This window comes from Protobothrops mucrosquamatus, unplaced genomic scaffold, assembly GCF_001527695.2.
Source record: "Protobothrops mucrosquamatus isolate PMUCROS unplaced genomic scaffold, P.Mucros_1.0 scaffold261, whole genome shotgun sequence".
In the NCBI taxonomy this organism is placed as follows: Eukaryota; Metazoa; Chordata; class Lepidosauria; order Squamata; family Viperidae; genus Protobothrops; species Protobothrops mucrosquamatus.
This window is the reverse complement of record NW_015386608.1, coordinates 424,449-495,656: the sequence shown is the minus strand read 5'-3', so window position 1 is coordinate 495,656 and position 71,208 is coordinate 424,449. Positions and strand designations below refer to the sequence as shown.

Genomic DNA, 71,208 nt, shown 5'->3' with positions numbered 1-71,208 from the left:
GTCTCAGCATCTTTTTTACATCGTGGTGACCAAAACTGGATGCAGTATTCCAAGTGTGGCCTTACTAAGGCATTGTAAAGTGGTATTAATACTTCACGTGATCTTGATTCTATCCCTCTGTTAATGCAGCCCAGCACTGTGTTGGCTTTTTTGGCAGCTGCAGCACACTGCTGGCTCATATTTAAGTGATTGTCCACTAACTCCGAGATCCCTCTCACAGTTACTACTATTCTTCAGATCCATTCTGTTCTTCATTTGATCTTTCTTGTAGGCCAGTTATTATTATTATTATTATTATTATTATTATTATTATTATTATTGTTGTTGTTGTTGTTGTTGTTGTTGTTGTTGTTGTTGTTATATTCACCTTTGTTATTAAATGTATTTTATTTTCCTTTTAGGGAAAAATTATTCTCAGCTGGTTTTCATGTCTACAACTGCTGGTAGCTTATGGAATTTGCAAGCGATACAATCCATGTGTCAAATGGAGCAAAACAAGGTTTGTAATGCTTTGAGGAATAGACAAATTTTCCTAGAGTGTCAGATTCCAGTTTCACACTTCTGAATAACTTATGTAATTCTGAAACCATTCACATGCACGCAAAGGAATGCGAATCCAGCATCCTTCAATACTGAATTAAGAACAAAATGTAATGAAAAAACAAGCTTGCAGCTCTAAAAATCAAAACAGAGCATAAACTACAAGAAAGGCAAGAGAAAAGGAAAAGGAGACAAAGAGAAGGAAAGTTAGTCCTTTGATTCTTGGATATTTTTCAAGTGAAAGATCTGAATTTGGGGTAATTTTAAAATGAAAGTATATTTATGCTTTGTGAAACTATAGCATTTAGATATCAAAGCTCATGTTAGTTTATGCTTGATAACGAGTTAAGAGAAACCTGAAAATGTCCACTTCATTCAAATGCTTGATAACTTTTTTTAATCCTCTTACGGTAATATTATGTTTGACACTACAAACTGCATATTACTATCAATTAAATGTATATGCCAGTGATGGCGAACCTTTTAGACTGAGTGCCCAAAAACTGGCCCCGCCCCCGCTCCACCCCCTGCCCCGCCCCTGCTCCCCCACCCCACCTGCCCACAGGGCCACTCACCGCCTCCAGGGCCCGCTGCAGATCGCCCAGCAGAGCCATGGCGGCCACGCCCTCTGCCTGCGCCCCGCAGCATCAACTGTGCGTGATGGGTCATGAGGGCAGAGTCTTGTCTATGCTGCCTGGCTGCCATGTCCTTGGCTGCACTCCTACATGTGGGCCACGCTTGGGGGCGACTCTCTTCCAGGGGGCTGCTGGTGAGGAGGGGGTTGCGGGGGGAGGCAAGGCTGGGGCAATGGCACATGTGCCCACAGAGAGGGCTCCGAGTGCCGCCTCTGGCACCCGTGCCATAGGTTCGCCACCACTGGTATATGCTGTCCATCTTTCTGATAAGGCGACTCTGGATGGCTTACATATTTAGTATAAAAGGTAACTGGCATATGGAGTAAAGGCTGAAGCGGTTATCTTTCTTAACTCAGGGAGAATAAACATACATTTTTAATGCAAATATATTATCATCTTCATCATCATCATAATCATCATCCACTACCTTTATGTTTATGATGTGCAGCCAAAGATGAGGATAGAGAATTAGTTCCCGCTCACCCTCCTCTATTATCATCAAAGAATCTACTGACCGTTTTTGCACATTGATTTCCAGTTCCCACCCCCAAGATTATTTGATTTCATGTCATCAGCACAACAAAGCCACAGTGAGAGAAAATGAGAATATTGGGGGGGGGGGAATAAAATAAAAGAGGAAAGGAAGAGAGACATGAAAAAAATCTAATGTATTATTTTCCTTTTGGTCATTTTCCAGATCCGTTCACACCCACAATTTGGGAACCTGTGTCAACGTACTGAAGCCAATGAATGCTGTCCAAGCTGGTCTCTTGGGAACTATATTGCTGCTCTACACAATCGATCTTCTTGCTTCGACATTACCCAGGCGGATGTTTCCCACACCCTGACCCTCCTACGTTCTTGTGCCCCCGACTACCATAAGGGCATTCTTGTTCCTTCATGCGTCAGTTTCAAGACTGAAAGAGACAAACACGTGCAGTGTTCTAAACTCCCAGAGAAATGCACTCGGTTTCACGCAGTTTACCAGCTTCTTCATTTCTTAGTGGACAGAGACTTTCTCAGCCTGCAGACGGTGGGATACCAAGTGCCAACACTGAAATATAGCCTGTTGTTTTTGCCAACCATGAAGGGAGCTTCCATGCTGGGAATCTACCTAAATAATCTTGAGTCAGGGGACTTGTTTGATAATTACACATCCATCATTGGGATGGACTTGGGCCTTAAACAGAAATTATTCCAGCACTACCTTTTCCTGGATACCGTGTATCCAATCATGGCAATACTGGCAATATTTCTGAGCATATTTTGTTATTTACACTCGGTCTTTATCACTTTTGTCGTCATAATGATTGTCTTTGGTACCCTGATGATTTCGTATTTCTTGTACAAGGTGGCCTTCCAATTCTCCTATTTCCCTTTTGCAAACCTATCTGCAGTGATCATTCTCAGCAGTATTTGTGCCAACCATACCTTGGTCTTTTTTGACCTCTGGAATCGTAGCAAGAGCCAGAACCCATCTGCAGGGCTGTTGCAGTGGGTGAGAACGACCATGCATCATTTTGGTTACCTCATGATGGCATCTTGCCTGACAACTGGTGCTGCTTTCTACACAAGCTACATGAGTTACATTACTGCCATACGCTGTTTTGCCATCTACATGGGCACTTCTGTCCTGGTGAACTTGATATTGATGGTGACGTGGCTCCCTGCTTCAGTTGTACTGTATGAACGATTCATAGCAAGGAAGTGTGTTTATAAATCAGAACACTACTGGAATAATACCGGGCACAAAAGGGTCATTCTGTCTTTCCATCATCTCCTCCAGAGTATCCAGACTACATGGTGTGAAACTTCCAAATTATTATTTGAGAAAGTTCTCCCTTGTGGGGTAATCAAATTCCGTTATATCTGGATCTGTTGGTTTGCTGCCTTGGCTATAGGTGGTGCCTATATTTCCTGCCTGAATCCTCGACTGAGGCTCCCAACTTTGGAGTTGTCATCTGTACAAGTGTTCAGGTTAAATCACCCCTTTGAGAGATATGACGCAGAATACTGTAATGAGTTCATGTTTGAAAGGTTAGAACGAGAAGACATGCACATGCCTATCACTATTATATGGGGTATACTCCCAGTGGACAATGGGGATCACTTTAATCCCAAGAGTAATGGCACTTTGGTGAGGGACTCAGCCTTTACCATTGAAAATCCCGAAGCGCAAAGATGGCTGCTGCAGTTTTGCCAAAAAGTCAAAAATCATACTTTTTACTATGCTGACATGGAACAAAAATTCACAGTTTGTTTCATGGAGGAATTTCAACGGTGGATGGAGAGCAGACAGTGCTCCAAGAGAGATCACAGCTTCAACCTCTGCTGTAATCACTTTTCCTTCCCGTATGGTAGGGAAGTCTTCCTTCATTGCATCAAAATGATGATCATGGAACACAACAGAGAAGAAGCTGAAGCTCGTGACTTTGGTCTCCGATTCGATGAGAAGGGCAATCTTGTTGCCCTGGTGCTGGAGTTTGAAACAATTTACTACTACAGCTCCAACTACAGCAAGGTAAAACATTTTTACGATGAGCTTGGCTTATGGATAAGACAAGAGATAAAGGTAGCCCCCATGGGGCTTCAAAATGGTTGGTTCACCAGTAAATTGGAGCTCTATAATCTCCAGCACAGCACCGACACAGAGACCATGGTGGTGTTGGGATTGTCAATAGCCATCTGTTTTGTGGTTCTCTTGCTCACAACTTGGAATGTCCTCCTTACTGCATTCTCTGTTATCACAATAGCAGGCACTGCTCTGGTAACCATTGGACTTTTGGTTCTTCTGGAGTGGCAGCTGAATGCTGTGGAGTCCCTCTTCATTTCAGCAGCGGTGGGCCTCTCTATCGACTTCACAGTGAACTACTGCATTTCCTACCACTTGTGTTCGCATTCCGATCGCCTGAGCCGGGTCGCCTTCTCCCTGAAACAGATGAGCTGTGCCACCATCATGGGAACTTCTGCTTTGTTTTCTGCAGGTGTGATGATGTTACCTGCTACTGTGCTAGCATACAGGAAGTTAGGTATTTTTATGATGATGATCAAATGTATCAGCTGTGGCTTTGCCACATTCTTCTTCCAGTCTCTGTGCTGCTTCTTTGGTCCAAATAAGAATTGTGGACAAATTCTTTGGCCATGCATCCATATTTTGAAGGACTACTCCGAGAGCCCTAACTCCTCCAACAGAACTTTCGCCTGTGGAGGTAATGAGAAACAGAACCGATTAGCAAACGATCAGGGTTCTAATGGTGCAAATGAACAGTATGAACTCCAGCCTTTGGCCCGGAAGCTTAGTGACAGCTTTGACAATAGCACTTCCACAAGCAAATTGTCCAATCGCCCATCGGTCTTGTCAGAAGATATTCAACTCCAGGACAACCGGTGCCCTAGAATGGAGCTTCACTCATCCTTCGAGAGAGACAGACAGAAGCTAGAGCAAACTGAGGGATGCCATATATCTCTTTGTCAGTGTCCTGCCTTGCAAACGTCTTCTCCTTATAAGCCTGGAAGTAACTCAGGAACAGAAGCAGAAAATCATCAAGATGAGCTCTGCAGAGAGTGCAGATGCCAAAAATATGATCCAAAAGCCTGGGAACACTCCCAGTCAGCCAGCACAATAGATGACAGACTGCTAAATAAATCTCATTACCCAAGCAATGCCAATCGACAAAAATCAGATTATACCTCAGAAAACAGTAATCTGCCAGGAGCTGAACTGTATGATCTTCACAGATGCCTTTATTCCACTGGTAGCTCTTTCAGTGTTCAGAATGTCTCCAGTGAGACCTCTCTCAGTGATTTTGAACCCAGCATAAAAATTGTGGAATCATCCAGCTCCTGTCCAGATCATTTGGATGTAGTCGATTCTTGCTGTTCCACTCAGAGAGGTCACCTGAATGGAAAGAGAGACACCTTGAGGCTGGACCTGAGAGAGACTGTCTTTGACGCCTCTGCATCAGCATCCCAGCAAAACAGTGGCTTGAGAAGAACACGATTAGGAGGATTGGGAGGCGTGGATCCAGTTGTTCTACCGAATAGCAAACCCGACATGCCTGATGTTTGGATTAAGCGGGCTGGGGTTCAAAACGCTGGATACTGAAGGGTGAAAATCTCAAAGCAGAACAATTGCTATTTCAGGGCTATGGAAAACAAATGTTCGGCTCAAATAGCAAATATGAAACCCTTCCTTTTTTCAGCATGAAAACAAAGTGCATTATTGCAGAAGTGAAGAAAACACTTTTAAAAAAATACTCAGCCAGCCAATTTGAAGTAGATCAGAAGCAAGTTTTAATGCAGTGTCAGCTAATCAACTGCCTACCCTTGTAGTCAGTGCCATGGTGTTAATTATATTCAGTTGTCCTTGTTAAAGACAGCCAGTTTTGTTTAGTGGTTAAGACATCAAACTAGAAACTGGGAGACCAGGAGTTCTAGTCCTGCCTTAGGCATAAAGCCAGCTGGGTGGTCTTGGGCCAGTCAGTTTCTCTCAGGATGGAGGCAATGGCAAACCACCTGTGAAAAACCTTGCCAAGAAAACTGCAGGGACTTGTCCAGGGAGACTCTGACAAACCAATATGATTAAACAGAAGAAGAAAAAAAAGAATCATGGTTAATCAAGAAAGAGTTGTTTGTAACTGTCTCTGGTGTAAGATGTTTTGCAACGTCACTTGATTTTGGAAGCAGCAGAGTCCCAGTGATCACAGAAATAAATGACTTAGTAGCTACTGAACAAGGGGGGAACTTTGTACCTTGGAGCATTTGATGTTGAGTCATAAGATCTTGTATATTGTTGATGTGACAAAAATGTTTTAACTGAATCACTTTCTATCAATTATGCAAATCTCATCAAGAAATTATATTCAGATAGGGACAGAAAAAAATATTGCTTGGTAATTTTTCAAATAATTATTAGTACTCTTTAAAAGTAAATGTTAACAGTATAATTTATTTTTAACTTGAAGTGTGATTAAACTTTTTTCTCCAAGGAGAGCACGTTTTAAATTTCATCCAACTTTTTTCATTTTATATTTTTTATTTTCTGATAGGAGTATTTTGTCTTTCATCAAATATAGTACACCTTTTGATTTGTATTAATGTTCATGCTAGGTGTATTTCATTCAAAGCTATCGGTTTTCAACTAATTATTTTTGTTCAGAACTGTATCTATAATTTTAGCCTCGTATTCTGTGAAACTAACAGACATTTGCTTTCTTTCCACCTTGCAATGTCACACTCTTTTCCATCTTTTTATGATTTATCTTGCATCTAGCTGTAATAATATCCTAGCATAAAAAATAAACCTTTTTTCTTAAAGTTTTCTTTTACAATGAATACTGTGATTTACAGTACTTTTTATATGCAAAAAGCTTTGGACCCCTTAGATTCTCTGCATTTTCACTTCTATTACACAAGTCCCTCCCTCACTACTTAAATAATATTTAGCAGACATGTATAGATCTAGTAAAAATTGTATCACATCTCTTCCACATCCTACACACCTTTTATTTAGACTGTTCTCCTTCCTAAGAATGTATCATGGTTATATTGGGGTGGGTGGATGTTAGTCTCCCTTTAACTGTATGCAACATAATGTATTGACAAAATAATTTTGTTCAGTATGAGCTAAATAAAACTAATTTGAGTTACTTTTAGACTATCTTTCTCGATGCCTACTCAGAGAAGAATCTTGTGAGAATTGTATTATAACATCACTAGCATTGCAATTGCAATTTATATTTATTTAAATTTATATAATTATAGCACAGTGTGCAATCTATACATGGTTCTTTCAACTTGTTGGAGTTATTGCCCATATACAGTAAAGAGGTTCAGGATTATAGCAATAAGATGCAATCCTCATAAATATTAGAAATCAGTCCCAATGATGTGGAACAAATGGCCTCAACAGCAAAACAAAACAACAAAGTGTTATTTTCATTTCTATGCAAAACTCCATCTGATTTATAAAGATATAAGATTCACAGCCCAAAGCCCTAGGATATATGGTGTAGGCATGTGTGCACGGATATATGATCCTCCACTTGGAATTTTACATAATCCTTAAACCTTAAGCATTCCTTTGCCTATCCATGTCCTACATTAACCCATGTTAGAATGAATACTTTCACCATTAAAAAAATATGTTCAAAGTCAGTAGTAGAAAGTGAAACCCCACCAGGCAAGAAGGTTGACACTGGGAAAAAACAGCAAGGTGCTACATGTAGTATAAGAAATGATGGTGTAGAAGGGGAAAGCCCCTTCAGGAGCCTGAATGCTGATAAAACTTATGACAAAAAGACCTGTCTAGGATAGAAGAAAATAAACAAGACTAGGTACATAGAGCATACAAAGCATGACTCCCAGGAAGCTAAGTATCACCAAAAAAGAAATAACAATAACTAAAAGCGGCATTCACAGCACCAGTAAGAGCAACTGAATTGCAAATGACAACTACTAGTCAGATGAATGTATAGTGTGCTATTCTATAAATTAAAACATCAGAAAGAATAGAGGAGCACTAATAAAAAAACAAGAACATCACCAATTCAGCTGAAATCTGCATACCACTACATGATGGAACAATGGCTATTTACATGCAAGCTATGCTTCTGAATGTCACAATTTCACAAATGTATGCACTAACTACAGATGCATCTGAAGAAGAAACGTTCAAGAACATTCACATTCAACAAATGTGAAAAAGAAGCCCTCTCAATTCCTGGCAAATAGATGGGGAAGAAATGGTGGTTGTGACAGATTTTATTTTCCTGGGCTCCAGGATCATCGCAGATGGGGACTGCAGCCAAGAAATTAAAAGATGCTTGCTATGGCAAATCTACACATCATACTAAAAAGCAGAGACATCACCCTGCCAACAAAAGTGCGTTTAGTCAAGGCCATGGTTTTCCCAGTTGCAATGTATGGCTGTGAAAGTTGGACCATAAGAAAGGCTGAGTGTCAAAGAATTGAGGCCTTTGAACTATGGTGCTGGAGAAGACTCCTGCGAGTCCCTTGGACTGCAAGGCATTCAAACCGGTCAGTCCTAGCAGTCAACCCCGACTGCTCTTTAGAAGGCCAAATCCTGAAGTTGAAACTCAAATACTTTGGCCACCTAATGAGAAGGAAGGACTCACTGGAGAAGAGCCTGATGCTGGGAAGGATTGAGGGCAATAGAAGAAGGGGACAACAGAGAATGAGGTGGCTGGATGGAGTCACTGAAGCAGTAGGCGTGAGCTTAAATGGACTCCAGAAGATGGTAGAGGACAGGAAGACCTAGAGGAACGTTGTCCATGGCGTCGCGATGGGTCGGACACGACTTCACAACTAACAACAACAACAACAAATGTATGTATGATTTCAGTGCCCAAACTGAAAGCAAAGATGCAACAGAAATATTGGCAGATTCAATGTAATCCAGAGAATGAGAATTGCAAAGAAATTGATGGAAAAGACCCCCACTAGAGTTATTCTTTCCCTAATAAAAAAAACATTTACTATATAAAATAAAGGGGGGGCTGAGTTCCGGCACCTTTTTTCTTACAAAAAAAGCACTGGTTATGGCTATCTTACTTTGCTCTTGTTATGCAATAAAAATCTTCAAAAAAATCAGTTATTCTAGGAATGGTTACAGGTATTAGAAAATGAGATCAGCAAAGAACATACTGAATAGATACATCAGGCAAGATTCTGGTTAAAATCCAGAAATATTAAATAAAGTTGTAAAACCCTGGAAAGAATAGAGGGAACTAATCTAGAAAATCTGTAAAACACGGGTATGACTGAATAAATGGAAGACTGATATTTAGAATGTTGAGAGCATGCAGATGACATATGCCACACATGGTTGTAGGGATAAGGCTTGTGTGATCACTGCAAGGCTGACCAACCACAGAACAAGCTTTAAGAGAATGCAAATTGATGAGTTATTCCATACATCTCGTCCACTCTTGCATGATGCTCTTAATGTGTGCATGTATGTGGATATACTGGCTCATTTCAAATAAAGTAATGATCAGCAGCCTTCTTATTCTCTAAGAAATCCCACGTGATCTCTATTTACAGTATTGAAAAAAAAACCATGGAACTGGATTGAGGCTGATTTAGTTTCTGCTGCCATCAGATTCAAAACTTGAAACGAAACTTTAATTATAATACACAAGGCAAATCTTATGGAACCAGCAACTGTAATATTGTAATTAGATGCTAGTATTACTCAATATGTTCTTAGGTTGATTGGAGATATGAAGTAAAACCTGGGCAGTTATACTAGTTAGAGAAGACTGCAGCTTACCTGTTCTTTGAAAGCTGAGTTCCTCCAACAATTCTATTGTAACTGATAGTACAGGGAGAAATTACACTGCTATATGAAGCATCATCTTGACTTGATGGCAGAAAATAACTCATCAGCTGTTTACTCACTTAAACAATTGGTACAAGTACATCAAATAAGAACAGCTCTTCTTTTTCTGCATGCCAGTGAAATTCATACACCAATCAATTATGTCTACTTATTTTACACTGTCTCACACTTTTCCCCCCAACAAATGGGTCACAGTTAGGGTTACTAATTGATAGTTGACAGTCACCTCTACGAATTTATGTATTAATGACATAACACAACAAAGATACTGCACCAACTGGCAACCAATCTTTTAGATAACAGATTTTAATACTTGTAATGGGCAAAAAAAAAAAAAGAACAAGAGTCAGAAGAAAAAAGGAAAGAGCATGAATTTTCAAAGTATTAACAAAAGAAACAGGATTTCCAAGTGGCTGGTCCTTAAAATTTCTTGGAAGTTTGAAATCTCCTTAAGCAGAGAGGTCACATTCTGGAGAAGTGTGCTAACGATGAAGAAGAGGAATTGAAGACATCTTATCTAGCCTTCACAAGTAACCTCTGATAGATGTCAAACATGATGAAGAGAAAGATATATTAATAGCCAGAGAAAAACCAGGAGCCAGAAAAACATACCTGAAGAGATACACTCAGACTTTACAGAAAGTTCTAGTGTATATAGTAGCTGGATTTTAAAAAATCGTTCATGTAAATGTTGTTAGCAAATACTGGAGACACAAGATAAAAGGATAGATGCTGACATGAATTGTAACTGGGTTAAAGAACACAGAATAGGAGTAAATGTTAGATTTTACACTGGAGAAATGAGCCAGTTGGAACAATCCATGGATCAGTATTGGGATCATGCATTTTAAGATGTTCATAAATGGATTGAAATGTGTTTGCATATTTAAATAAGAGTTAGAATGGGAGATTCTCAAACTCTGGCCTGCAAGTACCATTCAGCTGATTATTTAATATTTAACAGTTTTTTCCCCAACAACACAAACATTAGGTCCATACCAAGTATTTTAATATTTTCAAAATACGCACTGAGCTTTCTACTACTTTTCTTCCTTATATTTTTATTTACTTCACTGTAAAATAAGAGCCTAATTCAATCCTGAGCAAATTAGCTAGGGGTCATTTACCGTTCAACAGACCAAAGTTCGGCAAGGCTCCTCCCATCGCTAATTCTATTGCATGTGCAATTTCGGTTTCTAAAAGGTCCCTAAAGCAGCCCATCCAACAGGTAAAGATCCATGCAGTTCATCACATATGGGAACGCTGCGCTGCTGCAGTTTGTTTTAAAGCAGGGGCCTCCAAACTTGGCAACTTTTAAGATTTGTGGACTTCAACTCCCAGAAGTCCCCAGCCAGCATGTGCTGGCTGGGGAATTCTGGGAGTTGAAGTCCACAACCGCTCTAATGTCCCATTAAAAGCTGTTTCAGAACAATTTTTTTTGTTTGCAGAAAAGCAAAGGAATCAAATGATCCACTCCCACTCTAAATTAAGCCCACCCTGTAAAATGATGCAGGCCAGCTTCTTCTATATAACACCTACGGGAGTTTCTTTCTTTTTTTTCTTCATTCAGTTCATGCGCTTAAGTTTTCCCCATCTCGGGACTGGACGTTTAGTTATTCGGCGCATGCGCGCGGGAGACTTTCCTGGGCTTCTAGCTGTCGCGTTAGGTCGATTGGAAAACGCCCTTTACGATTCAAATGGCGGCGGGACGCTGTTGTAGAAGCAGCCTTTGGTAGCTACGCTGGGAGCTTCTCTGAGAGTCGTTTGTCACAGGTTAGACGTTTCGGGGATCAAATTTGGGTCTCGCCTGAATGATGGTGCGCGCACGTTGTGTTGTATGCACATGTGGTTGGAAGGCTTTCTGCTGAAAGCCTTTATTTGAAATTAAACAATTTTCGCCAGCAACTGTTAATGTCACATGGGTTCCTGACTATGATTCATCGCTTTGAGACCAAAGGATCACAATGTGCTTTTATCGAGGGCCGTTCAAGAAAAAAAAGTTTAGAACGTTTAAAGGTTATAGTATAAAGTTGCTAGGAATAAAGGAGTATACTTGTGGCTCAGGGTTGAAATAAGGGGTCCTTGGTGCTCTCTGAGCTTGGTTGTTTTCTTGCAGACGTTTCATTATCCAAACTAGGTAACATCAGTCTAGCACTGGTGACGTTACCAAATTTGGATAATGAAAGTCTGCAACAAAATAGCCAAGCTCTGAAGTTGCTAGCATAAGAAAAGACAGCACAGTATATCACACTGGTCCTTGATATCTTTGCTTGGTCTATAAAAGTGTTTTTTTTTAAACTCATAGAATGTGAAATTTCAATACACTTTAGAAAAATCTTATTTTCCATTCCTTTCTATGAAATGAAATCAAATGAACTTAAAATCCCATGAAATTGGGATGCATTTCTAAACATAGATTACACAACACATTGCATCAGTATGCAATTGCCTTGTGTATACCTCTAATGCAGTTTATACATTGATCGTTCATTCATAAAGGTATAAGTAAGTAAACATGATTCAGTGTGCAACATGAACATGGCTATTTTTGATTAAAGTGAAATTTGCAGAGAAAAGGATTAATGACCTAAATAAAATTATTGCAAATTACTTTAAAGGTTGTGAGAAATACTTATTTTGTTCCCAAACAGAATAGACTGCTGTTGTAGAAAATAAAAAAAATTAAAATAATGGTTGTTTGCAATGCTCATTACTTATCTTACAATTTAATTAACAGCTAGCTTTACCATCCTCCTCCTGTTGCATACTATTAGTTAACTGTTTTTTTAGTGTATTTTTCTGTCTTGAACCAAAACAAATTCTATATCCAGTTTCTGGAAAGTGGGCTTTATATACTGTTTTAATTGTAAAACTAAGCTTACAGAAACTCAAAATGATGGCAACTTGGAGTTTAAATAGCACACTAAATCAGAAACCTTGAGTAAACTGCTATGCATAGTGCAAACTGTAAAGATTAGTTTCACACCATATGCCAAGCCCAAACGAGCAAAATATATTGCAGTTTCCTGCAGTACAGTATATGAACTTTCTAATAATACAGAAAAGCAAAACTTTAGAATTGCTGTTCTCCCTCTGCCTTTACAAGGATATTGTGCCTAATGAACTTTTATCAGGCTTGGCTTCATGCATATTCTGCTATTGTAGGAACTGTTGATCTGCAGCACTTTATATCTTTTAAACTTTAAATATGGAGACAGACAAATATAAGATCCATGTATATATTTCCCAACAGTCCAAAACAACTGGCATTCTAAAAAGTCTGTTAATGTGTTACCCTATAATTAGAGAGCAATTATCTTATTTCTCCCTGTGTTGCAGAATCTTTGCAAAGACAACTTCAAATGCTTTTCTTAACTGTGGTTGCTAATCTTAGATCAGCCTGATGTGAATTAGAATTTATCAAACTTATAGCTAGAACTATGTACTTAAACCCCACTCATCCTTTGAGGTAATGCCTGGTCAGTTAAGAGTGGAATTTTATATCAAGATAGTATTCTGTTATCATCAAATGTTTTGGGCTGCAAACCTTATATTTATTTATATTGTTTGTCAAGCTAGCTAGATTTTTTTGAAAATACTATTTGAAACATCAGGATGGCATCAGGTTTTGTGCATATATTCTGGGTCAGTAATCAGTTTTGGTTTTTGCATTTTAGAGAAAAGGTTGGAAATTCAAATTTGGTGAACTATAAGAACAAGAAGCTGTGTTGGTTGAAAATCAGAAATCAAATCAAGCTTTTGCAAGTGGACTTGATGAAGAAATAATGTCTTGCTCATACAGAGATTTAAAGAAGAGACAAAGCAATAGATTTTTCTGCTCTTTTGCCTTATACAAAGTTCTGCACAAATTAAGAAAGAGTACAGGACTTCAGGATGAAAGATACAATAATATCAAACTTATTTTATTCCTCTGCCATCACATTATTCCTGTTATTGCTAAATCTTGCAACTTTTTCCTTTCACTTCCAAATTTCATTTCACTCTTAAGGTGTTATAAAATTACCCTCTTGGTTTAGGTCTCATCCTCAGCTTTTTCTCCTTAATGTTAACCTGAGGGCAGGAATTTCCATTAACTATTTTCCCAAATTTGCCTTATTTGCAGAGGTGCAGCTCTGTGATTATTCAAAGCAGCAAAGCCGTAACAAAGAGATGGGCTCAAAGCCCCAGAAAGATCCTGTTTTTACGTGTGGTGCAAACAATCCTACCGCATGTGTTGCCTTCAAAGACCCAAATCAAAGGTATATATACTTTTGCTATGATTGCCAAAATATCTATTCTTTTGGCAACTCCATTCCATATACCAGTGGTGGCGAACCTATGGCACGGGTGCCAGAGGCGGCACTCAGAGCCCTCTCTGTGGGCACGCGTGCTGTCGACCCAGTCCTAGGCCTTTAGCTGGGTTTTATAAAACCTTTTCGCTTTAGGCCTCCGCCACCGTGTGCAAAAAAAAAAAAGGTTCAATCAGTCCATTTCAACTTCTCGTGGGAAAAAAAAAGATCTTGCAAAGTTGGAATTGATTGATTGAACTTTTTAGTCCCACCCAGTCTGTCGTTACCACTACAGCCACGCCCACCCAATGGGCCACACCCAGCCAATGGGCACGCCCACCCAATGGGACACACCCAGCCAATGGGCATGCCCACCCAATGGGACACATTCACCCGGCACTCGACGACGCATAAGTGGGTTTTGGGTTGCAGTTTGGGCACTCGGTCTCTAAAAGGTTCACCATCACTGCCATATACCACCAGTTCCATATACCTTTCTTTTTAAAAGAGAGAATTTGCAATTTCTCTTCTTCCCTCCCACCAAAAAAGAAATTTGACCTAATATGTCAGGGAGGCTAAAATTAAGATCCCTAATCAGAATGCTTTGCTCTCTTTCTTGTTCTTCATGTTTGTTGTATTGAAATGTTTAGATTTAAAATCCGTAACTTGTTGCAATATCTATTTGTTCCTCTCATATTAAGACTCATGAAGTCAGTGAAAAAAGTTGCACTGCCACCCCCTTCAAGGAAAGGATTGCCAATACCTACACGATCGTGAGTACTTGCAAGCAAAATGTCCTCCTTCCCCCCCCTCCTACTTTGTGGCAGAATGCCTTAGAATGGTTTATAAAACATGTTTTAAATATTCCAAATTTCTAATGTCCTCTTCAAATTTGAAAATATTGTTACAGCCTTATTTCAACTTCAAAACAAACTATTCTGATAAAAATTGGAACAATCTGTTTCGAGAATAGAACAGTTTCAGCAAGATTATAAAAGCATGACTGAGTAAGAATACTCTAGAGCCCAAACTTTGGACTCTGACATGTTTTATAAGCCTCTAATTCTTTACAAGAATGTATTTCACTTAAATTGTATTTTATTTTGAAAAAAACAAACTGCCGTAAGTGCAGCATTCGCTATGTACAATAATTGCAGGACAAAATATATTATGAAAATATCACACAGTGTAAATATTTAGTTAGATTAGATTGTATTGTGGAGTTTGTACCATGTAGATTTTCATTATTAGTGTGGATGTACATTACAGTTTCCAGACATTGCTCAAAGTTGGCTGATTGGAGCAGCCTACAGTAATAAGCCTTGTACATAAGTGAATATTTAGATACTGATATAGGCTGATCAAGTAGTAGTGCTTCAGTAGTAGTGCTTCTGGATGAAGGCATTATGTGGTGAATATCTTAAATTTAAATAATTTCTCTATATTCCTCTTTTCCATCTGCAAAATAATGAGTGTTCTTGATCTGTTATTAAATGCAAGCAAAATTGCCATCTATGATTAATCACTAATACGTTTGATTCAGTAGCCCTATGAATAGATACAAACGGGAGACCGAACTCAGAAACAAAAACAAGTTCCTGGAGAATGACAAGAGTGAATTGAGTTTAAAAGTGGAAGAAATGCAGGTAGGAAGCAAACTTGGCTTTTGTTATTATGCGATGAACCAGGTAGAATATGGGCAGTTCCTATAATTTTCTCATTCTAATTAACTTTTTGAATGTGTAAGCCCAGTCTTTCCTCTGCTTTTTTATTTTCATCTTTGGACTAATGAGGACTGTGCAGGTTGTACAAGAATGACACACTGGAACTACTTTAAGGGTTTTATATCATTTCACAATATATCATTTCATAGAGGATTAAAGTCTTTTTCTTCTGTTTGGTGTAGAAAATATTTGTCTGTGGATTGTCTTCTTAGAAGAGAAAATCTATGTAACTTTATTCTCTAGTATTTCCCTCTATAGACCCATTTTCAGTTCCTTCCTGCTTTTGCTTAGTCCAGAAAAAGAATTAAAAGTGGAGGGAATAGTCTATGGGCTATTTTTTCTTTCTTTAGCCTATATATTTTTTAAAAGATTGTTTTTCACAGTTCCACAAATGTAGCACTCTACAGATATAAACCAATTCCATGATTTTCCAAAGTCCACATATTTGGAGGGCATCAATTTTTGCCTGGTGTCCATTTGGATATCTTCCCATAGCAGAAGAAAAGAGAATTTGGTACTTGCCATTAAGATGCGGAGGCATCCATGCATTTTCATAGCGTGGATCTGCCTTCAGTGCTTAATTACTCCACCATGTTTCCTAGCACTTCAAGCTAGTTCATGAAATAAGGGAGGAGAGGTTTCCAGATAGGAGAGGAGAGGCAAATCAACCCTTCCTTTTCAGTGCTGTGACACCTATTCCCTAAGTTTGCTGTCCTGCCATACCAAAACAAGAATTGTCTCAAGGTATACCAAAGTTCCATTCTCCCCCTACATTTTTGAAATGATGGAACACTGGGCAGGGAATGAAATTCAGCCATGGAGCCATATCCAGCCACCAATACTAAATTACTGTTTTGTGAGATTAGTGAAATCCTACTTTGTGTAACACGTTTTCTAAATCTTAAGAAATCACCTTTTTATCACTGCTGATATTTATAATAGCCACAAGAAAATAATGTCCCTCCAAATAAAAAGGGTTGTTCTATTGCACAATTCTTCATCTTTTCTTGTGCCTTATTTATTTCTTAAAGAGCTAATAGAAATAAGTAGTTTTCTTAATTTGCCTTTTGGTTTGGTCTCTGCAGAATGAGATGAAAGAGATGAAGGAGCTATGTGATAGTCTTGAAAAAGAAAATGATAAGCTGAAAAAATTTCAGGAAAGCTGCCTCTTGATATTAGAAGCCAGGAATTGTGACCCAGGTAAAGCATTTAGTATTCTGTGCTTATTGCAAACAAGATAATCATATACAATATTATTTCTGTCACTATCTTTCCTCCAGTAAAAGACTAAAACTCCTATGATGGTAGGGCCCTCTTCATGTAATTAAGACTACCTAGACTAGTGTTTCCCAAAATGTGATCCATGAACCACTGGTGCTCTAGGGAACTTCACCAGATAATCTGACACAGCCTGTTCAACACTATAGCCTGCATCTGCTTCTAAACTGTCAATCACCTGCTCAGTCTTTTTAATATGAGAGGCTCCCTATTTAAAGATATCTGTTGAACATTCTCAATCAACGAATTGTGCTAAAAGTAGCCAGTAATATATAGCCCTGTATACATAAAGCAATTCAAATGATTAATACATTTTTAAGTTTAGGTTAAATTTTAATATGTTTAAAATGCTTTAAAATGGAGAGGATGGGAAATCATATAGAAATGCAACTGTAATAATCTCATATGCTGAAAACATCCATCATCTTAGAGATTCAAACATATGGAGGAAATTTAATTATTTAATTGGGTGATCCCCACATTTTCCAGCTGTTTATTTAGTGCAGAAAGTTTGTGAAACATTGGCCTAGACCAGAGGTAGGCAACCTTGGCTCTTTTGTGACTCGTGGACTTCAACTCCCAGAATTCCTGAGCCAGCATACCATAGCTGGCTCAGGAATTCTGGGAGTTGAAGTCCACGAGTCATAAAAGAGCCAAGGTTGCCTACCCCTGGCCTAGACTATGGGGTACAAAGTAGAATCTAGATGGTACAAAGCAGAGAGATGTTTATTCTACTGTTTTGTAATGTATGGACTAAGCCACTTTAAAGTTCAACCACTGAATAAATTATTAGATAATCAGTAATTCTGATTAGGCCAGGACAAAAATCTTTCCCATTTTTGCTGCCTAACTGAAGGTTTGATGGTTGAATGCTTTTTTCACTCAGAGCATGTATTCTGCCTCTGAAATATGATCCCTTTGTATGAGATCATTCTGATTCATGTGATACTATTCGGAAACAGATGTTTTGGAATTTCTTACCAAAGGAGGCAGCAGAATGACTCCAAAGTTGCTTGCCTTCTATGCTTTCAGTTGAATGAGAAGTAATACAGCTTATATATTTGAAATACAATAAAATATTTGAAAATTAGTTACAGGTGAACAAATTTTGGAGGAGGAAGAAATGAACAAGAAGACACAAACTGAGATAACGGTAAAAATGTGATTCTGTTTACTATTCCCAAGGAGAACTACAATCTGAGGCAATCTTAAGGTTTTGTTACCAACCTAATAGTTCCAAAGCATGCAAATGCAAGTAGATAAATAAGTACCACTTTGGTAGGAAGGTAACAGCGTTCTATGCACCTCGGCATATAGTGAAGGCTTTGGACAACGCTGGCTTCCTCAGCTAGGAAATGGAGATGAGCATCACCCCTTAGAGTTGGACATGACTGGACGGGGAAAAGCTTTAACTTTTTAAAGCAAGGACAGATTACAAGGTACAACTACTAACCTAATAGGCAACTGTAGCCTTATCAACTGTTTCTGAGGATGGTAGCCTGAGGGAGTGCAGAGTTAAGGCTGTGTAAAGGTTGTTGAATGGCTTTCTGAGTGTGTCCTTTTCCAGTGTTTTTTTTCTGAGGTGGCTTCTCTATTCTACGGCAAGCTGCTGAATTTAGTTTATAAACCTAGTCGTGGGTATAAAATAACTTAAAGTTTCACTTTTAATTATGAATTAGAAGTTGATAATACTGCTATTTCTAATGTCTTTGCCTTTCAGGTTTTATCAGACAAACTTAATGCTGATCTTGAATTGTTCATCCAAATGGCTAAAGAGGAAAAAGAAAATCTTCAGGTAAAACTAGGATATATTTTTCTCTCTTCCCCTTCAGATACATGTATATTAATACCATACAACATCCGTGTTTAATATTTTTAATGCTTTTATTCTAACCCTATGCTAACAACTTCTATATATCTGTAGAAAAAAAACCTGAATCTTCTTTTGGCGTGTGGTAATTGTTTATTTGTATATATGTATTAATTCCCAAAAACCCTCTTACTTTGTTTTGTGCAATTTCTGACAGATGTTTTGCATCTAAGTGACACATGTATGAAAGGACAAACCTATTCTGTTGAAACTAAGGACAGAAGAAAAACCTACACATTGAAACTAAACTAGATTCAAGTTAAATCCTGTACTAGAAAGAACTTTGTGGTAGTAACAGCTGTTAAGCAAAAGAACAGTGTGCCTAGAACAGGGGTAGGCAACCTCGGCTCTTTTATGACTCATGGACTTCAACTCCCAGAATTCCCGAGTCAGCTGTGCTGACTCGGGAATTCTGGGAGTTGAAGTCCATGAGTCAAAAGAGCCGAGGTTGCCTACCCCTGAATGTGGCCCATCCATTTTCTTTCCTGGAATATTTGCAAGGAGTGGATAACCCTTGTTGGGGTTAGATCAGTGGATTTATACACAAACTAGGGAATTGAACTAAATGACATAAAGTCTGCTCCAGGTCCTAGATTGTGACTCAGTTTCTGTACAGGTGGTCCTCTACTTACAACCATTTGTTTAATAACTTTTCGAAGTTACAGCAGCGCTGAAAAAACTGATTTTCAACCAGTCTTTGTACTTATAACCATTGGAGCATTCCCACAGCCATGTGATCAGAATTTGGGCAATTGGCAATCAGCAAGTATTTAGAATAGTTGCAGCATGCTGGGGGTCACATGATTACCCTCTGCAACCATCCAAGCCAGATTCCGACAAAGCCAATAGAGGCAGCCAGATTTGCTTAACGTTGTCATTACCTTAACTAGGTGATTAGCTTAACAACAGTGGCAAAAAGGTCATAAAATAGCACACAACAATTCCCTTGCTTAGCAACAAAAATTCTGATCCCAATTATGATCATAAGTTGAGTATTACCCATATTTCAATTTTCACAACTGTAAAATGTATTAAATGCAATTGTAATAAAATAGACATTGCTACTTAAATATGTTTTTCTTTACAGAATGCTCAGACCAGATGGAAGCAGATAGAGGAGGAGAGGACCCACTTCTTACAGGAACAACAGTCTTTTCATGGAGAAATGGAAGAGCTGGTTGCTGCCTTAAACCAGGAAGTTGACTTCTTAAACTCATCATAGACTTAAATTGAGATTAAGTTTACTATGGATCATTTAAACAATAACTCATATTCTCCAGAATAGCTGGACATGTAAGAAGATACAAAACTTAATACTAAACTGTATGTACCAGAGGAATATAAGGAATATTGTTTTTCTTGTTTTTCCTGTGGCTTTGGAAGCAGCTAATCTAGGTAGGTGAGATATATTTTCTGTTATCTTAATCTCTCAATCTTTCAGTTTTCTGTTCCCCAAATATTAACTTACAGGCAGAAATGTTCATTCTCCTATTTATTGGGGTTGAAGAGCTTTAAGTATGTCATGTCCAGGCAAATGCTCTTCAGATTGAATTTCAGCTTCCATCAGTCCTAGCTAATATGGATGATGACAAAATATTGTGGAAGTTGTTTCCAAAATAGCTGGAGCAAGCTATAACTACTATATTATAAAATCTTTAAGCTGTTCCATTGGTAGGCCATTTTAATGTACTCAATGGCTCCAAACAAGGGATAATAATTACAATCTATTAAATTCTGAGTGGTCGTATAATTTGACTCAATAGGTGATGTATTTATGTTTTAGTTGACATTTTGTGTAAGTTCTTGATGTTAATGACAATAAAAATTTACTATGTTTAAATTTTACTTCTAATTACTTTTGACCTGTAATCGCTAGGAAGGTATAGAAAACATTGATTATTGTATTTTAATTTCCTTTCTAATGTATTTTTACTCTGTAGAATCTTTCTAGTCAGCTAGGGTAGGTGAAATACCTCAGCATATTTTAGAAATATGTAAGATTTTTGAACACTTCACAATCTTCAGTTTTTGTTTCAGATTTAAAGGTATTTTATTATTAAGCTTCATTAGGTTTTATTATTACTGTTGCCATCTTCTATAATCATCATCACACCCTCTGTTAAGCACATTAGCTAGAAGCATACTCCACAGTTCTCTGTGCAGTTACATTCTGCATCCTTCCATTTAAGGTTGATTTTTTTTCCTGATATGTTTAGCGCCAGGTTTTTTTTGGTTTTCTCTGACCATCTTGTGGTATCCAATTGATTGCAGTCTTTGCTGGATGCTACTCACTCATGAGGAGTCCATGTCCAGTAAAGCCCATTCTTCGTTTTGTCACTATCTCAGAAAGTTTTCAGGAATTACTTATTTGTAGAATTTCCTCATTTGTGACATGGTCCCAATATGAGATAGGAAGAATCCTTTTGAGGCAATGTTGTTGAAAGATGTTGATTTTATAATTCTCGTAGATTTCCAGGTCTGACCCGCACAGATGGCAATTGGTATGGCATTAAGTAATCTGATATTGATAGATGTGGTTCATACTGAGCACATTTGTTGGAAGACAGCAGCTGTTTTGCCTATTCAAAATTTCACACCTGCTTTGGTTCCCCCATCTGTATCCATGACATCACCAAGACAGTTGAATTGTTCCACAAATTTTAAGGCCTGTCCTAATGTTATTGGGGTGTTGTACTGAACATTGCCAACTTGCTTGGTCTTCACTGATTGCTAAGCCCACTTTACTTGCCACTGCTTCAAGTGCCAGCTGTGTCTTAGTGTTTGCTAGTAAAGCAATGTCATCCGTGAAATCTAAGTCAATTTGCCTTGTTTATTTCATGGAATGCTGAAGTCCCAATTTATTAATTGCCTTTTTCATGGTACAGTCCATGGTAATCAGAAATAAAAAGAGGAATAGGACACAGCCCTCCCTTACACCTGTATTAATTGTAAAGAAGTCAATACTGCCGTTTTCAGTTTTTACACAGCACCTAGTGTTGTAAAAGTTTCTAAATATATTAACATAGCAATAGCACTTAGACTTATATACCACTTCACAATACTTTACAGCCCTCTCTAAGCGGTTTACAGAGTCAGCATGTTGCCCCCAACAATCTGGGTCCTCATTTTACCGATCTCGGAAGGATGGAAGGCTAAGTCAACCTTGAGCTGGTGAGAATCGAACTGCTGGCAGCTGGCAATCAGCAGAAGTAGCGTGCAGTGCTGCATTCTAACCAATGCACCACCATTGGTTCAACATACTGGTATCTCATGAATACCATAGATCACGGGTGTCAAATTCGCCCCGTGACATGTGACGTATCGCGACTTTGCATTGCCAACAATGGGGTGAGAGTGGCTTCAGTATGATGAAACCGGTCTGCGGGCCAGCAGTTTTGACACCCGTTATAGATGGTATTCCACAGTGATTCTCTATTGACACAGATTCAGATGCTTTTTTAAAATCAATAACTAATTGTCACCTGGTTTTGGTACCCCTTACTCTGTTCAATGATATTTTGCAGTGAAAAGATCTGTTCATTGCACGAATGACCTTGTCTGATTCTGGCTTGTTCTTCATGCATATATTGTTTGATCTTATTTTGGAATTTTTTAAGTGGGACAGTACATAGCTCTTTTCCAGGGACTGAGGGAAGTATGATACCTCTCCAATTATTTAAGTCATCTAGGTTGCCTAAGACCTCGTATATAATTTCAATTATATTTATCAAGTATCTACAATTTGCCCAAGGATCAACGAAGTAATCTCTAGAAAACAAATGCTAAGACTTTCAAACAAAGTGAAATTGGGTTTTTCTTAGTAAACCTGCAGAGGAATGTAATGTTATGCCATTCTGCTGCCAGTGGGGAGGGGCTCCTAATTAAAATCTATCTTTCCCTGTTCTTGAGAAGCTCCCTATTTTCCGAATTTCCCTTTTTCAGTTTTTGAAACTTTAAGGCGCGATTTGTGCTACGGGTTACAAAAATACTAGGAAAAAAATGCTTTCTTTGCTATATAACTAAGGGGAAAGTGGGAGAATGGAGCCTTTAAAACAGTGTTTCTCAACCTTGACAATTTTAAGGCATGTGGACTTCAACTCCCAGAATTCCACAGCCAGCATTGCTGGCTGTGGAATTCTGGGAGTTGAAGTCCACATGCCTTAAAATTGTCAAGGTTGAGAAACACTGCTTTAAAAGCATAGATGAAACCTCGCAGAAGAATCAGGCTGAAAGCGGAATAGAAGAGGATGGCGCCAAGTCCGCCTTAGCCTTTGGGCAGCGAAAGCGGATTAGCCCGGCGACTTTCTCTTCTAGGCGGTCCAGGCGAGGCAACAAAGACATAGCGGCTCTTACACGTATGAGAGGCACGGCACTGTCTTGCAGTCGATTGGCTGTTCCCCTTGATTTCGAGAGTTCCCAGTGGACAGTTAAGCCTCGCCCCTCTCGCTGATTGGTCAAGAAAGCGGTGGGAGTGCTGCCAGGATCTGCCGGGGTGGGAGGTCGCTGCGGAGTTCGTGATGGCGGCTGCCGGACTGGTCAGGAAGCGCGCTGCCAGCTGCTTCCGACGCTGCTTCCTTGGAGGCTTGTCAGTCTGGCGGCGAGGCTGCGCCGGGATCTCGGTGGACGATACGGTGAATGGCTTGAACGCAGAGCAGCGTCAGGTATACCCGGCAGCGTCTTTTAACTTTAAAAAAAAACAAGCGTCCTGCTTTGCTTCCTTCTTGCAGCCTCCACTCACCTGCTGCTGAGATTCCCGACTCCTGTTCGTGTGTCGGGAGCTCGCTTAGGGGGCATTTGCCATGAGCGGGACCGGATCTATTCTGGATCCCAGAACTCTGTTCTTGGAACACACGGGAATAAGAAACCCAAAGATGCGGACGGGATCTTGTATGCGCCGGCGATGAGAAACGCATCTGCCTTGTCGAGGTCATTAAGAAAACGGTCGCAAATAAAATTAGTTCAAGATGTGAGAAACGGTTACAATGTTTGGAGTTTTATTTCCTTAGAAAAAGTTGAATAAGCATGTTATAGAATCTGGTGATTAGAATGCTGGTAACGATCTCTAACCTGGATGGCTTTAAAGGGTTAGATTTGTCCACGAAGGATAAGATTATTAACATTACTAGTCACAATTTAATTTTGCAGACTGTTCTGCACATTATTAGTTATTTAGGAACAAAAGCAGCATTGCGGTATTGCTTGAAACCCCCTCTTAAAGAAATTTGAATTGAACACTGAGGAACAGAATGCTAGACTATTAAACTGTGGACCTTACTGTCATCAGATGGGTTGATGAATACCAATTTACATTTTTAAAAAGACTAACAAATTCAAAAAATAAAAAGTAATTATTGAGCAGTAAATCAATAGGATAATTTCCAGACTGAAGTATAAAGTAATGTTCTAAAAAGTCAAATAACAAATAACAGTTTTGATATATAAAACGGATATGTGTTTTTGTGGTTGAGACAAACATACAAAAATTTTCTGATTTTAAAAAGCTATTTTCCCGTTTGTTCTTTCAGTTTAAAAACATCTAAGAGATATTGACATGCTTTTAAAGAAAGGAAGTTGAATTTTACAGATTCATTTTATTCTTTATTGCAAAAGTAGGTTTTTCTCATTTGTGCCTAGCAATAGAAAGTCAGTTTGATGTAATGATTAAGGCATCAGACTGGAAATCAGGAGACTGGGAGTTCTAGCCCTGCCTTAAGCATAAATTCAGCTGGACTTTATTCTCTTTCCACTCTAGGAAGAAGGCAATAGCAAACCACTTCTGAAATCTGGCCAAGAAAAGTCCAGGGACTTGACCAGGCAATCACCAGGAGTCAATAGTGACTTCAGTTGAAGGCACCAAAACAAACAAACAAAACACACCACTAGCTATAGCTTACCTTCCAGGTCCAAAAGGTTGTGGGCACATCCAGGCCTTTAACACCTTATAGAAGGACCATCCTGATTTCATATACATTTAATATTGGAATTGCATAGATTCTGTGATGCTAAGGGTACCTACTGGGAAATCTGGGCCACAACCCAACTATTCTTTTCTCTATATGCTTTTTTCTCTTTTAATTGAAAGCTCTCCATAATCTTTAAGGACTCAGGCAGCCTGGTAATTGAATAAAATAAATAAAAATTGGTCTTTGCCTGTCATGACTTTGGGACTCTTCCTGATGCTGGATTTTCCCTACGTCAAAAGTAGCCAGCCTTGGGGAATACTAGATTATTAGCAGTAGCTCTCCAACATAATTTATTCATTGGAGTCTTGCAATGTCCTAAGAACAGGTTAGAAGAAAAATAGTTTCTCCTGTTGTACCTATGGCAACATTCCTGAAGCCATGCAGTTGGATCCTAAGGAATATTATGGACAATAAATAGAGCTTCTATGGTGTTGTCTCATTGTATGCTTGAGGTATCAAATGAATGCGGTACTGAATGCTGTACTATGAGTGAATCATAAGATCAATATCCAAATTTCCCTTGGAGGAAGTTCAGGTAACTACTCAGGGACACACACACACGGATTGTGAAAGGAATATAGGAATAATAGCAAACAGATTAGGACTATGGAATCATGCCCTAACACCGACATGCAGGTCCCACTGGAACTATTGCTCCCATCACTGTTTTTCTTTCTTTTTCTCAATGACACAGATGTGTTTCATTTGTTAAATAATAAAACTGTTCTTGCTTCAATTCACACAAGTACATAGGGGAAGCTTTCCCCTCAGCTGATAATTACCTTATATTGCTAACAAGGAGATTTTTTTTTAATGTTATGCAAGAAAACAAAATTAACTACTGTATGTCGATTTCTAATATGTATTTTTCACTGTATTTTGGACAGCTTAGGCAAACCATGACCAAATTCTGTCAGGAACACTTAGCTCCAAAGGCTCAAGAAATTGATCGGGATAATGAATTCAAAGATATGAGGGTAAGTGATTTCAATATCCATGCAACTGGTTAAATTTATTAAAATATGCTTGTTTATGAAATCAAGCTGGCTAAGGAATTCTGGAAGTTGAAGTCCACAAGTCTTAAAGTTGCCAAGGTTGGGGACCTCTGGCATAGACTGTGAAACTGGTTACCAATGTGGGTCATTGTATTCATTTTCGTGAAAATGCACTCACACTGCTGGTAGAAGCTTAACTGCATACAATAAGTTTCTCAGTAAGACTGTTCTGTAACTAAGTCAAGCCAAGGTTACTATCCTATCCCTTCCCACATTCCCACAAATACTACTAGCCTATTAGGGGTTATAGGGCACTGTTCTACTTGCATACTGCGGTCAGAAGAAAGAACTCCTGCTATTCCATTACCTTTCTGCGTTTGGTTTTTTCTCCTCTGGCTCACTCATGGCAAAATAGCTACTTGTCCTCCCTTCTAAATATAGGCACCTCCAAAAAGTGCTCATGGCTGGGAACATATCCTGAAGCAGGGGTTGGGTGTGGTGATGAAATGGTAGCTCCATCAGGAAAAAAAATGTGATACCTAAAAATTGGTTAAAGGTTATTTAAATCATGGGCTCAGAATGAACTAAGGCCAGTGTCATGTGATCAAAGGGAAATGTGTCAGGGTTGTAAAAGGAAGAAAGGACCATGATAATTGGAATGGAAATGGCAAGGGATCATGTCTATCTGCTAGGGGAGGATTGAGTATGAAGTATTTGCTAGAAGCTACAGTGGAAAACAAATCCCAGTTTGAGAAGTTTATGCTAGTCCATGTCTGTGGTTTGCCTTTTGTAAAGCTTTGAAACCTGTATGTTCAATGCTAGTTTATTTTACTAAAAGTTTTTTACTTGATGCCTTAGGATTGTCATTTATTTTATTCCACTCAGTCATTTCAGCTAACAATAGCCTGGTACTCTTCCAGAACTATTATTGAAAGATATCAGTGTTCACTTTTTCTACACCTTCCTCTTCTGTTTACCCAGTCAAATATTTCTTCAGCAGTTATAAAAAGCAACACACAGGTTATCTATTTTCCTCTTCAGCTAAAAGTCCCAAGGGAACCATCCAGATAGCAATCTTGCCTTTTCTAGCTGAGGATATAAGTAAAAATATTACTATTAGTAAGATGTTGATGGGTTATTCAAAAAGTGTAGGTGAGTACTAAGATCGTTAATGTATTTTCTCATCATTTATCGTGAAAATCTATGAACTTAAAATACGTCTCCCATAAAAGGTCTTAATACATTATATAGAAACAATTAGACCCCTTTTAAATCGACAACATTGAACAAGGGTTTTGTTGTCCTTTCTTTTTTATCAAAGGGTTTGAGACCAGTCTATTTTGTGGGATTAAAAGTTTTCCATTAAGAAGTTTGCTTACAGACTTTGGTGAAAGGCACCAGTTCTTCCTGGATACTAAAGTTCAGGCTAATCTGTAATATAGTTCATTTTATTTATACTTGATTGTAACTGCGTTTGAGCAGAATTTGCAGAGGTTTAGAATATCATGTGAAGGCATTTGGTGTGCTAGAGAGGGATTCATCATTTTAGCCATTGTCATTTAGCCATTTAGCCACTGCAGAATAAAGGCCTCTTCTGCATGTTTTCAACCAATACGGTCCTAAGCTTTCTTTTGCCAATTGGGCCCACAATACTTGCTGATGTCGTTGATCCGTCTTGTTTTAGGTCTCTTGGTCCACCTGTCATCCGTTCTCCTTGCTATGTGACCAGCCCATTTCCATTTCAATTCTTTTACTCTTTTGATGATATTGTATACTTTTGTTTGTTCCCTAATCCATGTGCCGGTCTTTCTAGCTTGTCTTGTTATGTCTTGTTATGTATTTTTCTATGGTTCTTTGTGCCACTCATAGCTTTTGTATCGATTGTGAGGTTAGTGTCCATGTTTTACTGGCATGTGTTAGAGCAGGTAGCAGACACTGATTGAAAACTATTCTCTCCAGGCATAGGGGGAGGTTGTTCTTGAAAATTATGCTTAGCTTACTGAATGCCTGCCAACCACATTTAACACGCTATTCAATTTTCTTTATTGTATCACCTTCCATTGAGATCTGTGGCCAAGATATATGTGGTGGGATTATGTGAACAACTACCCGCCTGGAAACAAAACAGGCAAATCTGTTAACAGCTAACTATTAGGAATATACTGCATTATGGCCTTTTTTTTTTTTTTGTAGAACATGACTAAAGATTTTAGACTGTTTTTTTTTAAATACATTATAATGTTAAGTTATTTGATATAGTAAGTTTATGCTTCTTAATATGTAATTAGGGTATATTTTTATCAGTACATTTTTCATATTTTCACAGAGTGTACATGGTGTTTGAGTTTTCATATATATATGTTCATATATGTTGAAATGCCATTTGCACCATTTAAGAATGTCTACTTCCCAGGTTATCTTATCTTATCTTATCGTCGTATCTTATCTTATCTTTTTGTAGGCAATATGGTTCTTTGATCTTAAAAAAAACACCTTCTTACATAATGATTTAAATTGTAAATGGAGCTGGGAGTTCAGGGAGAACCATAAAATAATTCTAGAAATAGAATGTCCCAGCCTCCCACCTCAAATCAGGGCTGTCTGTTCTAAGAGAGTGCAGCTAAGCTGTAACAGTATTGTAAGGTACATGTCTCAAAAACAGTTCACAGGGATTAACAGTATGAACGAAGCCACACACTGTGAGGCAAGTCACTTCTGCCAGTTCTTAAGAGTTAACGTTCCTCTGATCTAAAAAATAATTTCTTTCTTCAGTCTGTGTATACTGTAATTCAAAAATCAATCCAAGAATTCTATCTCAAGGGAGGGATGACAACTTCAGTAATAAAATGCAAGTTTTCCTTAGAGACCGATCTTGGATTGAGTTACTGGTAAGTCTAGCTAAAGAATTCCAAATAGCAAATCTGGGAGAAGCCTAATGTATAAACCTTACTGGCGGACTTGATGAACTAGTTGCAGCTTCACATTTGTTCCAAATAATGTTAGGTTGCACTTTGCAGCATCTAGGTCTTCTCAAGGGAGCTTCTAGCCCACAAAAACAATCTAAGAGGGTTTTTTTAGGGTAAGTTTAAAGGTGGTAGAAAGCCCAAGATCTTCCTGAAAAATTTAATTGACACAGTTCTATTTTGCCTAACACTTTATTTTCTATCACTTTTGAATCACTTCTGAAAAGAACAATTGTAAGAAAATTCCCATTTTAGCCCAACCAATTGCTGCTGATACAGGTAGTCCTCAAGTTACAACTATTTGTTCAGTGACTATGAATCCAAACTAATGGTTAATTTATGGTTGAGCAGCAACTAGTCCTGAGGAAAACTGTACTTTAGAGCCAGTGCAGTGTAGCAGTTAAAAAGTTGGATTAGGACCGTGGACTCCTTTGTCCAATTTCATCCTCTGTTGTGGATCATGTGTATTGTCTTTGTTCCATCTATCTCATAGGGTGGTTGTTGCACAGTAAAAATGAAGGGAAATGGCTATGTAAACCACTTTGAGCTCCCAGAAGGAAAAAAGCAAGATCATTATCACCATCATCATCAACATCCATGAAGGCTGAAAAGTATATCTGCTTTTGCAGCAGCATCCAGAGATGCTCCACTGTTTCTCACTATTAATAGTGTTTAGGATGTTGTTTTTTCAAGCACAGAGATTGGAGGAAGGATTAATCTTCCATTATCCTGTATGTGACAGTCTTGCTCAGATCATTAGGGCTAATGTTGTTTGTAAAGATAAGGGTGTGGGNTCCATGAAGGCTGAAAAGTATATCTGCTTTTGCAGCAGCATCCAGAGATGCTCCACTGTTTCTCACTATTAATAGTGTTTAGGATGTTGTTTTTTCAAGCACAGAGATTGGAGGAAGGATTAATCTTCCATTATCCTGTATGTGACAGTCTTGCTCAGATCATTAGGGCTAATGTTGTTTGTAAAGATAAGGGTGTGGGTATAAAACAGCCAGGTGCTGAGATATGACCAGAAAGGAAGACATCTGGCAAACTGCATTTGCTTGCACTTTACTGTGATATAGCAGGTGTGATTACTGGGCAAGTACTTTCACCATGTTTAATGCTAAACTGAGCAAACATAGTCAGAATTAGTAAGCCAAATGCCAACATTGTAAAAATTTTAGCATTCCACACACTTGCAACCTTGACATCATTATTTGCAGTCCAAATGGGACTAGGGAAAAGACTTTATAGAGTATTGTCTCTTAAGGTTTTGGCTATCAGCTGCCACGAATTAACCTGGAAAATAACAATTCAGCAAGTAAATTCTAAATCTGAACTATAATCTTACAAGACACTACATATTAAAATGATCTTTCAGTGCAGAGATTCTATTAACTGTAGTTGAGAAACAATGTCGATTTCAAAATTTAATTAATTGGTCTCACTGCATGGAAATTCTCATTTTTATCTTAGTGAACTAATGATTACCTACACAATGATGATAAAGTGTTAATTTAGAGTTGTACCAGGTGGAACAGCAAATGAACCAACTGACCAATCCTTTGTTTGTAATGTCGGGCAATAGCTACTTTACCCAGCATTTTGTATTGGTAGGAAGATTAAAATGGGATACTTAAGGACGTTGCAAAACCTGAGTGGCCTTACATTAGGCCAAAATCTTGCTTATAGTTTTGTTCCACTCTTTGTAGGAATTTTGGAAGAAGCTTGGGGACCTAGGAGTTCTGGGTGTAACAGTTCCCGGTACGTACATGCATTCCGCATTAAACAAGCCTTTGTGGCCTATGGATTTGCAATATGTGGCGATATGGATATTTTGGACTTCGGGCAATTAGTAATATTTCTAGGTTAATTAGTTTAATTATAAACTTTTCTACCCTTCCACTCCCCAATTCCTTCTAGTTGAATATGGTGGATCAGGGATGGGCTATCTCGACCATGTACTGATAATGGAAGAAATATCTCGGGCTTCAGCTGCAATCGCATTAAGCTACGGTGCTCATTCAAATCTGTGCATCAATCAGTTGGTGAGAAATGGCAATGAAGCACAAAAAGAGAAATATCTGCCCAAGGTTTGTAGAAATAAGCCGATTACATTGTAGAACAAAAGAATGCAACCACTTGAATTAGATATATTCATTTTGTTTTAGAATACAGCAAGTAACATTATTTTGCCTCAATTGTTTTGTTAATCTTTATAAAATGTATTTTGTTTTATCTATGTATTGTAAGCAAAAATCAATTTAAAAACATCTGGACTAAAAACCATGTTCAATTTTCATGTCTGATTTGTTGCTACAAATGAATGAGAAATAAAGAAAACAATCTTAAATCTACAAAAGGTATTTACTAAGTCTCTCTAGGTTTGAGAGCCTGTTTATCACCGACTTTAGGATAAGTATCTTACATGTTTAGACAGCAGATCTACACACCCTTGCCTAGGAATAAGTTTCCCTGAATTTAGTAGGGCTTAATTTTGAACATCTACAGGAGAGCCCTTTCATACATGTGCTGCAGTTGAACTAAACTGCAGCACATGTTTGAAGGAGAAGAAAGTTGGAAAATTCAGAGTTTTAAGCGCATACCTTCCTTTTAAAATATAACCTTCCTTCCAGTCATTTGGTTGTCTCTGAAGGCTGGTTTATAGATCTATTTGGTCACTTGCAAATGATCCACCATAGAGCAAGTTCCGTTGGTGCTTCTTATTTCATATTGTCTCTTTTCACTTTGAATGGAACTTTTCCCATGAACTCAGTTCATATAACTAATTGTCAGTCTTTAAGTGGTGTCCAGGTATATGTGAGCTTGTTCTGTATGCTTCACCAGAAGCAGAAGCTAGTATTTCAACCTGTAATAATGAAACATACACTGCGGGCCTCTGTAGTCCTCCCTCATTTGCTTTAGTGCAAGCTAAACACTTAGCAGTGTTTTCAAGTAGACTTCTCACATAAGGTATTTGATTGGGCTACCTCCACATTCGTTTCCTGCCATTGCGAGCCTGTGGTGCAATGGTGAAGAGAAAGTATTTGATAGACACAGGAGGCTTCTGCAGACTGGAAAGAGCAGGTCCCAAAACCCCTGGAAGCCTTTTTGTATTGTGTAAGTCCATCAAGAAAAAAATACAAGCCTTCTGCTTAGTTATTTCATCCTTTCATTAATATTCTGCCACTGGAAGTTATTTCTTTTCTCTTTTATCATGCTAAATTTTCCATATGAGTGTATTTTTAAAACAATATTCTACATCCTAAGCAATATGTTTCCAGATGGTGTCTTTAAAAAAATGAAGAATCTGGAACATGAATTTTGTGCTAAACAAAAAGTTCTTCTGACTTCTACTCTTTCATGATTCCTCAATAACTGAATGGTAGCCAATTGTAGCTTCTGAGTGATCTGGGTGATCTTCTGAACTGAACCATTTTCGCTTCAGTTTGAGATGGAGACAACACAGATTCATCCCCAACGGCCTGTGCCTGTGTTCAATAGTGAAGGAACACAGGGCAGAAAACATCCTGCAGAAAACACAGCTCTACAACACAGTCTTTTCAGCAGTTCCAAGAAGGTTCCATAGCCATTTGCACTACTCAGGTGACCCTGAGGACACAGACAAACCTCCAAGTGGCCTCAATGACTCTCTAAAAGAATGCAAACCACCAGCTATCTGTAAGGAATATAAATCCTTCCATTCCCCATCATCCAGTGAGAGCTAAAGAAGCTTCTTGGATGAGAAATGAAACGTCTTCTAAGAAAAACAAGAAAATCCAATTGCCTCTTGAAAAAGCATCTTTGGGACAACCATGACCTGGATGACTGAGAATCTCCATAGACAATGACGGTAGTCTACCTGAGTTCTGTTGTGCTTATGCATCTATGAAAAGATCCTTACAGTTCTGAGGTAGCTACAAGATGTTGCTCTTCTTAACTCCTCAGAAAGGACAGTTCACAGCTCTAATGTGTCTGCTGCCTACAGGAGACCTAGAAGAAGAGGACAGTCTTTTTCCTCCTTATTTAGAGAATAAAAGAATGAATTTCTGATATGAAGAGGGTTTTGACTTGATTAGTCTCCTATTCTTACCCCTCAGTGCTCGTCACTGATACTGCAGGGAGAAGATTGCAATCACTGCCCAATTGATGTAAAAATGAAATATCTTCCATTTGCACCATTACATTTTTCACTTAGAATAGGAATATTCTAATTTTTATTTTTATTTAAATCATCCTTCCCCAAGTGAGTACCCATTATTGCAAGATAGCATTTAGTTAAAAACATCTTTGCATTCAGTAGGCAAGTGCCAGAGCAATGAGCTAACAGAGCTTTAAATACAGACTAAATAAGAAAGGATGACAGTTTTCATATGGTGGACTTGGTGATATTTTAAAAAAATACTCTGACAGTTAAAATTTCTTAGTTGTTTTCCATTTATTAAAATCTGGGCTGGAACATTAAGGGAGAACCCAATTTCTGCATTCTGATTCTATGAAGCAAATCTTCCTTATTCTGTACTACCCTCTCTCCAATTAGTAAAATTATTTTCATCTGTAATGCTGTTAAAATTAAGTAAATTGTATGGTTTATCTATTCCATTCTTCTTGAGAAATGTCCAAGTTTACCCAGGCACCTCACTGTCTTAAATTGAAAGACTGAAGTAGTATTAATCTGCAGAGTGTAACTCTATTGCTTCATAGATTCCAGTGCACTAAACGAGCTCGGAAAAAGAATAAATGTAAATATGAAGATGGGGGTGGGGGGGGAGAGAATGAACAGAAAGCAAGAGATGAGAGGGCTGTTGTGCCAGGTTGGCATAACTGAATATTATCTACGCTTCTGTTGTGAGAGTTGAGAAGGATTCTTGCAGTTTTAACATATGGCCTGAGGCTTTGGCATCTTCTTCCAGACCCATAGCTCCTTTCAGATTTTTAAACCCTTGTTTTCAATGATCTGGTCATTTCTCAAATATACATCAATTTGGTCCTGTTTTCAAAAGGCAGTAAGGGAGAGGACATCATGCAAAGCTACTAATGTTTTACAAAGCTACTAATATTTTTGCCTTGGTACCATCTCCTAACTATAAAGTCCCATTCCAAACAATGTTTCATTACTCACTTGCTATAACAGAGCTACAGTATATTTTCTTGTTTGATGCGATGTTGTATGGTGCCATTAGTAAAATTACTTGGAGAATTCTGCCAGTGATAACACTTGCTATTTGCAGTTCCCCAAAGCATGAAAGCCAGATTCTTGTGACCTTTCTAATAAATAAATAAAAATAGTAACAATAGCAGCAACATTGATTTCTTTTTCATCTTATCCTCACAGTTGACTAGTGGAGAGCATATTGGAGCACTAGCAATGAGTGAATCCAATGCTGGTTCTGATGTTGTCTCCATGAAGCTGAGGGCAGACAAAAAAGGTAAACATTATTGCATATACATGAAAAAAAATGTTTGTAAAAGGTATCTAATGCCCCTTGGACCTCCACTTTAACACATTAAGTTTTTTTAGATATTCTTTTATGTCCACACATTAACTCTACTAGTTATGATGTATGTCTGAGCAATTCCCAAGCCAAAGGGCTTGGGATGATGCTGCTGCAAAGCACAGCTGAGCAAAAAAAGGCTGATGAGCTACCACAGATGTGAATACAGCAGTTCTGTCTAAAGCAGGGGTAGGCAACCTTGGCTCTTTTATGATTCATGGACTTCAACTCCCAGAATTCCTGAGCCAGCATGAGTCATAAAAGAGGCAAGGTTGCCTACCCCTGGTCTAAAGCAACTGTTGCCAGGCTAAATGCAGCTCACAATGTGTTATCTAATGTGGATCCTTATTGCCCTATCCTTAGTTTCTCTATTTTTATTGGCGGTCACTGCCAATCAACCCGCATTCCAGGCTATTGATTTCCCCTTTCTGCAAATGTCCCCTGTACTTGTTCCATTCTGTTTAAATAGCTCCATCAAGTTTCAAGCTTTGGGTGCGAAGTAGGCAAAGCCAGGAAATCCTCATTGCTGATGTAGAATTCCATGTGTCCTTTTCTGGATTCAACCACCCCCCCACATACACACACACAGAGTTTTGGGGCATCATTGCAGTGGCGTAGAAGCATCATCTAGCTGAAGTTCATATAGATACATCAGCTTTGAAAGATATTGCATCCGTCCAGGTTTATATTGATGTTTAAAATAATTTCTGTGTCTTTCTGATATTCACATTTGCTTTCTCTCCAGAGTTGAGGATTGGGTTTATTGGCAGGCATGGGGAGCACAGGTTTCTGATTGTTTCAACCACTTTAAGCAAAAAATGTGTGGAGCAGAGTTGTGGGTTGAAAAATAAAGAGGTATGAGTGAGTCATAACTTCATACTGTTTGAGATACACTAACCTGTGAGGCAGTCCTTTAAGCTGAGTAATCCTTTGAAGAATGCTTTGTTTGCGTAGGACAACTCTGCTCCTTTTTTTTTTTGAAGGAAATTGGCTGATTATGGAAAGAGCCAGCTCCAGAGCTAAGTTATATAGTAATTCCCTGTATCTAACCATAAAAATGATCTCATGAACATAGACATAAAAGCAAATAGGTATCCAGAATTTGAGAAAAAACATTCATGGAAATGTCAATTGGGAAGTATAAGACTTTCTGGAAATACATTGACTTTGGGTATTTTGTGAAGGTCTGTTAATTCGTCAAGTGAAAAGAAAAGGTCCCCTAATAAAACAAGATTTACCCTTGTTTAAAACCTAATGATTACCCGGTCTACGACTACAAGATTAACAAATACGATTTTGTCTGGGGTCACGACAAGGTTGAAGAGCGCCATATTGTCGTAAGTAACACCTTTTCCATTCAAAGGTCCTAACATTTTTTCAAAGTTTTCTTCTCCCATGTAAAATATTTTACACATATTTATGGATATCATGTCCTTTCAACTGGATGTGAAAGAATTTATTTGTTAGGGGGGGAAAAAACAAGCCATGCTCCTGAATTCATTGAAACGACATTGTTTTTGAAATAAGAGGTCAGCAGTTCCTTCTTCTGCGGCCAATTTTACATACGAAACTTAAAAAGTCCAGACTGTTGGCCTTCCTTGAGTGTTCTGAGAAACAGAGTTAACTTTGGCAGAGATAGAGTTGCCTCTGTCCATATGGTAAGAAGAGTTTCTTAAAAACAGCTCTAAACTGGCAAGATTAGAACCTTAAAATAATAGATTTACCTTGTGATGTTTAAATTCAATGAGCTCGTGGAAGTTCTCTGAGTTTCTGAATTGGAACAACATATCCTACGTGATGATGTAAGAAAAGATGTAAACCTATTTGATGGCATTCTCATTTGAAAATAATTTTACAGTCCTTCCCTTGCCCATCTTCTAATTGTGTAGAATAACAACTACTTTGCCACACCCGATAGGACAGAGCTTTTCAACCTTTTCACCCATTGTACCACTTTTAGGATATGGCAATATCCGAGTACCACCAGTCGCCTAGCAAGGTGTCAAAAACTTGATGACCAAAAAAAAAGGGGGGGGGGAGGAAAAAAGTGATAAAGTACAGGTAGTCCTCGACTTACAACAGTTCACTTAGTGACTGTTCAAAGTTACAATGGCACTGAAAAAAGTGACCCCCAAGCCACAGCCAAGCAAGACACCTGTCTGCCCACCCGGCGGCGTTCTCATTCCCCTCCCCTGCTACCACTTTTCTAGGATGGTCGCATACCACCTGCCAGGTGCCAGTGTACCACAGGTGGTACCCGTACCACTGGTTGAAAAGCCCTGCGATAGGAAACTCTTGTTAGAAGGATTGAGCCATGTTGATTTTCCGTATGCATTATTCATAATTAGTGAATAACCCTGAAGCATCAGCCAACTATATATTGTAAATAGTTTAATAACTATTAAGAAAAAAATGAAATCAATAATCATCCCCACCTAAACATTTATATATTTCAGCAATTGCAAAATAATGAGTTTAAGGACCACAGATTAAATATGAAAACTCAGTTCTACCAAAAGGACATAATAGAATATGCCATACCCATAAATCCACCTGATTTGTATGTAGGCGGAGTCTGTGGTTTTACATTTCTTGAACAAGTTGTTAAATTTTTGGAGCAGTTGTATTTGGTAGTTTAATTGTTGTCACCTCAATAAATGTGGAAAAAGGAGAAAACAGACTTCAAGTTCTTTAAAATATTCTGTTGTGCACATTTTTTTTAAGATAGAAGAGATCCAGCATTGAATGAGTAGAAGGCAAGTTTATTGAATGGAACATCAGAAATCAGGACAGTGGAGCAAGATTCCTTCAATTCATATCAGACTCATGAGCCCAGAATCTTTATAGTTTCAAATCTTTCAGAAAAGTTTTCTTTTAAGTGGGGACAGGCTGCTATGCCGGATAAAGGAAAAATTCTGCTATATGAACTGTCTTCTGGCACAGGATTGGATTTCATTCACTAGTAAGCCATTTACAGCCATTGTAAAACATCTCGTGAAAATCTGACAGGTTAACTCCCTGCCAAATAAAGAAATAATTACTGTTTTTCATTCAGATTACTCTATATATAACATAGATTACCCTATATATAACAACCCTAATTCATTTAGAGGGCTTTGTTACCTTGGAGTTTGGAGCAAGGGTGAAACTAACTCAAAATTAAACTTGTTTTGGCTTTATAGTAAGAATTGGGTATATGTACGTTGATTTGTGGTCTCTGATTTGCTATCTCTGTAGGTGTTCGATCTCTTTCTTTACCGTGATGCCATTAATACACTTTGCATGAGTCATTTCTGTGATTAGCTCTTATTCCGTACAGACTGTTCAGTTGGAAGTTTTAAGAATTGTGTTTTGGTCTAACTTTAATGGAAGAGAATTTCCCTGTGCATTTTCTATCTCTGTTCTTCAGAATATGCCTGGTTTTAGCACAGCACAAAAACTGGATAAACTGGGAATGAGAGGGTCAAATACCTGTGAATTAATCTTTGAGGATTGCAAAGTTCCTGGTGAGTAACACAGTAGATGTGCTACTTTCAGTTGTAATGACAACTCCCCTGTTTCTCTCTCCTTAGGTTTGTCTTTCTGAATGTTAAAATATTTTTAAAAACTGAAAATTCAAGTCAAAAGTTGTTTCTCTATACTTAACCTCTTTTTTTGTTCTGAATCTCATTTTCCCTCCATCATTTCTCCTCTCTTTTCTAATAACAATGATTTGTTTAAACAGACTCCTTTTTCTGGACATATTATTTATCAGCAATGATTTATTGATTTTTAAGAAAACAGTGGACTCTACAGGGTATTTCTTGACCTTTTAAGATGTCTGGATGTCTATTCCTAGAATTCCTCAGCCGGTTTGCTGAGGTTGGGGAATTCTGGGAGTTGAAGTCCAGACATGTTAAAGGAGCCAGGGTTGACAATTACTGCCTAGTTTATTTAAAGCCATTCTAGTAATTCTGTCTCCTGATTTCCAAAGTAGTCCTACCTATTCCCATTCCATTCCCTTGTCCTCTAATTCCACCACAGATAGTCGCCCGGCCGCCCTCTTCAGGGTGACCCGCTCCCTCCTTCAATTGAGGGGGGGGGACCCCCTGGAGGGGAGGGCCGAGGATTTCGCTCAATATCTGCATGACAAAGTCGCGCGGATCCGAGAAGGCTTGGACTCCGACTGGTCGGCCCAGGGGGAGGAGACAGAAGCAGGTCTTGAGACGGTTGAATGGGANCCAGACAATTAAGCAGTTCACTTTTCTTTTCCAGGGGATTATTTTGTTCTAAATGGGAACAAATTTTGGATTACTAATGGGCCAGATGCTGATGTTCTAATTGTTTATGCTAAAACAGACCCCAGTGCTGTTCCAACTTCTCGCGGTATAACAGCATTCATTGTGGAAAAGGTAAGTTTCCAGGATTGTAAAAAAGTTTCTTTTCTTCTCCCATGTAAAATATTTTACACATATTTATGGATATCATGTCCTTTCAACTGGATGTGAAAGAATTTATTTGTTAGGGGGGGAAAAAACAAGCCATGCTCCTGAATTCATTGAAACGACATTGTTTTTGAAATAAGAGGTCAGCAGTTCCTTCTTCTGCGGCCAATTTTACATACGAAACTTAAAAAGGCCAGACTGTTGGCCTTCCTTGAGTGTTCTGAGAAACAGAGTTAACTTTGGCAGAGATAGAGTTGCCTCTGTCCATATGGTAAGAAGAGTTTCTTAAAAACAGCTCTAAACTGGCAAGATTAGAACCTTAAAATAATAGATTTACCTTGTGATGTTTAAATTCAATGAGCTCGTGGAAGTTCTCTGAGTTTCTGAATTGGAACAACATATCCTACGTGATGATGTAAGAAAAGATGTAAACCTATTTGATGGCATTCTCATTTGAAAATAATTTTACAGTCCTTCCCTTGCCCATCTTCTAATTGTGTAGAATAACAACTACTTTGCCACATCCGATAGGACAGGGCTTTTCAACCTTTTCACCCATTGTACCACTTTTAGGATATGGCAATATCCGAGTACCACCAGTCGCCTAGCAAGGTGTCAAAAACAAATGACCAAAAAAAAAAAGGGGGGGGGAAGGAAAAAAGTGATAAAGTACAGGTAGTCCTCGACTTACAACAGTTTGCTTAGTGACTGTTTGAAGTTACAATGGCACTGAAAAAAGGGCCCCCCAAGGCACAGCCGAGCAAGACACCTGCCTGCCTGCCCGGCGGCGTTCTCATTCCCCTCCCCTGCTACTTTTCTAGGATGGTCGCGTACCACCTGCCAGGTGCCAATGTACCACAGGTGGTACCCGTACCACTGGTTGAAAAGCCCTGCGATAGGAAACTCTTGTTAGAAGGATTGAGCCATGTTGATTTTCCGTATGCATTATTCATAATTAGTGAATAACCCTGAAGCATCAGCCAACTATATATTGTAAATAGTTTAATAACTATTAAGAAAAAAATGAAATCAATAATCATCCCCACCTAAACATTTATATATTTCAGCAATTGCAAAATAATGAGTTTAAGGACCACGGATTAAATATGAAAACTCAGTTCTACCAAAAGGACATAATAGAATATGCCATACCCATAAATCCACCTGATTTGTATGTAGGCGGAGTCTGTGGTTTTACATTTCTTGAACAAGTTGTTAAATTTTTGGAGCAATTGTATTTGGTGGTTTAATTGTTGTCACCTCAATAAATGTGGAAAAAGGAGAAAATAGACTTCAAGTTCTTTAAAATATTCTGTTGTGCACATTTTTTTTAAGATAGAAGAGATTCAGCATTGAATGAGTAGAAGGCAAGTTTATTGAATGGAACATCAGAAATCAGGACACTGGAGCAAGATTCCTTCATTTCATATCAGACTCATGAGCCCAGAATCTTTATAGTTTCAAATCTTTCAGAAAAGTTTTCTTTTAAGTGGGGACAGGCTGCTATGCTGGATAAAGGAAAAATTCTGCTATATGAACTGTCTTCTGGCACAGGATTGGATTTCATTCACTAGTAAGCCATTTACCGCCATTGTAAAACATCTCGTGAAAATCTGACAGGTTAACTCCCTGCCAAATAAAGAAATAATTACTGTTTTTCATTCAGATTACCGTATATAACAACCCTAATTCATTTAGAGGGCTATGTTACCTTGGAGTTTGGAGCAAGGGTGAAACTAACTCAAAATTAAACTTGTTTTGGCTTTATAGTAAGAATTGGGTATATGTATGTTGATTTGTGGTCTCTGATTTGCTATCTCTGTAGGTGTTCGATCTCTTTCTTTACCGTGATGCCATTAATACACTTTGCATGAGTCATTTCTGTGATTAGCTCTTATTCCGTACAGACTGTTCAGTTGGAAGTTTTAAGAATTGTGTTTTGGTCTAACTTGAATGGAAGAGAATTTCCCTGTGCATTTTCTATCTCTGTTCTTCAGAATATGCCTGGTTTTAGCACAGCACAAAAACTGGATAAACTGGGAATGAGAGGGTCAAATACCTGTGAATTAATCTTTGAGGATTGCAAAGTTCCTGGTGAGTAACACAGTAGATGTGCTACTTTCAGTTGTAATGACAACTCCCCTGTTTCTCTCTCCTTAGGTTTGTCTTTCTGAATGTTAAAATATTTTTAAAAACTGAAAATTTTATTTTATTTTTTTATTTTATTTTTATTTTGTTTATATTTATATCCCGCCCTTCTCCTTGCGGACTCAGGGCGGCTAACAACCAGATAAAAATGCAATCCCAAAACTACAGATTAAAACATAGTTAAAAACAAATATTAATAATTGGTCTGATTAATTTAAAATTACTTTAAAACCCCCATTAAAAATTTCCCCTAGGCCAGTCCTGCAAGCTGGAATAACCATGTCNAAAGCCACGGATGATCTCCCCCAGCGGCTTCACATAAATATTGAACAGGAGTGGAGAGAGGACCGACCCTTGTGGCACCCCACAAGTTAGGGGCCTTGGGGTCGACCTCTGTCCCCCTGCCAATACAGACTGCGTACGGTCGGTGAGGAAGGAGGAGAACCACTGCATAACAGTGCCTCCCACTCCCAACTCACCCAAATTCAAGTCAAAAGTTGTTTCTCTATACTTAACCTCTTTTTTTGTTCTGAATCTCATTTTCCCTCTATCATTTCTCTTCTCCTCCTCTCTTTTCTAATAACAATGATTTGTTTAAACAAACTCCTTTTTCTCGACATATTATTTATCAGCAATGATTTATTGATCTTTAAGAAAACAGTGGACTCTACAGGGTATTTCTTGACCTTTTAAGATGTCTGGATGTCTATTCCTAGAATTCCTCAGCCGGTTTGCTGAGGTTGGGGAATTCTGGGAGTTGAAGTCCAGACATGTTAAAGGAGCCAGGGTTGACAATTACTGCCTAGTTTATTTAAAGCCATTCTAGTAATTCTGTCTCCTGATTTCCAAAGTAGTCCTACCTATTCCCATTCCATTCCCTTGTCCTCTAATTCCACCACGTATGCCTAAAATCTCGTGTCATGGATCTTGCCTCCATCTACCTGATGAAATTAGGTAGACATACGTTTAAGTCTGAGTAAATTTTAAAAGTGTTAATAATTAAGGTGCCACTGGCATCTTTATGTTAAAAACATTCAATAGAACAGCTCATGGTTAACATCATCCATTTTATTTTGATGAGTATGCAGCATAGGGTTCAGGATTTCAATTTCCTATATTTGATTTCAAGAGATGAAAAGAAATATCTTTCACTGGGTTTTCTCTGTGGATCCATTCTTTCCCATATTTGCTCATGGTACGTGTTGTTAACGAGCTGCAGAAAAGGCCATCTTTATACTCTTGAAAATGCATCTTCTTATTTTTTCAGATTTTATTGGCAGTAAAGTGGATTTCTGTTTCCATCTTTTTAGGTAGAATTGAGAACTTGTCATTTCTTTTTTGTAACAAATAGATTCCATTTCTTCAGCTCAGTGGAAGGTAATGGCAATAATACTAAATGCCAGCATTCTTGTTAAACTTCCCTGATCTCCAGGGTCACTTCCATAGCTGTCCAACATTGACCTGTTCCAGTAATTTTCTGAGCTTTTAGAGTTTTTTCACTTGGATCAAGGTGTATTTTAGAAATACAACTCTGTCACACATGGCTTTGTGTCACATATATTCTAGTGCAGGGGTAGTCAACCTTGGCTCTTTTATGACTCGTGGACTTCAATTCCCAGAATTCCTGAGCCAGCTTAACTGGCTCAGGAATTCTGGTAGTTGAAGTCCACGAGTCATAAAAGAGCCAAGGTTGACTACCCCTGTTCTAGTGAATATAACACAGGTTCCTTTGATCCCCAGCAACATCCACAGAATTATATTCTTAGGCCATATAGCAGGGGTGTCAAACTGCCAGCCTGTGGGCCGGTTGCATCACACGGAAGCCGCGCCCACCCCAGCTCCGGCAATGCGGAAAAAGTCACGATATGACACGTCACGTGACACGGCGAGTTTCACACCCATGCCATATAGCAAAGGTGAAAAGCAGATTCAGAAAGCTCATCTTGTATTCTGCTGAAGGTATATCTATTCAAGGTTATTCTCTGAGATTCACTAATGGAATTAAGATACTGCTCTTTTTCTACATTTCACAAAGCATGCATTCACTCCATGTAATTGCATTATCTACAGTTTGCAGCTGCTTTTTACTTATAGAGGGGGGGGGGGAGTTATGCAAACAACAAAGCTGTATATATTCCAAAATAACATCAATTGCTGAGCCTTTTTTTCACCTTGTGATTCCACAGTTGTGTATCAGCATAAACAAGGGGTAAAGATACACTTCCTTCACTGTCACTTTCTTTGGTATGTTTAAAACCAGGTTGTTAGTACAGTACTGTAGCTTTTAATATTAGAATTAACTGATGTTATATTAGACACAACAGGTTTCCATTGTCGCTAATTTATTTATAATTTGATTTTATCACCACGACACTGAGATCAAGCCTTAAGTTGTGCACGTTTAATTATTATTTGTCAAGAATATTTGTAAGAAACTGGGTTTGTAACTACTTTTTCTTTGTTGCTAAACAATAGTTTTAGTTAAAAATGTAATTCTCTCTATATCACACATTGCTGTGTATATGTAGGCTTACACATAACTTATCCATGGTGCATTTCTTTTCTGAATCAGTGTTGAAGGTATACCAGTAACCAAGTTCCCTTTGTCTATTAAAGCTAAGAATATATTGGGACAACTAAGTAAAGGAGTCTATGTGTTGATGAGTGGCTTGGATCTAGAGAGACTCATTCTGAGTGGTGGACCACTGGGGTAAATATGAGTTTATTTTATTATCCTGAGAACATTGTGATACTTTATCAGTTCTCTTAGTTGGTGGTAATAATTCCTTGTGTAAAGTATTGTTCACAGGAGAAATTATTCCAGCATTTCAATTAGTCTTTTTACTTTGCTTTTCTTATATTAAGTTTCCTTATCTTTAAAATTACTTTTAAGCAGCCTGTTTATACTAGCCCACAGTTGCTTCCCCTCCCCTCACAATTGTCTCCAGGAGCAAAGGAGCCATCGTTGTGATTTTTATAGCTTTGAGGTGATTTATTCAAAGCAATGACTTATAAGTGCAGTTGTTGCTTTTAAGACCTATGAAAACAGTGGCTGAGATAATTGCACCATTACTGGTTGCTGCCCTCCTGTCAGCATAGAATGCCTGTCTCTGTAATCATTTGAGGGGACGTTCAGTTCATGAGTTGTCCTATATGATCCATTACTTTTTTAAGGAGACTGACAACACTGAAGGGCTGCATTTTACATTTTCTTTTAAAAAATAATAATACTATTCTGAGGGTTACGGAACAGCATGAAGTAATGAAGTGATCATCACCAGAGTGAGTTTCCACTGAAGTGACATTGTCATTTCTAAGTATTGTTTTTAAAGGTTTGAGTTAAGAGACTTGTGCAATTATGCTACTGCTTGAATGGAAAGAAAAATCATGCTGCCAATCATAGCCCCTTTTCTGCCAAACTTTGGTAGCATGATCTGAGTGTTCAGGGAAGGGGATACTAAAATGAGGGTGTTCACAGAAGAGGATACCAGAGGGACAGCAGGCAGTATGCAAGTGGGGGTCCCAATATAACATATTAAAAGGGAAGTGGTGTCTGAACTTTTTAAAATACAGCTCCACAATACAGAGATGCAGTCTTCTGTTTGCATGCTAGATATCTTTATGCTTTCAAAGAACCCTGCATAAGACACCATAACAAAGTATTTCAGGTCAACTTTGAATAAGATAAGATTAATCTAATTTATTCTTATCTGCAGAGTAGTGCAGCCTACTGTAATTTCTTGCTGCCTAATCAGTGAATCATAATATAGTAATACTGCAGTTCAGCATTCCATGGGCAGAATGAAAACCACATGAGACCAAGTTTTCTAATGAACCCTTAAATAGAGAAGCTGGAGGCTATAATTCCCTCCTCCCCCCCCCCACAGATTTTGTTTTGCCCCCAGCATTTGGTTTGTCTCATTTTCCAAAAATTACTTTGAGTTGCATTTTTCAAGTTTGCATAATATTTTAATGATGCTTACTTAGCAGATATAGAAATACTCTTTGGTCCCAACTTCATAATCTTTTTTAGTTACTTGAAATATTTTATTATTAAGTTTCAATGATATAAATGTTAATTATTTGAAATCAAATATCATTATTAAGATTCCCTTCATCCTTCCCAACACACACATTTCTATTTTCCTAATTTATGTTTTGAATTCCCCTAGTTTATCCTGAGGAAATTGAAAGTTTGCTAATTTAATGCATTATTACCTAATTATAGGAAAGAAGAGTCATACTATCTAGTCAGATAACTGTAGGTTTTAGTCTTTTGTTTTATGGTCTGATTTAGAAGACTTTCCCAACATGGACTATACTTGCTTTTCTTTTTTTTTTCATTTTAATGAGGAAAAGGTTATCATAATAGCCTCCGTCCTGTTACAATCGCTACACTTGCAAAATGGACCAACAGTTTTATATAGCTCTGTAACCTTTCCAAAATATATTATTTTTCTTTTCCAAAATATACTATTGTAGTGAAATGCTTAAGTGGACATGATAGATTCAAGGCATTTCTTAATATTTGGTCTATTTCTTTTAATCACTTGCTACTGCTCGTCTGTCTTGTTTTTCTTCATGCCCTTTTAGTTTCATGGTTTTCTGGATTCACTATGTTTTTCATTGAATTTTTAATGGGCCACCTTTTCAGAGATATGCTATAAATTCATAAAATCCATTTTAGTGCATTTGTTTCCCTTGCAGAATCATGCAGGCAGTCCTAGACCATGCTCTTCCGTATCTGCATATCAGAGAAGCATTTGGGCAGAAAATTGGCCACTTCCAGGTAAGCATAATGAAAGTGACACCAATTAACTTCCAGGGAAGAATTCAATAGTTGGCTAGTATCTGATCATCAATAAGAACCGTATTAAATAGATTTTGGATTAATTGGCTTTTAATTGTTTCCACCCTAGTTACATTGATGTTTGCAGTTTAAGAAACAAAGTAGAAAGCCACTGTACTTTCCCCCTCACTTTAATTGCTGGATGATTCAGAGTAAGAGAATATGGCATTTTGCTGCTAGAATATTCTTAAAATTGAAATATATAGTGTCTTTGGGAAGCCACGTTTGGATTTGATTTACTCATTATGTTGCTTCCATACACTCACTGCCCAGGATAGCTGGAAGTTAGGGACCATGTAAATCTAACAAACAAGTAACTACTTTAGTTTGCAGCTCCCTTTTTGGAGAATAAGTAGGATCTGGATTTTCAAAGTACTTTAGCACTACAGAGGTTACTGTGATTCAAAGGATGTTGGATTTTATCCAATTACTGTTAATCACCATTTTCCGGTAATAACTGTTCTTCCAGTGACATTTCACTAAGGCTTGCTAATCCAACACAAGTAGTTCTTGCTTCTATTTCACTTTGCACTTTGATTTGTGGACAGCAGCTAGAAATGTATGTTACTTCTATCTTCTATATACCGATAATGAAATATCTTTTTAATTTTTCCTTTTACTGCTGTTACAGGTCTGAGTATAGGGATGTTCAGGAACGGAAGCCAGTGTAATACAGGTTTTTAGACATAACATTTGAAAATAACTTCAAACATTTTGCTTTTTTCACCTTTTTATACTGCTGTATATAGTTGATGCAGGGCAAAATGGCTGATATGTATACCCGGTTGATGGCATGCCGGCAGTATGTATATAACGTAGCAAAGGCTTGTGACCAAGGACACATCAATGCAAAGGTGAGTTTGTGGGAGAATATTGTGGTACTGTTTTTATTTTATTTTAGCTTTTATATCTTATATTTCTATTCATAACACAAACTGAGAAACAAAAAGAATAAATTACTGTACAATAAAGCAGTAAAATTCGTAACTCTGCAATTTATCAGAAAATCAGGTTTTTTTTAAAAAAAGAGATTCAACAATTTAATGTTTGATTCAGTATAATTACTAAATGGATTATCTGTTCAAAATAATAACCACTTTTGCCCATCTTACCAAACGAGTTTCCCAGACTGTGAGTCTACTTATAAAATATTTTTAATTTCCACACAACTTATCCTGTATTTTGTTTTGCCAGGAGTACGTTAAGTTTTAGTACTACTGGAAATTAAGACACAAGAAATATAACATATTTTAAATATCCTATTTTCCATTTATGTTTGCACCTATCTACAAAAGATTTATTTATAGCTGTAGCATAAGAAGTCACTATAGTAGGTTTAGTGTCCTTTAAAAAGCACTAACCATGGCATGAACAACATGGCTATTTCCTTGTCTCCCATTGCTCAAAACCTGCCACAGCTTGTTACCTTGCTCCTCATGAGGAGCACCGATCTGGAGCACTTGTGGCCAATCTCCCATCCTCTCTTTGTCCAGAGAGGTTTGAGCAGCTGTTCTGCTCATGTAATGGAATATGTGGATCACCCTGAGAAACGGGAAAGAGATGCTGCCTAGGAAGCAATCAGAAGAGAGAGGCAGGAGCCCTCAGTGGCTTAACAGTCAGAAAAGGAAACTTAGGTAGGACCTGCCCTAATGCGTCAAGCAGTTAAAAGCAGCGGTGGGAGGTCTGTACTTTCAAACTTGCAAAATTCTCTTAATGTAGCCTTGCAATAAAGTATAATCAGTTCATTTTGTGTTTCCTGTCTGGTTTACCTGGGACAGCTGACAACACACTGGCTGTTTGTTTTTTTGCCGCAGTCATTGATTTCATTTTTCACAGAGTTGTCTTTTATCTGCCATTTCTTCTTTTGGAAGTCCAGATACATAACAATTCTCTCATAAGAAAACAATAAATTTTGCTATAATGATTATATATATTTAAATGTACAATGGGACATGGAAATAAATATGCAATTCTTCTGGGTTATTTTTCAGATTAGAATTGCTTGGCATCCTTGTATTTCAGTGCAAGTGATCTTGTCTTCTTCTTTAGGACTGTGCGGGAGTGATCCTCTATTCTGCAGAATGTGCTACTCAGGTTGCTTTGGATGGAATCCAGTGTTTAGGTAAGAGTAGAGATATCTGACTGTTCCACTAGGAGACCAACTAATTAAAAGTTTGCATATCATTATATCAGGGGTGTCAAACTCAATTTTCATTGAGGGCCGCATCAGCATTGCGGTTGCCCTCAGGGGGCCGGGTGGGTGTGGCCAGAATGGGTGTGGCCTATTGGGTGGGTGTGGCCAGCTCTACATCGTTCGCGTCAAGGGTGCCTGTGGGGGCCTGGGCAGGAGTGGGATAGATCTGAGGGTCTCCGGCAGAAGGGGGTGGGACCAGGGCAAGTGCCAAGGAGGAGCCTCACTGTTCCTCTCAGGCCATGCGGGGGGGGGGGGCTTATGGAGCTAAGGCTGAATACATTTCAGCATAGATGGCCACCACAAAATTGTACATTGGCTCCCGGCTGGCCTGGGCCAGGGCAGAGGGGGCCGTTCCCTCACTGTTTCCAGGATGGCTTTGCGGGCCACATGAAACCACTTCGCGGGCCTTGTGTTTGACATGTCTGCATTATATAGTTACTTCCATCTTATTTTTACTGATTACCATTGTATATCTTATAATTTAAGTTTCTTTTCAAATGGATTTAATATTAATTAGCATGCAAGCTTTCTTTGCATATGCATACATTATTGTTGTTGATATGAGGGCAATTCAGAAATAAACCTCAATTTGGTTATCAATGACAGACACTCGCAGATACAGAACTTCTATTATACACATTAGAAAACTATAACATTACATTACTTTTCAACATAATTATCATTCAAAGGTACCAGGCTAGAAAACGGAAGACCATGAGTTCTAGGTTCCACCTTAGCCATGAAAGCCAAATGGGTACCCTTGGGCCAGTCACTCTCTCTCAGCCCCGCTCATTTCACCAGGTTGTTGTTGTGGGGAAAATAAGAGGAAAGTGTGTTGGATATGTTTGCCTCTTGAGTTATTTGTAAAAATAATAAAGGCAGGATACAAATAAATAGAATAACAACAACAGCCTATATACTCAGACGTTACTTTAACAGTTCTTAAGTCCTTAGTTAGGACTTGAACTGCTAAGTTTTTACTGTGATTGTGAATCTTAAATTTAAGATTAAATCTTAAACAACAACAACAACACACCTGACATCACTATGGTGGAGAAGAAAAAAAATCTGGTTCATTGATATTGCAATACCAGGTGATGCACGAATAGAAGACAAACAATTAGAAAAAAATATCAAAATATTGTGATTTGCAAATTGAAGTTGAGCGACTAAGGAGGAAAGAATCAATGGGTTGTACTAATCGTAATAGGAGCCAGTGGACCAATACCCAAAGGGCTGCTTAGATACATGGAAATTTTGAACTTATTAAACCTGAATATTCTGACTGCAAAAAAAACATCCTACTCAGAAATGCCTATATACTCAGACACTACCTTAATAGCTCTTAGGTCCTTGGTTAGAACTTGAACTGTTCGGTTTTTACCAGTCCCAGACTGTGAATCAAATTGATTAAATCAATAATATGAGGGCAATTCGGAAATAAACCTCCGTTTGGTTATCAATGACAGACACTTGCAGATACAGAACTTTTGTTATACACATTAGAAAACTCCAACATTACATTACTTTTCGATATAATTGCCATTCAAATTGAGGCACTTGTCATAACGTCTTACAAGGTTTGAAATTCCTTAGTAGTAGTCGCTCGGCGCCAAATCTGGGCTATGGGGGGTGATCAAAAATATCCCAACGGAACTGCTTTAAAAGCTCTTGGGTGTGTCTAGTGGTGTGTGGGCGAGCATTATCGTGAACCAACACCACACCGGAAGTGGTGCCATAGAAAATCCCACCAAATGTGAAGATGCCAAAAGGGTACTACTAGTAAAGTTCATGGAGCGTGGTTCGACCATCAGTTCAGAAGTGTGCTGTGAAATGTTACGAACTCAGATGAGCCATCCATAGTAAGCATTGGGGCATGCTGACTTCTAGTGTGGTGTTGGTTCACGATAATGCTCGCCCACACACTGCTAGATGCACCCAAGAACTTTTGAAGCAGTTCTGTTGGGATGTTTTTGATCAACCCCACCCCCATAGCCCAGATTTGGCGCCAAGTGACTACTACTAAGGAATTTCAAACCTTGTAAGATATGACAAGTGCCTCAATTTGAATGGCAATTATATCGAAAAGTAATGTAATGTTGGAGTTTTCTTTTTTTTTTAAAGTTTTTTTTATTTATAATACAATTAAAACAAAAATGGACATACGTGGCATTCCAGAGTAAATATTCCTAACAATTTGTTTCTCGTGATACAAAAACTTAATACATCATCCTTAACCTCTATATAAGCCTCATTCTTCTACACAATACAATTATATATACAATTATATGTACAGTTATATGTATGTTTCAATCCTATCGTTAGCTTAAGATCCGAGCAGTTCTCCTTGATTCATACCAGCGATAAAATTTGTCCCAGATTTCAAAATATTCCAGTTCTGTCTTATCTTTCATAGCCATTGTAAGCCTGTCCATCTCAGCACATGATAAAATTTTATACAGGATTTCTTCTTCCGTTGGAATTCCTTTATTCCTCCAATTTTGAGCATAAACCAATCTGGAAGCCGTTAGAATGTGTAGCATCAAATACAGTATGCCTTTGTCATACTTCTGCGTTGTTATACCTAATAGGAAAAATTCTGGTTTTAACTCTACCACTCGCTCTAGTATTTCTTCCAGCCATTCTTTGACCTTAGTCCAAAAATCACAAGCTCGCGGGCACTCCCACCACATATGATAGTATGTTCCAGTTGTCAGATTACATTTTAATGTTGGAGTTTTCTAATGTGTATAACAAAAGTTCTGTATCTGCAAGTGTCTGTCATTGATAACCAAACGGAGGTTTATTTCCAAATTGCCCTCATATTATTGATTTAATCAATTCGATTCACAGTCTGGGACTGGTAAAAAACCGAACAGTTCAAGTTCTAACCAAGGACCTAAGAGCTATTAAGGTAGTGTCTGAGTATATAGGCATTTCTGAGTAGGATGGTTTTTTTGCAGTCAGAATATTCAGGTTTAATACGTTCAAAATTTCCATGTATCTAGGCAGCCCTTTGGGTATTGCTCTACCGGCTCCTATTACGATTAGTACAACCCATTGATTCTTTCCTCCTTAGTCGCTCAACTTCAATTTGCAAATCACAATATTTTGTTATTTTTTTCTAATTGTTTCTCTTCTATTCGTGCATCACCTGGTATTGCAATATCAATGAACCAGATTTTTTTTCTTCTCCACCATAGTGATGTCAGGTGTGTTGTTGTTGTTGTTGTTGTTTAAGATTTAATCTTAAATTTAAGATTCACAATCACAGTAAAAACTTAGCAGTTCAAGTCCTAACCAAGGACTTAAGAACTGTTAAAGTAACGTCTGAGTATATAGGCTGTTGTTGTTGTTATTATATTTATTTGTATCCTGCCTTTATTATTTTTACAAATAACTCAAGAGGCAAACATATCCAACACACTTTCCTCTTATTTTCCCCACAACAACAACCTGGTGAAGTGAACGGGGCTGAGAGAGAGTGACTGGCCCAAGGTTACCCATTTGGCTTTCATGGCTAAGGTGGAACCTAGAACTCATGGTCTTCCGTTTTCTAGCCCGGTACCTTAACCACTAGACCAAATGGCTTCTCTTTTAACCTACCGTCAGGATTTTTGTCCTTCATTTAACATTTAGCTCTTTTCCTTTCATTTCAGGGGGAAATGGCTACATCAATGATTATCCCATGGGACGTCTTTTACGTGATGCTAAATTGTATGAAATTGGGGCAGGGACAAGTGAGGTGCGCAGAATAATAATTGGTCGGTCATTTAATGCTGCATTTGTTTAATAAGACTGTTGTAAAGAAGAATTGATCTTCAAACCAGGATGCCTTTTCTTTCTAAATCTTCAACCACACACAACTGTTGTTCTGCACCTGGATACTAGGATATCCACCCTATTTATCCTTTTTAATTATTATGCTGCTAAATTTAAGAACATGTTACAGTTACAGTGGAACAGAATAGGCAGTTCGAGTAGAAGATGTGAATAGCTGCCATCAAGTCTTATTGTTAGAAGATTGAGATTTCATCCAGTTTGAAACATTGCCTGTGTGGGAATCACTGAACTACATTTTCCCACCTAACGTGTCATTTTTATGAATGGAAATAGTGGAGCTCTAATGCACCCTATTTCCAGAATGCTAGCAGAATGCATGGAGATATTTGATTACTGGGTTTTGTGAAATTTTAGGTATTTTTTGAATATTAAAGAGGCTATTATTAAAACATTGTTAAAATATGAAGTATGTATTTCTGTGTATTCTGTCTCAGTATTAATTGAAGTATATTAGCACCACATGAACCTTGCAGTTATTGATGGACTGCCATTTCATGTTTAATTCGTGTCAGAGTGTCACTATCACTCCAGAAGCAATTAAAATATTAGGCAGTTGCTTCAGTGGGAGATAGTTGGTTCTCTTGAAAATTTCCCTTGTAAGAAGGGAAAGGACCAAATGTTTTGTGTTATGCCAGAGTTTCTGTGGAACAGGCAAGAAAAATCTATATTAAACTCAAGAAAGTGGTACAAAAACTCCATGACAACATAGCTGGTCTGACTAGAGGGGGAAAAAACCCTGGTAATTCTTTTTCCAAATTCAGGAGGAATCTTTGACCTAATCAGCAGCACACAGTATACATTTTTTCTAAAAAAATACCTATATCCAATTTTTCCTTCTTAATTAAGATGTAAATAAAAAAGCATTGTTGCTCCTGATCTAACCTATTTTTGATTGCAATGCAATCTATATGATTGAATTAATTCTACATTCTAGAAATCAGTGCCTGACTTAAAAATGCATTTGAAAATCTCAATGGAATAATTATATATTACACAGACTCCATATAGGATTCCTGAAAATGTTAATTTTTAAAAGGAAGTATTACATATTGAAGGTGAGAGCTTCCAATACAGTACTCTGTTAAATTCAGCACATATATATTCCATAACAGTCCAGTTATGGTTTTTCCATATCACATATTAGCCTGTGAACTTTGGCTTCATCTTTTTAAAGTATGCAGCATGGAAGCAATTACTCAATATAGAAATTTTAAGTTTTAAAATGCAACAGTGCAACAGTGTAACTTTCTCTTATCTGTTGAGCTCAAAAATCAATTGCAATATTTTTTCTTAAAGACCAGGAAGTGTTGTCATAATATCATAATTTTATCACTCCTATTGAACTACTGTAATTAATATAGCCAATCAAGCAAGGGATTGTTAATAATTCAAATCAAGCTGGAACCTGGTTCCAAAACTTGCCACGTGGTATCTGAAGTTATGGAAAAAACATAACTCTTTAAAAAGTATTTAATCAATCCTATGAAAATTTTCATAGGTCACTATGAAGAATATATTGATCTTTTTTATACAAAGGATTCTTTCTATTCTTTTAAGCTGCTTTTGCTGTCCTAAAACATGGGGAAATTGCTGGTTAATTTGTGGCTTTGTAAGATCACCAATATTAATAAACCATTATAAAACAAAGATATTGCTCCTCTGTTTATGCATCAACTGTTAGCATGTCTATTTCCTCCAGCAGAAAGTGGGTAAAACTTTCTACATTCATTTACATTACATCATCATAAACAAAAGTTTGAATCCTCCCTCTTTCTGTGGAGGCAAAAGATGTTCCTTTTTTAGCTATAATAACTCTTCTTTCAATATTGTCTTATAATCATTAAAAGTCATTCGAATATTGGTCAGATTTCAAAACATTAAATTCCTGGGGAATTACAACTGTCATTTGAAATGATATCAATATTTCTATTATTGTATTACTTTACAAGAGATACATGGCATATTCATACATTTAAGTCAACCCTTTTTAATTTATTGTTTAGATCTTTTATTTTTATTCTATGGATTTCAGGTTTGGCTTCTGATTTCCTTGTACATTATCCTGAAAGCTATTTATTATAGAGCAACCAATTTTAGAATAAATGTATAAATAGACTGGGTTAATGTGTGTCGTATTTCACACAATACTCCATAATAATTGCATTCAAGATTATAGGAAGAAGCATAGGGACTTGACAATGTCATCTACTGTGTTTAATTTTTTTTTATTTTATATCTGGTGTTATGCAATATTATGCAGCAGGTCTGTTGGTCTACAAATGCATTTTCAGGTACAGGTTGATGTTGGGTAATTTGCTAGCTCACAGGTAAAATTTGTAGCCTACCACATGAATGAATTCCTTACTTGAGATTTAGTATAGCACTAAGGTCCTTAAACAAGATTCTGAATCAGTCTTCCAGAATATACTACCAGCAGATAAAAGTGACACATGTGCTACAAGAGTTCATCTGTTTTTAAAATATCTCTTAAGTTCTCTGTACTTCACAAACTGATCACAAACTTACTATTTCGGATACTGTCTAATCAACCAATTTATATTGGTATAATTTTATCAACTGAAAAATACATACCTATATAGAAATCATAGTTTTGATACTACCGTAGAAATGTGAAATAGAAAAGCCCTAAACAAAAAGTGGCTGGAATATTGTCTGCACATCATTTACTCTAATATCTTGTCCCATAAGAGCTTTTAACTGAATCGCCTAAAGCATGTAATTAACATTATTTCAAAAGTAGTAGGCTGATCCAAACCACATAAGGCAAGCTGTGCTCTTTGTTTTGCTCATGATAGCAACTATAGTTGTCCAAATGATAATCTTGTATGATACCTGACATACCAAATATTTGGTACTGCAAGGATGGATGGACAACCCATTCCCCCTCAGTTATACAAAAAATAACAACCAACAACTAAACTCTATCCATATTTGGACTAGCATCTTACTAAGTATTATTTAGAATTTTAGATTGCTTTTATTCATTTTCCCTATTATGAAAACTGATTTCAAAAATTTAATGAAATCTAGTGTGCTTTGTTTAATGCATTTGTTTTTATGGAATGTTTTCTGTTGTATGTGCACATTTTTAAAAGACAATTGGCAGGCAGATTGTGGTTCTCCTTACCCATTTTTTGCAAGAGCAGGCTTGTTCTTTAGAGCAGGGTGCTTGCCATGATTGTAGCTGGAGAATATCACACAGTATCTTCTCTGAGGAATCACTGTACAGAAAGATTGGGAAGACATATCACTTCAGTGTGAAGGAATTAACAACTGTGAAGAGCAAACAAAAACATCTTCCATTGAGCAGACCATATTGTGGAGGTGGGAAGCGGTGGGAGGATTACTGTTAGCAGAGTTAGGATCTTTCCTCTTGCACCTGCTGTTCTATGAAAGGCTAATATTGAGGCCCAGTTGTCAGACTGAATGAAAAAGTCTGACCGGTTCTCTGGATGAAAAAAAGCAGAAGGCACGCATCCTTTCTGCACATGCAGTTCATGCAGCAGTGGAAGGGCAGAGAGGTAAATTCAATGAAGATGAGATGACGGGCTGAATGATACACACTATTATTAAGCATCAGTCATATGGAAAACAGATAGTTATGGAAAGAGGAGAAAGGATGGTATTTGTAGCAGGATCTTTAAGCAAACAAGCTGCCGCTTTTGTGAAATTAATTAAACAAATATCCTAACACCTTCTGCATAAAAAACTTAAATGAGGATGTTTGCAGTTCTTGCCGTGAATTCTCTATTGAGAAATGCGCACATACCAGTGCAAACATGTTAACTTGCTATGCGTGCAGCTTGCTTTCTGCCTAAAGCTGACTGCAAGCCAGAATCCAATCTGGCACATGCATTTGAAACCCAGAGCTGCTGCAGGTGCTGGTTCAGAGATCCAAATCCCTCCGGTACCAGCATGCATAAGCCATGCATCCTCTTCTCATTCGTCTCCATGTCTGTGATCTCTCTTACACACTCCCAATTTTCAGACCGTACTCCTGTATAAAGAAAAGTGCAACAATGAAGCTTCCCTCTTTTGTCAGTAGCTGCAGTGGCAAAACAGCAGCTATTCTTGACCTCTCTTCCCCCCTTTTCTCCAGTAAAAGCAGTTTGGAGGTCATTGGAAGGTCAAGAAGAGGTCCCACCAGCAACTGTTTGCAGCCTGAGAATTCTGCATTCTTGATATATCTTTTAAAGGAAGAAGGTTTTACAAAATCTTCCACGTACACAATAATCTGAATGGATGATACACAAATGCAGAATGAACAGCATCTCCCTCTAGAAGAGAATAGAGCTGGAAGGGACCTTGGAGGTCTTCTAGTCCAGCTCCCTGCTCATTCAGGAGGATCTATACCATCTCAGACAGTCCAGCCTCTTCTTAAAAACTTCCAGTGAGGGAGCGCCCACAATTTCTGGAGGCAAGCTGTTCCACTGGTTAATTGTCCTCACTGTCAAGAAGTTTCTCCTTAATTCCAGATTGCTTCTCTCTTTGATCAGTTTCCAACCATTGTTTCTTGTCCTGCCCACGGGGGTTTGGAGAATAATGTGACCCCCTCTTCTTTCTGGCAGCCCCTCAAATACTGGAACATTGTTATCATGTGTCCCCCATTTCTTCTTTTCTTTAGACTAGCCAAACTAAAGTCCTGCAGCCGTTCTTCATATATTTTAGTCTCCAGACCTTTAATCATTTTTGTTGCTCTTCTCTGAATTTTTTCCAAACTCTCAACATCTTTTTTGTGATATGGTGACCAGAATTGGCTGCAATATTCCAGGTGTGGTCTTACTAAGGTTTTATAAAGCGGTACTAATACTTCACGTGATCTTGATTCTATGCCTGTTTATACAACCCAGGATTGTATTAGCTTTTTTGGCTGCTGCTGCACACTGCTGGCTCATAGTCAAGTGATCGTCCACTAGGACTCCAAGGTCCCTCTCACAGTTACTGTTTTTAAGCCAGGTCTCACCCAATCTGTACTTGTACCTTTGATTTTTCCTGCCTAAATGCAAAATCTTTCTGGTATAACATAGCCTTAAAAAGTATAGATCATCCATCCACCCAGTCTCTATCCCCAATCGCTTGCTATGCTTGAAGTAGGTAATAGATACATAAAAGCAAACTCCAACTTATTACCTAATAATATACTTTATTTGTTATACAGTATATGTCACTTTTCTTCCCGGAGCTCAGGATGACTTACATAGGGCTCTCTCATTTTACCCCTACAACGATCCCATCAGGAGTTTCAGGCTGAAAGAGAATGATTAGGCCCAGTGCTTTTTTTCTAAAAAAAAAAAAAAAAGGTGCCGAACTCACACATGTCATACCACCCACCTTGCCTACCCTACAAAGTTCCATCCCAAAAAGGTGCCAGAACTCCGTTCTGGGTGTTCTATGAGAAAAAAAGCCCTGATTAGGCCCTGGATTCACTCATAGCTAAAAATAGACTAGGACAACTTAGTCCTAGTCCAGTATCTTAACCATCCTGGTTCTCACTTCTTAATTTCTCAGTGGTGACCCCTATTTAATGGGATACATGTGGCCGCTACTCTACAAGGTTTATGAAAACAAGCACTGTTGCAGTAGGCATTTGACCCCCAAAGTTAATTTAACGCCTTTGATGCCTGTTTAAAATGCATTATTGTCCACATATCTTTAAAATATATATTTCTTTGGACTTTTTTGCATCAACAAGTCTGTTGATTTGTTGGGATTGGTCTATACATTTTGAAAAATTAATCAATCAAGTGAAATGCATGCATGAAAATATCAATTTCAAACTTTACTGCTAACAAACTGCATTTCTTTTTTAATAAATTAAAGTCTCATACAGTCTCAATTTATACAAATTGCCAACTGCCTTCCATTAATACTCTTTAGGAAGAAAATTAATATATACAGTAGGATAATGCATTCCCTAGTACGAGGAGAAACATTAATAAGGGATCTAGATAAATTGAAATTAACCTTAGGTTACAGTAAGAGATAGTACTGTGTTTGTCAAACCATTATTTAATTTACAAACACACATACTAAAAGTCATTATATTGCTACATAAATGGCATTGGCTGTCACCTATGAAGGATGGGATGTTTAATTCAGTTTTTAGCAGGCTATTTATTATTATTAATGAGTTATTCATTTAGTAGCATTGCACTGGGCTTCAAGGGGATAATTTTAAATAGCCGTTATCTCACAGACATTTAAGTTTTTCTAACTGTCAAGTATGTCTTGTACCCAGGGCTTTTTTTCTCATAGAACGCCCAGAACGGAGTTCCAGCATCTTTTTTGGATGGAACCTTGTAGGGTAGGCAAGGCGGGTTGTATGATCTGTGTGAGTTTCGGCACCTTTTTTTTTTTTTAGAAAACACTGCTTGTACCCCAAAAAACACAACAACCCTGCTTCAGCTATGAATTATAGCAGGGGTCTTCAAACTTGGCCCTTTTATGACTTGTGGACTTCAACTCCCAGAATTCCTCAGCCAGACACGCTGGCTGAGGAATTCTGGGAGTTGAAGTCCACAAGTCATAAAAGGGCCAAGTTTGAAGATCCCTGAATTATACACTTCCTAAAATGTAGTATCAAAAATTGGAGCAACAATAACAACAGCAAACATATATGCCATCTGTTTGATGCCACAAACTCTAGGTTATCTAAAAAAAACTGAGATTGGAGGATCAAGGTCATATGGAATGCACTAAATCAAAAGGCTTACATTAGTTGTATGCTGTTTTGTGTTGAAAATAAGTGTCTATGAAGATTCTCAGTCAGTTGAAAGTAAAAGTGTGTATTGTTACGCATTAGTGTTGGGAATGCTTAGTTAACATGAATTATGAATTCAAAAGTTTGGGATGCTTTGCTTAGTTTTCTGCTATAAACTGCTGAGTTTGCTCTACAATCCATTGCATGTGCTCAATAGATCTGAAAATATCAAAATTGTTACTTTAGTCAGAACAAGCTTTTCTACACAATAGAAGCTTAATGAACATTTCCGTATTCAGTCTGAATTATTACTGAAGAATAGAGCAACTTAAGTTACAAGAAATCAATATCCAACAAAATCAACTAAATAATTTGCCCCTAACTGAGTTATAGTGCTAGAAAACTTGCAAGCTATTCACTACAGCAACTGAGTGTGCTCCCTTGGAGCTAACCTCCAAAATAATCATCTGAATCAGTAGGGTTTTCTCAATGAGTTAAATTATGCGTGAGTATGTGTGTGATGTATTCTATATCAACATGCGTTTTCTTGAAAACTATTGTCCATAAAGCTTTCTTTCCTATATTTTCCCTTCTTAATTGTTTCAATATTTTTTCACTTTAAAATACAAGATTTTTTACATTTTTGCTATTTAATATCTATAGCCTTATCTCTTAATATTTAGCAGAGCTTCAAGTCAGTCAAGTAATAGCTCTTCAATGATACTCCATTGTGAGCTCACTCTCCAAATTCATTCATTCATTCATTCATTCATTCATGTTAATCATTAAAATGACAGTCCTTCTGCTTCCCAGATTAATTTACTGGCATATTTTTGCAAACTCCAGAATCCCCCCCCCATAAAGTATGCCAATAATTTCCTTTGATTTAACAGTAGCCCACTTTATTTACATGATTGTCTTATGGTTACAAATTAAAGGAAATGTTTGAAATGCATTTCATCTTTAGGCTTAGAGGTTTTTTAATCAGCAATTAAAGATACATTCTTTTCCTACCCTAATAGACAAATTATCAAACACTGCTTTGAACAAAGTTTGAGACACTGATGTCTAATGATGTCCATATTGCAAGTATGAATATACATAATTGTTAGTAGAACTGTTTTTTCCTGGACATATAAATAAATAAGGCATTAGTCCTAAAGCCTCTGCATAGCTGAGTTGACATTTTGATTATAGCAGGGTTACACCCTGGCTTGTTGCTAGCATAAACACAGAATGAGTTTACCCAGCTGATGAAGACCTAGATGAGGATTTGGCTTTCACAAATTAAAACTTGCCTGGCCAGCTAAGCCAGAAATAATTCTCTTCTTAGTAGACAGTTCCTCTTTAAGAATTCTTCAGATGCAAAAGCATCTTCACTGCAATGACTTGAATCTTGATATCCCACAGGAAGGACACTGCAAGAGAAAGATCCGATGACAATGAGGATCTTTTTACCTATTTTTCCTCTTTAAGCCAGGCTTCTCCAGCATTATGTCCTATATATGCTGACTGGAAATCCTTAAAAGTTATATATTCCTATATATATCTGGAAAGCACCTGGCTAGGAAAGGTTGAACTAAGCCGGTTGCACGGAGATGGTCAGTGATCTCATTCTTCACTATCCCCTAATTTGACAGATCCTTTTTGATATCTTGTAGCTTACTGTGCAATACTAGGAACTGCTGCTTTGCAAATAATAGCTTTAAGTTTAAATGCTAAAACTTGTATATGTTAAGGCAGTGGTTCTCAACCTGTGGGTCGGGACCCCATTTGGGGTCGATCGACCATTTCATGGGGGTCGCCAAGCAAGGCTGTCCGCCATTTTTTTTGTCCGCCATTTTTTTCCCCTTTTCCGGCGGGTGCCTTACCTCCCTTGGGCTGGGCCAGCTGGTGGTCGGCCTGCTCCGTCTCTGCCGCTTGCCAGATACGCCTTGGCCAGCGCAGGGGGCGGAACCACGCATGCGCGGCGCTCCCGGGCAGGGAAAGTCCTCGACTTACGACCGATTGGGTAGTCCTCGACTTACGACCGGTTTAGTCCTCGACTTACGACTGGTTTAGTCCTCGACTTACGACCGGTTGGGGTCGCGGCATTAAAAAGGTTGAGACCACTGCAAATTTGACAGATCCTTTTTGATATCTTGTAGCTTACTGTGCAGTACTAGGAACTGCTGCTTTGCAAATAATAGCTTTAAGTTTAAATGCTAAAACTTGTATATGTTAAGGGGGAGAGAGACTGGAAGGAAATATGTTATTTACCCTAATGGGACGGCCCACATTTTGACTCAGCTTTTTTCTTTGAGATTTATATCCTGCTCTTTTTCTCTCCACCCCCCCCCCCCCAAGAAGCCGAAGACCGCATTCATAGCATTCCTTCCTCCAGAACTTTTCCCCCTGGAGAACAAAAAAATAATAAAAAAAAGATGAATAATAGCAGAGGAGGGAAGGCGGTTAATTGCCAGGGCTCCACTTCTCAGCCCACAGCGGGCGAATGAAGAGGCGGCCTCGAGCTGCCTGAACGCGCGCGCTGGCATCCAGCCGAGCCGCGTAGGGAGCCCTTTCCCCCCGCAGGCCCATTCTGCCCCTCTCCTGCTGGGCAGCCACCGCTGGGCGCCTTTGAGAAGCGGCCGTACCTCGCGCGCCCTTCCCAGCGCGCGGGCTCTAATTCCCGCCTCTGCCTGCCGCTCCTTCCCAGCTATAATCTGCGTGGCGGCAGCGGAAGCCTGGAGGGCACCGCTGAAGTAACGCCGCCCCCTGGAGATTGCGGGGTGGGGGGGGGGGCTGGCTCATTCGGCCTTGAGAGGGAAGAAGCAGTTTCCCCTCTTCCTCCTCCTCCTCTCCCCCCCCCCCTTTGAAGGCTGGACGCTTTTGCATCGCGGCGAAGGCTGGAGGAAACAGCCAGGCGTCCGGTTCGCCGCCCCACTCCCGGAGGCCAATAAGCAACGGCGTTGCGAAGCCTGGAAACGGCGCGCCGCCGATTTCAAAGAGTCCTAAGGGCGGCGGCTCAACCTATTGGTGGTGAGGGGGGGAGAGGATTCGAGGATGTGCGACTATACTCCACCCCTAATAGGGAACGGGGGTTGTATTCAAGGGGCGCTTGTCTCGCCTGCAGATTGCAAAGGCCCTCGACAGTTTGTGCAAGGATCTAGCCCAGTGTTTCTCAACCTTGACAATTTTAAGGCATGTGGACTTCAACTCCCAGAATTCCACAGCCAGCATTGCTGGCTGTGGAATTCTGGGAGTTGAAGTCCACATGCCTTAAAATTGTCAAGGTTGAGAAACACTGATTCTAGCCCCTGTTGTCATTGCGTAAGAATCTGACCGCGAGAGTTGTGTGACGGCCGGGGCACCCACAGTCAGCAGCGGTGCATTGGATCACAGCGCTGCGCCGTTTAACAGATTGGCTAGAATAGATCAATCGATGTAAAATACTTTGTAATCGACTCGAGTTTGCCCCCATTAATCAAAAAGCGCTTTTAAAATTTTTATTGATTCATAAAAGGACATTGAAAAGGTAAGGTTTTTAAAAGAAAAAAAAAGTACTTTTTTTTCTCCCCTTACTTTGAATGTAGCATTCGTTACACTTTATCACCAACAACATATGTAGCCTTTCCTCATTTGCAATTTACACCAGCATTAAAGCATGCTGGTGCTCCCAATTTTCCCATTAAGCTCTCAGTGCTAACACACAATGCTATGAAATTAAGGAGGAACATGGGTCTAGCAAGTGAGTTCGGAAAATATTCACGCCATAACCATTTAGGACAGTGGTTCTCAACCTTTTTAATGCCGCGACCCCTAACCGGTCGTAAGTCGAGGACTAAACCGGTCGTAAGTCGAGGACTTTCCCTGCCCGGGAGCGCCGCGCATGCGTGGTTCCGCCCCCTGCGCCGGCCGAGGCGTAGCTGGCAAGCGGCAGAGACAGAGCAGGCCAACCACCAGCTGGCCCAGCCCAAGGGAGGTAAGGCACCCGCCGGAAAAGGGAAAAAAAATGGCGGACAGCCTTGCTTGGCGACCCCTGTGAAATGGTCGATCGACCCCAAATGGGGTCGCGACCCATAGGTTGAGAACCGCTGATTTAGGACAATAAGGGTCAACAAAAGTCAAGAGTTAAGACACCATTACCCCATAAAAGAATAATATTGATCTCGTACAGTAAAGCATGGGGTATACCATAAGACCCTAGTGAGGACAGACTCTTAATATGGCTTCAGAAATGGTTTTATCCAGTTGTTATGTTGAGAAATGTTTGAGTTAAATTTAAGTTTCAATCTAAAGAAAGGGACAGTTTGGTGCAGCATATATGCTACCATGCTGGACACTGAGAGACTTGAGTTCTAACCTGCCTTAGACACAAAGCCAGCTGGGTGACCTTAGGCTAGTCATTTTCTCTCAGTTCTAAGAAGTAGGCAATGGCAAATCATTTCTGAAAAACTTTGCCAAGAAAACAGCAGGAACTAGTCCGGACAGTTGCCAGGAGTCAACATTAACTTGAAGGACACATACCAGTGATGGCGAACCTTTTAGAGACCGAGTGCCCAAACTGCAACCCAAAACCCATTTATGCATCGTCAGGTGCCCGGTGGGTGTGGCCCATTGGGTGGGCGTGGCTGCGGTGGTAACGGCAGACTGGGTGGGACTAAAAAGTTCAATCAATTCCAACTTTGCAAGATCTTTTTTTTCCCCATGAGAAATTGAAATTGACTGATTGATTGAACCTTTTTTTTTTTTGTACACGGCAGCGGAGGCCTAAAGCAAAAAGGGTTTTATAAAACCCAGCTGAAGGCCTAGGACTGGGGCGACGGCGCGCGTGCCCACAGAGAGGGCTCTGAGTGCCACCTCTGGCATCCGTGCCATAGGTTCGTCACCACTGACATATACACACATACACTTCTATCTAAACAGCTTGGAACAATATAATTAATATTATAAAGTGTAGCTCTAAACAATGGATTTTGTGTTTGATAAATTTCTATAACAGTCACTATAAAATAGTATTTAAATGTCTGTTATTTACTTGTGCAGTGGAGTCTAAAAGAAAAACCAATCTAGGCTTGCACTGAAGATAAAAATAAAATCACTGGGAGTGTGGTGGAACTTCATCAAGATGCTCTCTTATAATATAGATATAATTTTTTTATTAATATCTCAGGTAAAAAAGCTTTTAGGGACAGAAGTTGAGAGTACATTTTTTTTTCTAAATCAGCCATAATTTGAGATTATGTGAGTATATACAATGGTGATATTGATCTGCAGAAATATTTTGTAGCGATTGTGTTATTTGCACTGTAGAAGTTCTGCCAGGTGGCAGACTATGTAGATTCATAAGTAGGTGTGCAATGGGAGGGATACTAATTATAGGGTACAATACTTCAGATCTTCCATTCTAGTTGTTACTTGGGGTTATGATTATTTTTTTGCACAAATATTAATTTGGGTTAGGAAGTACTATCATCTGGAAGATCATGCTATCCCAACAGGTTAGTTCAACTCTCCACTGTGTGTTAGTTCCATGTTCACTTATTGAATTTTCTTGCAAAATTTCACACAAATAAGCATCCAGAAAGTAGGAAACAAACTTTACAAGGCTGTTAGAAAGTGTCATAGGTCACATTTCCGTTTCCATTTCACCAAGGAAGAAACGTGCTCTGGCAACCTTTTTATTCATATGATAATGTCTTTATCTTATCCTCAGTCTATGAGTAAGACAAGCTGAAAGACGTCATTAGCTGTTACAATTTAACCTTAAGCCAGCAGGAACCCACAGCAATGGCCAAGGCAGGTAAAGCATGATAAGCTTCCTTGGCTATTCTGTCAGTGGCACATTCAGCTAACTGGGACGGGATGCAGGAAAACCCATTGTCATACTCCTTTCCCTTGGATCCCAACATTTTCTTCTACATCATTCTTTTTTTATTCCTCCTGGCAGAAGGTGCTAGGCACCTCATTCTGTTCAGAGACATCCATAGGGTTTTGAGTGGAGGGAGGGAGTGGCATACCTCAGGGTTTGGTACTTTTTCGCCGAGCCCTGAAGGCCCATCTATTCCGTGTGGCCGGCCTGGCGTAGTTTGATTATGTTTCAGTGGGGTTTTTTTTATGGGTGTGTTTTTAGAACAGGCCTGTTATTTAATTCGATTTTAAAACAAACTATTTATTTATTATCATGGTTTTTAGTATTGCCTGTTCACCGCCCTGAGTCCCGCAAGGGAGATAGGGCGGTATATAAATTAAATAAATAAATAAATAAATAAATAAATAAATAAATAAATAAATAAATAAATACTCTCTCCACTCCTGTTTAACATCTATATGAAGCTGCTGGGTGAGATCATATTTCACCAGGGATTAAAACAGTTTGGAATCTGACCACAGAGAGAAGCAACCTGGAATTAAGGAGAAACTTCCTAACAGTGAGGACAATCAACCAGTAGAACAGCTTACCCCCAGAAATCGTGGGCGCTTCATCACTGGAGATTTTTAAGAAGAGACTAGACATTCACCTGTCTGAGACAGTATAGGTTCTCCTGCTTGAGCAGGGGGCTGGAGTAGAAGACCTCCAAGGTCCCTTCCAGCTCTATTCTATTCATATTCTATTCCAATATGCTGATGATACTCAACTTTACATCTCCAATGACCCAAGTGATGCTGTCTCACAGTTCTTGGAGACTGTAGGAGCCTGGATGAGGGACAATGGGCTATGTCTGAACCCTGGCAAGACTGAGTGGTTTTGGGGACATGAAGCTTCAAAAGCCGGATTTTTGACAATCTTTAGTTCTGGATAAGTTGCACTACCCCATTCAGACCCAATTCGCAAGTTAGAGGTTCTCCTGAACTTGCAACTACTGCTCGAAGATCAGGTGGCGGTTGTGTCTAGGTTGTGTCTTTGCACAGCTTTGGTTAGTGCACCAGCTGCAGCTTTTCATGGATCAGGAGTCCCTATGCTTGATTAAGCCCTAATAATTTCTTGTCTGTATTATTGCAATGGAGCTTCTCTTGAAATACACTCGAAAGCTTCAGCTGGTACAAGATGTCATCAGCACAAGCAGTCTTTGGGGCCCATAGAATGACCCATGCTACACCCCTGCTTTGCAAACTGCATTGGCTGCCAGTTTACTTGTAGGTGCAGTCCAAGGTGTTAGTTATGCCCTTTAAAGCCCTCCATGGCATAAGTCCAAAGGACTTGAGGAATTGTCTTGTCCCACTAAGACAAGCCCACTCTACTCATACCGGCAGAGTAGGCCTCCTGAGGATCCCTAGTGTTGTAAGCACTACGGTGCAGTAGATAAGCCTAAATGCTATTGCTATCAAGGAACTCCGACTAACGTGATCCAGGAGAAGAGCTTCTCTACTAAAAAGCCGGCTCTTTGGAACATCCTGCCCTGCCCCAGGTGAGTTTTGCCCCCACCCTATCCTTCTGCAAAGGCCTAAAGACCTGATTTTGCCAATTGGCCTGGGGACCCAATCGGGTCTATCACTGTGCTTGCTGGACTAACGAGCTGACCCCTACCTCCCCCCGCTCGCGCTTCCTGTCCCCTCTCCAGTCATGTTTTTAATTTCATATTGTATTTCCACTGTTTATTGTTTCATTCATTTGGTATTGCTATCTTTGTCATTGTTTTCCATTTTATTGTTGGAGACTGCCCAGAGTAGCCCCATGGCGAAATGGGCGGCCGATAAATGTAATAAATAAATAAATAAGGAATAAAGCAGAGGGATGCTTACCCTTTCAAATTGCACAAGATTTTCCAGGCTGCCTGCCAAACAGCTGCTCAGGAAGGCTGGGACAATTGCTGGTCTTTGGGCAGCACCTTCAAAACTCTGCATTTCTGGAAGCTTCTGGGCATCGGGATTTTTCAAAGAAGGCTAAATCTACAGTTAAAATAAGCCAGTTGAACAGTGGATGTGTGGGGTTGATAATGTGGCACAAGAACCAGGGCTTTTTTTTTTTTTGTCATAGAACACCCAGAACGGAATTCCAGCACCTTTTTTGGATGGAACCTTGTAGGGTAGGCAAGGTGGGTTGTATGACGTGGGTGAGTTCCGGCACCTTTTTTTTTTTTTTTTTTACAAAAAAAGCACTGTTTTGAAGCAGGAGTGATGGATCAAAACCTCTACTGCCCAACCTCCAGCCCCACATCCCTGTCTTCCTTTGTGGACAACTTCCCCAAAGCTGGAAAACTTGTGCAGAAAATGGAAGCACCAGAAAACCAGAAAGTTTGCACATGCACAATTACGACACCACCATTCTATGGCAAGACAAAAGAGAGGCAATAGATGAATCAGAAATAGAGATAACAAATTATACAGTGGTATAATTTTCTGCCAGCTCCAAAACAGAATAGCATTTTAACTCAGCAGTAGGGAAGAGTCCATAATCACCATTTATCACTCCCTGTGCTCTGTGATTGCCAATTTTAATCCTCAAATAACAACTGGGCAGACATCTTCTACAATCTTATTAATTTCTGTAATACCAATCTCAGTTTTCTTAATTATAACTATGAAAACAACCTTATTCCTGTCAACCACTTAGATTTGAGACATCTGTGGAGAACCTCAAGTTTCTGGCATTCTGGTTAAGATCAGAATAAGAATTTTAATTCTTAGAAGAAATAAAAAAAAATTAATCTTTAATATAGAAGTGATCTTAGAGCTTCTCTTTGGAGAATATGAGGCAAGGCAGTGAACAGATGATTCAAACAATATTTTGTATTTCACAAGTCTCAGATGTGTACTAATTGCATGACAATCAGTTTCAGTGATTTTGTATAACAACTTTATGTTTATCCATTATTTATCCATCTTTCTCATTAGTGTTTTCTTGCTTGTTGCAAAATTGATATCCGTTAATTGATATCTTTGCATGGTATGTGTCAGAATAAAGGGAGAATACTACTTTAATGCCACTACAGCCCATAATTGAGACAGTGCAGCTGAGGATCAGATGAAGACAGCATCATGGAGAGACAGCCAGAAAAAGATATTGTCAGTTCACACTTGTGCCCCATTTTGCTGCAACTAAGGGAAGGTGCTTAAGGACCTGTTAATTCACTTAGAGTTTCCTAAGACAATTCTCTGACGTACACTTCCTCCCACTGGTAATACCACTCCAATTTCTAAACTGCTCTCTCAGATCAAAAACTCTTTCCTCCCTCAGATTCCAACAGACTGCAACATTTTAATCAGGGTTTCTCCTTTTGCCCATTGCTATCTTTAAGGCCTAATCGTATTATCTCTCCCAAGTGCAGATACACAATATCATATCTAATTCAATTCAAAACAGGGTATTATATACTGCTCTCAAAATACAGTTCCCAAGAAATATATTCTTTCCAGCAGGATATGTTGCAAGTATAAAGACAAAAAGTTGCATCAACACTGATTATTGAAGCAGAAACTTGTTTTGGCTACATAACTGGAACTACATGGTTTCAGTGTCCAAGTTCCCAGATTGCTATGCCAGGCCACATCTTTCATTTTTTTATTTTTTATTTCTAAAAGTAAACCATTTGGGAGAGCAAAACAATATTAGAATTTTTTTATCAGATTTGTATTGTAAAGGTTTCTTTCTTTCACATGTGCATGATTTGAGTCAACATGAAATCGGACCATAATATGATTCTCTTTCATCCATTCTCTACTCAAAATATGCTCTGTTAGGCAAACTACAAATCCCCCTTACACAGTAGCAGTGGTATTCTTCACTACCATGCCTTTCCTGAGATAATTAAGCTTATCCAGCCTAGAGTGTTACATGAGATGTAAAGGTCCCTAGGAAACTGACTGTCAATCATTGTCTGCTTTGGCTCTAGAACTGCCTATCAGGATTCTGGTGGTCAAGCTAATGAAACAATCATGCCCAAGATACTATCTACTTATGTATAGGCTGCAAGAACAGACCAGAGCATCGATCAAGCTGCAATGCTGTACTCCATGGGGACAGAGCCAGAGGGATGCCTAAAATGGAACTGTCTAATATGATAGCTTGCTTGGGAAATTGAAATGCAATTAATAGTTGCAAACCACCAAAAGTTTGTGTGGCCGTGTATTTAATAAATAAATACCCTCTTTTATTACCTGCCATGACATGTTGTTCTGGCAGGGCATCTAATGTAATGTATCATGAGTGTCTGGGCTATTTCACTAATTTATTTTTTTGCTACAGTATATGCATCCTGCAAGTAGCTAATCTCTAGTTCTGTTGCTTCATCTTTAATGAAGACATTCTGACTCCTCTGCTTTTCTCTGATGCAAAGATATTCTAATGAGTTAGCTCTCTTTTTCATCAAAGAAATGTTGTGCTATTTTTTCTGTGTTCTTGGGTGCAGAGCAATGAAAGGTCCACATTTTAAATAAAACCCCATTCCCAGTTATATACTTACTCTTCCAGCTATAGTCATATCAAAATATTGTAGTGAGTTTTTAGAGAAGCTGTCTTAATATGCATTTTAATAAGTGTCTCATCACACCAATTTTGCTTTATGAGTAACCTTCTGCATGACTTTTCAAAAACAGCTGATAAGTACTTCTGAGGCAGACACTGAAGGGGGGAGGGGACAAAAAGTGGTAAAAAGAATTGAGGTGAAAGGGAGCCACAATAGAGTAAGAACAATGGGAAATAAGAATGAGATTAAATTACCCATTCAGGGAAACAACAGAACTAGAATCATAGGGCTGGAAGAGACCTCAGATGTCTTCTAGTCCAGGGGTCCCCAACCGCCAGTCCATGGACTGGTACCGGGCTGCGGCATGCCAGCAACCGGTCTGCACAAACAAGCAAAGCCCTATCCATGGGATGCAGGTAGTACACAAAACCACGTACTCTCCAGTCTGCAGAAAAAACTCTCTCCATGGAACCAGTCCCTGGTGCCCAAAAGGTTGGGGACCTCTGTTCTAATCCAATTCCCTGCTCAAGGCAGGAGCCTGATCCCATCCCAATCAAATGGTTGTCCAGTCTGTTTTTGAAAACCTCCAGTGATGTAGCACCCACAATTCTAGGAGGGCAAGCTATTCTGGTGTATGAGTTATTGGGCTCTGTGACAACGATCCTTGCTTGTTCTTTAACTAAGCCTTTGGGATAAATAATGGTATTCACCTTTCTGCCAATATATCATTAATGGAACACCTTGATATCACATTGTACAGTCAGGGTTCAGGTCAGCAGTTTTGTTGGCTCCACTTTGAATAGAAGTTACAAGAGAATCTGAAGAATTTTCAAAGGTGAGCTTACTATATGATCGCTATGATAATGTTGATTTCATTTTTTTTATTGGATTTTCTCTATACTGTTTTATGTTTCTATCATTGTAAACTGCCTGAATTTTTAGATTCTGGCAATATGTATATAAATATGAGAAATGGATAAATCAAAGTGAGAAAATAATAATAGGGTCTGCAATCAGTTCTCAGCACAATATTTTCCTTAGTTTTTCTCAGTCTTTAAATTACTAGCAATTTGGACATTGCTATGGGCAAAGCTTCTACTGTAAAAATGCTTCAATATTTACGAATGATCAGTAACAGCAAAGTAGGACTTACCCTTATTTTTTACCTCTTTTCTTCAGCTAAAGTTCTTACATGTCGATCCCAACAATTCATGCTGCAACTAAGGCTTTTCCTCATTGAATTTGCTATTGTCAATTTAAAAAATGCCCTTTTGGAAATGATAACAATACAGCCTGTGATATTTTTAGCTTGAAGTGGCCATCTCAGGCAGTGAATATCGGGAGAAAGATAAAAGCTAGTAAGCTGTTGGTCTGAGCTGGGTGTGCCATAAAAATTCACTCGGCTTCAGCCATATATGCAATCTTTAGCTGGGATAAAGATTGTTATCCCTCTACCAGCATTGAATATGATTCATCTTGTAGTGCAGACATATCAAACACAAGGCCCGGGGGCCAGATGCGGCCCGCGAAGTGGTTTCATGTGGCCCGCAAAGTTTCTTTCTAATAGTAGATTAATGCACTTGTGACATCAATAGTGGTGATAGATTAGTTAACATTAAAAGAGGCAGAACATGTAGAGTAATTTTAATTGAATTTTTTTTAAAGGGAATTGGTAAAAATGGCAAAACAAGGAGCCTCAAGTAGAATGAATGGCATTAAGGGGGGAAAAAAAGTGCACTATACTATTTGAAATAAAAGTGAGTGGAAAACAAATGGAAAAATCTAGGTTGAGTAGGCTGAGGTAAGACCCTTTATTATTTACCTTGTGGTGATAAGAGCAGCAAGGAAAACTCATTTCTTCTGAGAGGGGCCTGAGGAGCTCTTGTAGGGCTGCTGTGGGAAATATTCTTAGCATTTTTGGACAAAGTCACTCGGGCACACTTGAAATTATTCCACTTTGAAAATAAAGTCAGGGAACTAGGCCTTCAGCCACTACTCCTTGAGGGAAAGTGAGTCTTTGTCTACTAGGCGAAGTGGCACCAAATAGATTTGCTTATTCTTTTCCTTTTTTGTTTTTCTTGCCATTTGTGGCTTGGCCAGACAAGTGCAAGAGATGGCTTTTTTTGGCACAATGGCTGAGCCTTGATTCTTGCTGCCAAAAGGCAAAAGGGTCTGTAGATCATGTGGCCACCTTGGTACTATACGCTTCAGACAGACTAGATGACATAGACGATGCTGGAGCAGGGGGAAAAAATAAGGTTGCCTTCATAGTGGTCCTAGAGTGAATTGACAATAATGTCCGCCCATGTCCTTAGTAACTTCTGGATGGACTTCAAGGGCAGTCCCATGTAGAGCACATTGAAGTACAGTAATCTAAACTGGAAGCAGTTGGAAGCCTCTTGGTCCAAGAATGGATCTAACTGGTACACAAGATTAATCTGTGCAAAGGCACCTAGCCCAGCTACGACCTATTTGAACAGAAACCATGAGTCCAAGGTGACTCCCAAGTTATACATAGGTTCTGTCTGGGGAAGTG

At 38.7% G+C, this 71,208-nt stretch overlaps 3 protein-coding genes across 4 annotated transcripts in view; all 3 read left to right on the top strand.

The window, feature by feature from the left end:
- DISP2 (dispatched RND transporter family member 2) overlaps positions 1 to 5,280 on the top strand; it is a 28,806-nt gene extending 23,526 nt beyond the window's left edge. The window contains exon 8 of the mRNA XM_029283882.1: positions 1,873 to 5,280. Coding sequence (XP_029139715.1) covers positions 1,873 to 5,280 — 3,408 coding nt within the window. The remainder of the gene's footprint in view (positions 1 to 1,872) is intronic.
- A 5,922-nt stretch (positions 5,281 to 11,202) lies between these two features.
- LOC107286218 (small kinetochore-associated protein) lies at positions 11,203 to 19,920 on the top strand. The gene is made up of 8 exons (XM_015814549.1): positions 11,203 to 11,310; positions 13,661 to 13,796; positions 14,528 to 14,599; positions 15,370 to 15,472; positions 16,636 to 16,750; positions 17,920 to 17,981; positions 18,549 to 18,623; positions 19,786 to 19,920. The coding sequence occupies exons 2-8, from the start codon at positions 13,708 to 13,710 to the stop codon at positions 19,918 to 19,920; spliced, it is 651 nt and encodes a 216-aa protein (XP_015670035.1). The 5' UTR covers positions 11,203 to 11,310; positions 13,661 to 13,707.
- A 3,279-nt stretch (positions 19,921 to 23,199) lies between these two features.
- On the top strand, positions 23,200 to 53,215 carry IVD (isovaleryl-CoA dehydrogenase). Of its 2 annotated transcripts, XM_015814544.1 has the most exons (12): positions 23,200 to 23,359; positions 25,549 to 25,638; positions 30,326 to 30,377; positions 30,537 to 30,706; positions 33,949 to 34,042; positions 38,363 to 38,499; positions 40,530 to 40,626; positions 43,297 to 43,390; positions 45,388 to 45,469; positions 46,279 to 46,383; positions 47,579 to 47,651; positions 51,383 to 53,215. In XM_015814544.1, the coding sequence occupies exons 1-12, from the start codon at positions 23,216 to 23,218 to the stop codon at positions 51,514 to 51,516; spliced, it is 1,272 nt and encodes a 423-aa protein (XP_015670030.1). In that variant the 5' UTR covers positions 23,200 to 23,215; the 3' UTR covers positions 51,517 to 53,215. The 2 variants fall into 2 exon arrangements, with proteins under 2 accessions (XP_015670030.1, XP_015670031.1); XM_015814545.1 differs by lacking the exons at positions 30,326 to 30,377; positions 30,537 to 30,706.
- The last annotated feature ends 17,993 nt before the right edge of the window (positions 53,216 to 71,208 follow it).

Excerpts from the sequence above, each read along its gene's own strand:
- LOC107286218 (XM_015814549.1), top strand. The coding sequence starts at position 13,708 with ATGGGCTCAAAGCCCCAGAAAGATCCTGTTTTTACGTGTGGTGCAAAC. Across the intron at positions 13,797-14,527 it reads TTCAAAGACCCAAATCAAAG|ACTCATGAAGTCAGTGAAAA; the intron begins GTATATATACTT and ends TCTCATATTAAG. Across the intron at positions 14,600-15,369 it reads TTGCCAATACCTACACGATC|TAGCCCTATGAATAGATACA; the intron begins GTGAGTACTTGC and ends CGTTTGATTCAG.
- IVD (XM_015814544.1), top strand. The coding sequence starts at position 23,216 with ATGGCGGCTGCCGGACTGGTCAGGAAGCGCGCTGCCAGCTGCTTCCGA. Across the intron at positions 25,639-30,325 it reads ATGAATTCAAAGATATGAGG|GAATTTTGGAAGAAGCTTGG; the intron begins GTAAGTGATTTC and ends CACTCTTTGTAG. Across the intron at positions 30,378-30,536 it reads TCTGGGTGTAACAGTTCCCG|TTGAATATGGTGGATCAGGG; the intron begins GTACGTACATGC and ends AATTCCTTCTAG.